This window comes from Diospyros lotus, chromosome 12 (assembly GCF_014633365.1).
Source record: "Diospyros lotus cultivar Yz01 chromosome 12, ASM1463336v1, whole genome shotgun sequence".
Classification (NCBI taxonomy): Eukaryota; Viridiplantae; Streptophyta; class Magnoliopsida; order Ericales; family Ebenaceae; genus Diospyros; species Diospyros lotus.
The window spans coordinates 23548458-23620546 of record NC_068349.1 but is presented as its reverse complement, the minus strand read 5'-3'; the positions used below and the strand labels follow the sequence as shown (position 1 = coordinate 23620546).

The 72089-nt window shown below is 37.6% G+C and overlaps 1 protein-coding gene and 1 non-coding gene across 3 annotated transcripts; one reads left to right on the top strand and one right to left on the bottom strand.

The window, feature by feature from the left end:
* Nucleotides 1-7317: 7317 nt before the first annotated feature.
* On the bottom strand, nt 7318-7424 carry LOC127787752 (small nucleolar RNA R71). Its single transcript, XR_008020217.1, has one exon. It is a non-coding gene; the product is annotated as a small nucleolar RNA R71 (small nucleolar RNA).
* Nucleotides 7425-43254: 35830 nt separating this feature from the next.
* LOC127786878 (metal tolerance protein 1-like) lies at nt 43255-60233 on the top strand. 2 transcript variants are annotated; one of them, XM_052314590.1, is made up of 2 exons: nt 43255-43494; nt 58821-60233. In XM_052314590.1, the coding sequence occupies exons 1-2, from the start codon at nt 43270-43272 to the stop codon at nt 60051-60053; spliced, it is 1458 nt and encodes a 485-aa protein (XP_052170550.1). In that variant the 5' UTR covers nt 43255-43269; the 3' UTR covers nt 60054-60233. The 2 variants fall into 2 exon arrangements, with proteins under 2 accessions (XP_052170550.1, XP_052170551.1); XM_052314591.1 differs by lacking the exon at nt 43255-43494 and adding an exon at nt 43777-43932.
* The last annotated feature ends 11856 nt before the right edge of the window (nt 60234-72089 follow it).

Here is a 72089-nt window from a genome sequence, read left to right as displayed (position 1 = left end):
TCTCGGGGATGGTACGGAGCTTAGTGGTCGAGACTTCAAGTTTCCCTGGGGTATTAGAGACAGACTCTATTTCTGAACCCGAGAATGGTGCCCGTCTCATTTATTCCACTATTCTCCCTCAAGATGAACGTCAATTTATTGGCAATAATCATGCTCAGGCTAGAGATGAAGCAAAGCAGTTCTTGGTGTAAAGGATTTAGGGAATCGTTGCTTCCAATGCCAGGGAAAGGGCATATCGTGAGCAGGTAAACGCACAGATGTTAGATTGGAGGAACTACCAATCTACCTGGAATGAAGAACGCCAAGAGCTAAAATGTTGCGCTCGTCAGACGAAGGTTGGGAAGAGAAATATAAAGGAAGAGATTGAGCGTATGTGTGCTCGGCTATCCTAGGTTGCTGTTGGTACCTCGGGCCTTCAAGGGGAAATCCAAGATTTACGTTCTAAGCTAGAAGCTGAAGAGCACAAGAACGTTGGGTTGATGACGAAGCATGAAGCACTTTTGTAGGAACACTCTCTACGCTTGGCGAAACTGAAGATAAGGCAAAGGGACGCTTGTGCTATTCAGGTTGAAGCGGTGAAGGAATATCGTCTTTCAACCAGTTGTCAAGATAGGTAGGGAAATATGCTTTAGGCTTTCTGAAGTATGGATTTTATTTGGCACGCGCCCATCTAGAATCTCAGTGTCCGGGAAAGACTTTTTCGGAACTTCTGCTTACTCCCAAAGTTGAGGAATCTACTTAAGTGGATTGGCGTCAGTATGAGACGGATGACCCTTTGAGTCCTTCTTCTTACTTGGATTCTTATTTGGTGGATGACTTGGAAAATCTGATAGACCCATGGAATTCGTTTCCTTTCAACCGTGGGGGAGAAGGTGTGGTGGATGACCCCGAAGCGATTGAAGAGGATCCTAGCGCAGCTGTTGTAGATGTGCCACATACGGATGGGGCTAAGGAAGGGGAACTTCCAAAAGTGTCTCCTGAAATTCCTATTGCATCATTCGGGTCTACTAAGCGCTCTTCTCGCAAGTCTCGCTCCCGCGAGTAGATCCTCATTGTTGTTTGCTTCTCGTCATTGTTTGTTGTTTTTTTTTTTGTACTCTCGGTTGTTCCTACTGAGATTTGTTGCTTTATCATTGGATATTTTCTTCTTTGTTCTACTCAACATGCTCCGTTCCTTACCGCTTAATTTATTCCTTTCTTGTTAATCTTAGTGATACAAGGTCAGGGCTTTTCTTTCGTTGTTGGGCCGCGTGCGGAGTGGCGAGCTTGAGCATATTTTATCTTGTTGTCCTGCCATAAGGTGTACATTAGCCTCGCCTCAACGCCTGGCTCTGTAATAATGTTTGTGTCCGAGAGTCCCAGGTAAATCATAATTTTGCTCCCTCTAAGCTATTAATCTCCCACTAGCACCACTCTCTAGTAGATGGGATTCAAATTCGAAAGTAGGGATGGGTGTCGTTTGGACTCCATATCCAGCTCCCCATGCCTTGGGCATTCCATGGGATGTGGAAAAGGTAAATTGCTAATGGCTAGATTTTAGCCATGATCTAGTTCGGCTTGAGCCTCGACCTCCTCCTTTACTTCCCAATCAGCCTTTTTAGCATCTAAAGTAGCCTAAGCCCTTGGGATCAATGGCGACACTAGTGGTGGTATCTCTCTATCTTCAACATACTCGCCTATTAGTGGAGGAGATGGCAAAAGATCTGATAAGGGAAAATCGAAAAAATCATCCAAAGTGGGTCCATGGTAGTGAAGGATCATGAACGAGGAAACAAAGCATGCAACGGAAGCGTTTTAAAATCAAAAACGTTCCTCGTACTGATAAGAATCTAGGAGACTTGCTTTTGCGGCGGATTACCGGACGGAATGGAGCGATGGGAGCTTCTTCGCGTGGTGGAGACGACGGCTGTCCTGCTAGCCTTCGGCTCCGTCGCATCAGAACTCAAACGCACCCTTTCGATCTTCCGGAGTATGACTCGAACTCGTTGCCTCTCTTCGGTGAAGAAGAATGAAAAACGACTTGGATGAAAAAACAACTAAAGAGAGATATATATAGGGAGAACCCTAGGGTTAAAACCCTAGTGGGCCAAACCCTAATGGGCCAAGATCTTTTAATTAATTTTCTAATTGGGTTAGCCCAATTAATTAATTAAAACCCTAATGAACTATTATTTTATTCTAGCCCAATGGACCATTCTGAATAAAATAATTCTCTCTCAATGTAATTCATCCAACAAGCCAAATGTATTAAAAAATACATGAGTTACATCGAGCTACCCCGGGGACCAAAAGACAAATTATTCACGGCTACTAAAATGACCAAAATATCCCTGCTACCTAGTAGCTATATTTTGTCATTCTAAGTGTTCCAACTATCACCATATGGCAACACTGACCCCACGAATAATTTTGCATATGCCATGTCTTTGACCTACTAGTGTAATGACGAAAATACCCCTCTGCGTAACACCCATCATTTAGAAAGGAATAATGTACTAACACCTTTCTAAATGACTTCTACCATCCTTAGATCACTAGTCCAATAATCCGTGACTACTCGAATGTACTTGCTTATCACTGGGAGCTACCCAGAAGCACACACTCTTAAGTCACGTTCCCAGGGCCCTGGATTATTCGATTATTCTTGGACAATCACAAGGGGGTGAATCACAGAAACTATCTTGTATTAGTCTGTCTTAGCTAATTAGAAACCATACTCCCAACTCAAAAGGATATTGATCTTTGATAGACCTCACCTACAATGAATCTAAGAATATAGCTCTAGGTTCACTAGACCACCAACTAATACTCAAGTATTAGAGTACTCGTCCACGTAGTAGCAGTGATAGACTAGCTCCATGATAATTAGTACTTTGTCATTAGCTTCTATCACAGGTCCACTCTACGCATTCCAAATGCGCTTGTACAATTAGAGTAAACGGACTGTTTACTGGCTAAGGCAAGCCATCCTCCATTAGGATCTATTGCACAATGATCTTATCATGATAGAATGCCCAGTTCTATCAAAAGATCAAGAGTTATATTTTCTTGCTTATTAAGTACCCATGATTCATGCCTAACTGTGAAGAACGACCCATCACATGAATCACTTACTTAATAGCATGGACACCTTTCCAACAATTAAATGCAAATAATATATGTGCCATAAACTGAATAAAAGAAACATCATTACCATAAATTAAACAAAACATGTCTTTAGGGCATATATTTCCAACAGGTAGTTCCTACTGTGCTGGTCCCTTCTCTATCTGTTCTGGCCCTTTTGTTCCTCTAGGCCAATAAAATCTCTCTCTCCTTATTCTCTCTAAAGGGAGGGGCCTGTGTGGCTTGCATTGCATCTATATTCCTTGATGGATTGTTTTGACTCCTCTTGCTTTCCCAGTGTTATCCTCTGGAATCACCTCATCTCTACACACCCAAAGACAATCAAATCATCATTCAATTATCGAAATATCAAAAGAAAACTAAGAGCAAAATAAAAGAAAAGGGTATGGGTGAGTACTCTCAGGGTCTATCTCCCATTTGCACCCCTTATCTTCTTCTTCTCTCGTCATGTCCTCATCCCCTATAACATCCACCTCTTCATCATCATCCTCATCTTCCTCACTTTCTTCGCTATCATCTGATGAAGAGGACTACAAGGACGTGATCTCCTAGGACTCAATTGGCCTTAAAGGACTAGCATCATTATCTTTCACAACAACCATCCATCTTGCCGTAATAAGGCGATCTTCAACTGTCAAGTTAGATAATAACACTGGACCCCCTTAGGCTAAATTATTAATCTCATCCTGGTGTTCCTTAACCAATGAATTAACATCCAACCACTCATGCCTTACGTTGCTCATTGTTTCGGTGTGCTAAAATCTTGATGACCTCCAACACCTTGGGGGAAGCATAACCACCAACCACATAGTTTCGAAATCATCTATCTTTTGGGATCTGCCCCTTAATAGCTTAACTTTAATCAACGTCCTTTGGAGAGACACAAATTCTCTCTCTCTCTCTTTCTTCCCTTATGGTCTAGGTGCGATAAAAATAGTGCAATAAAGACATGGTAGGTTCCACCCCACACTCCTTGGACAAAACAAAAAATCTAACCAGCATGACACCAACATTTCTTCTTCTAAAAATCGCATCCCAAAAGGGTGCAATGGGATCCTAAGTCCTTCTTGCAAACTATCTAAGTATATTGCTACCCCTCATTCTTCAACAATAGCCATAAGCTCCCTGGCTCTGGGACCCTTGGGTTCCACAATCGAGGAATATTGTAAGCTCGTGCAAAACCTTTAGCAATTTTGCCTCTTAAAATGAAGGGTTACATCCATGGAGAGATAGTAATTTCAGTAGGGTTTGTGAGGAAGCAATTTTACCTCTAAGTGTTTCTATTTTCAGCGAGCAAGAGTCTTCTGGAGGATCAGAATCTTTTGGGAGCTGAGAGTAGCAAGGAGTCTTTGGGACGATCAAGAGTCTTCGGGTGCTCCAGATAACTCTGGCTCTTCGGGCAAAATGTGGCCCATTAAGGACCACCACATATTTATAGTCCAAGCCCTCGGTGGATAAAATGTCACCAATCCCCCAGAAACTCTTCCTCGATGAGTCATAACTTGGTACCCACCTTTTTTTATTCTTCCCTTTGCCTTTCAACCCAAGGCAAGAGTGGGAGCTATCGTTGTTGAGTACCCCAAAGAATTCCTAAGTCATAAGAAGTTTACCGATAAATCCAAAGTCCCCGGAAAGTCTTTGGGGGCAGAAGTCACCTGGGGCCTCTAGAGAGAGTCTCCCGAGCTGGTCTGGCCTTCTCATTTGCAAAAGTATGAAGACTCATTTAGGGTTCCTCAGACCAAATGTTGGTCCCTTAGGGTATGACCACTCAAGAAGGGGTGAATTAAGTAATTAATTTTTTTTTCTCAATTTCAATAAATATTCTTGATTAATGATTTTTTTAGAGAATATATATTTGATAAATATAATAAATTATGTTTGAGATTAATAATAAATACAATCCATAAGATATAACAAGAATAAATAAAATGATGCACAAAACAATTTATTGTGGTTCTGTGTCTTCACACACACCTACTCCATTCTCTTAAGATCTAACCACCCTTGAGGTCCACTAAACCAATTTTATCAAGATTTTCACACTAGCTCACCTTAGAAACTAGATACTCACCTAGATTACTGATAGGGCTTAATTCTATATATATTTTTATCTTAATTTTATGCTATTTTTCCAATATAAATGTGTGTTTATATGGATTTTACATTATTTTAATCTCTTTTTGTAAGAACCCAGCAAAAGATATTATTTCGAAGATTTGGGCATAAAAAGAAAAGAAAAAAAGAAAAATATATATATTATAAAGTTAATTTCAAAATTAATATTAGAATATAAATAAAAAATAAATAAAAATTTTAATTAATTAATATTCTAATATAATTAAAGTTAATATAATTAATAATATATTAAATAGTAAATATTATATCATATATTATCTATATATAATATTATAAAAAGATAAATAATATATCTATATTTATATAATAAAAGCTAAAACACTAGCGTGAATTGATGGATTTGGGGCTAGGGCTATGTCCATGTGCATCTATATATTTATTATAACATATAAAAGGGTAATGAATGGGAATTGAAAGGAGCGGCGTATAGAGAATGGAAGGAATAAAGGAGGCTCCATGTGTGCAGAATGGAAGGGATTGGAAGGCAAAAGGAATTGGGAAAAGGGAGATGGCGCACAAGAAGGATGAGGGAATTGAAGAACGCACAACCATCTGACTCAGATTTGTTCTAGATCTGGGTAGGAAGTCCCTTTTCTCCTTTCAATTTCTATTTTAATTTTATTTTAATAATGCGTAGCTAAATTATTTTAGCTAGAGTTTGGATGGATTTTAATTTTGTAATTATGTTATTTTTTATTTAGTTTGATTCAAAACCCAATTATTATTTGCATGAGGATTTTATATTGTTGTGTTTAATGCTTTATAAGATTGACCACCTTTTAATGATTTAATGATTTATGCATGATTGACTAAAGTATTGTTATAAATTAGATCCATAGGCAATATAAATTACATGCTTGACTATGAGATCGAAAGATGATTAGCTCATGGGTGGGAATCGAGGAAGCTTAGTGAGTCAAATCTTCTTTCGAGATTAGAGATTTCCAAAGAACTTAATGTTTATTTATTTCGTTGATATCTACTCAGAAATCTAACAATGAAATTGAATTAATAAAGGATTAATATAACTTGAGAAAGCTTATTAATTAATTGAGGAAAATCCACCATCACATGCAAATAATTATAAAATACTGCAAGGGTATTTTTGGTTTTGAATCAGATTGAATAGTTAATTACATTACCCAGATTAAATGAAATCGAAACCCTAGTGCATTCATTAATTAATTTTTCTCCCAAAGAATTTAGTTTTTCATTTATTTTTTTATTTATCTGATTAATTAATTAGTTTAACTTATGCTAAATTAAAATTGTTTTAGTATTGTGATCTAGTTCTTATGGGATCGACATTCGTTTTATCACTATATGCATATTTGACTAGGGTACATTTGCCTGAATTAATTGTGCATAAATCACACATCAAGTTTTTGGTGCCGTTGCTGGGGACTAGTTTATTATATATCAAAATTGCATAATTTAGCCTTAGATAGAACATCTTTTTGTTTTCCTTTTGGATTTGCAAGTTTAATTTAATTTTATTATTTATTATTTTTTTCATCTTTTAGAAATTTTATTTTTAATTTTTAGTATTTTTTTTTCTTTGTGGGTTTCATGGTGTATAACACACACTAGTGGTGGAGAATTGATATCCCTTGACCAAGAAATTGAAAAAACTTTGAAAAAGTAAAAGAAGGACAAAGAGAACAAGATGGAGCAAGAACAAGAAACCCAAACTAATCCAAGGACATTGAGCTCATATGCAACACCTACTTTGGATGGCACTACATCAAGCATTAAGAGGCCTAAGCAAACAACTTCGGGATCAAGCCTGCAATTATTTAGATGATCCAGATGAGTGTACCATTTTTTGGCCTTAATGATGATCCTAACTCTCATATTGCTAATTTTCTTGAAATATGTGATACTTTTAAGCATAATAGAGTTAGAGATGATGTAGTTTGACTTAGGTTGTTTCCTTTTTCCTTGAAAGATAGAGTAAAAGAATGTCTTAATTCTCTTCCAGCAGGTTCTATTACTACATAGAATGATTTTGCACAAAAAAAATTATCTAAATATTTTCCACCTGCTAAAATGGGTAAATTAAGGAATGACATAACAACTTTTTCACAATTTGGTAATGAATCTTTATATGAGTCGTGGTAGAGATTTAAGGAATTTCTTAGGAAATGTCCTTACCATGGTCTACCTGTTTGGATGCAAGTGTAAACTTTTTATATTAGTATTAATCAATCTTCTCGTTTGATATTAGATGCAACTGCAGGTGGTATCTTTATGAGAAAAACTCCTGAAGAAGCATATGAACTTTTAGAGGAGATGGTAGGCAACAGTTATCAATGGGACAATGAGAGAGTAAATAAAAAGAGAGTTGGAATTTATAATGTTGATTCTATCATTGCCTTATCTGTTGAAATTGTTGAATTAAATAGGAATTTGGGGGTTTCAGCTATGAATGCTTCTTCTTCTTCTTCTTCTCATTTTCTTTCTTGTGAGCGTTGTGGGCGAGGAGGACATGCTAGTGTAGATTGTCAAGTAGGAAATCCTTTTTCTTCTAGTTCTTCTGAACAAACTAATTTTATTTCTTATGGTGGCAACAAGTCAAATTTTAATCCCTACTCCAACACTTACAATCAGGGATGGAGGAGTCATCCTAATTTTTCTTAGAATAATAATTAACAAAGAGTGCCCCTGTAATATCTCAAATTTTTTTAACGAGCTGAAAAATAATTTTAACATGGGCCGTAGGTGAAATTATCAAAAGATTAAGGACTCAAGTGTAATTTCTTACAGTTATAAATGCCGAATCGACTGTAGGGAATGCCTTGAAGTGTAATTGTCTAAGGAAAATGATATGGTCTCGATGAGCGTTTCGAAGTACGATTTATGGTATTAAAAGAAATCAGAATTGTGACAGCTTTCGATACAACTAAAATGCAATAATGATTTAGGCTGAAAAAACTGAATTATCGTAGGAGACTTCCAGGAAGTCAACAGAACCTTGAGGGGGCTCCATTTTTTCATAACGAACAACCCTGAGGTAGTTTAGTGATGAATCAAGGATTCTGTGAGGGCACAGGGGCAAAATCGATCTTTATCGAGTAAATGCCGATTATTAATTTTGATAAATCAAGATATTTTGTGGCTTGAGGAGGGTAATTGTTTTAAGGTCTTGGAGGGTCTAAGAGCTATTATCAATTTTTTAGTGCAATTATCAAAATTCCTAAGTGCAATTAAGGAGAATTAATGAGAGTAGATGTGTAATTAGTGTATATATATATATATCTAGTGTTATATAAAAATGGCTTTTCACGTTGGACACGGGGGACAAATATGTATGATTGAGAGAAAAATTACCACCAATTAAGGCATTGGGATGAAAGATTGGTTGCATGATTTGAGAGGAAATTATTTGATTATGTGATATAAAATATATATATATATACATATCTGTGCTGTGTGTGTATGAAGAAGAAAATGGCCGAGAGGTTTGAAGCAGTGAGTGGCCAAATGAGAAGAGGGAGACTAAGAGTAACTTGGAAGATTGAGAGAGAGAGAGAGAGGGACATGGCTGACGTTGGAGGCCGAAGCATCGGCCGGTGTTGGAGCCGACAACAGCGCCACGAAGTAGAGGCGACCATGGCTGGGTGCAATGCAGCAGGGAAGGCCGATCGGCCATAGTTGACACTGAGAGGTGCAGCAATGGTGGGAGGCAATCAGTAGGGTCACAGCGAGGCCGTTTTGGGCCAGGGATGGTGCTAGTTGTAGCTACAAGCGGCCATAGCCGCGAGCTCCAAGTGCGGCCATGGCCGTAGGCAGCAGCCACAACCACGATCAGCGGCAGTGGGCAGGGGTCGTGCGGCAGCGAGATGCAGCCAGCGATGTTGGGCGGCCATGCGTGCAGACGCTGGTTCGCGCACGCAGGAACATGGGAGGAAGGAAGAAGAAGAAGAAAGGAAGGAGAAGAAGAAAATAAGAAAAAAAAAAAAGAAAGAAAGAAAAAGAAATTAGGAAAAAATGTGGAAAAATAGAGAAAGTCCTGGAAAATGCCAAAATTAGGAATTATTTTGGGGTTAGAGAAGTGTTTCGGAGCTAAGAAATTGATCATGCACGCATTTCGAGGTCAGGGCACGCATATAGAGGAAGCCTGAGAGGCTAAGTCAAGGTAAGTAAAATTTCTTAAAAAATTTCAAAATTTAGGAATGTTATTTTATGAATTGTTATAGTGAAATATTTGATAAAATATTTAAGAAATATTTATTTTGGATTTATTGAGGAAAATAGGAATGATTAAAGAGAAAAATAAAGAAAATGCCATAAATTATGAAAAAATAGATTTTAATTCTTATTTAAATAAATATGGTGATTAGAGTACTTTGAGGCTTAAGTTGAAGCGACTTGTGCGTATTTTGAGTTTAGCACGCAAATCGAGATGATGCACGTATTTCGAGGTAGCCCGATAAGCTTGAGAAGGTAAGTGGTACTTCCCATCTGGATTTAGTTTTATGAAAATGCTTGGTTTGTAAGTGGTTCGATTCCAAAATTCGATTTTATGTAAATGATCTTATCATGTTGTCATGCCTGGATGTAAGTATGTCATATAAATTGCATTTACATGTTTTGATTTATGAAATATGCATATGAGTATGATGAGATTTATGGTCGTATGTTGCATGGGTTTGGGATTAGGTACTGGCATTGTTGCTTTGCCAATGGTGCACCCATACACCCCTATCTAGCAGGGAGACTGTAAAAATGACGGGTAATCTTAAGGTGCAATGGACCTAAACATAAGAGTTATGATATTATGTGCATTGCATGCATACATGAGCATTAAATGTTTTGTTCCTTACTTAGATGATTCATCATCTAACTTGGGCTTTGCCCCTAGAATATTCAAACGTTCCAGATGGAGATTATAGCGGAAATGAGGATGAATGAGGTATGAAATGGCACTTAACAAAGTGCATGATGAGTTGAATGTATGTTATGTAGCCCATGTATTTAAGTTCTATTACTTTGAATTTTGAACATTTTGAGGAATGATGATGTATAACCCTAAGGTTAATGATGATGTAAGAACTGATTTATGATTAATGTTAAGATGCTAGGTTCCATTCTAGCTTCCGCATTTAATGTTTATGATGATTCTCTTTCGAGATAAATGTATGGAGATTTTGGGATATATATGAGGAGTGATATGAATTAACAATAGTTTTAAGAAAAAAAAATTTATTATCCTATAATTGTCCTATGTTTTAACGCACTTCGAAAATGGGGCATTATAGCCCCTAGCTTTCAACAACAGCATCAAATTTCACAAGAGAAGAAGCCAAATTTGAAAGATATGATGGGAAAGTTTATCAATAGTATAGAGGCAAGAATGCAAACCTTGGAAACTCAAATTGGAGAACTTGCCCAAGCAATTTCAGAAATACCACAAGGAAGGTTGCTTAACAATACTGAGAAGAATCCAAGGGAGCATGTAAAAGCCATCACTTTGCGAAGTGGAAAAGAATTGGAAAGTAAAGCAAAGGATGAAGAGCATACAAAAGAGGAAGAAAGCCAAGAGCTTAAAGCCAAAGAAAAGGACCGTGAATTATCAACGGAGAAAAAATGAAGTTATTCTTCTCTTAATTTAAAATCTTACAAACCTCCTCTTCTTTTTCCTAAAAGATTTCTAAAGGCTAATTTGGATAAACAATTTGCTAAATTTTTAGAGGTGTTTAAAAAGTTGCATATTAACATCCCTTTTCTTGATGCTATATCACAGATGCCAAGTTATGCTAAATTTTTGAAAGACATAATTGTAAACAAAAGAAAGTTGGAGGAATTTGAGATGGTGAAACTTAATGAAGAATGCTCAACAATTCTATAAAATAAATTGCCTTCAAAACTCAAGGATTCAGGAAACTTTTCTATTCCTCGCATTATTGGTAAAATTAAGTTTGATGAAGTTTTATGCGACCTTGGTGCAAGTATTAATTTGATACCCTTTTCTGTTTTCAAGAAGCTTAAATTAAAAGAACCAACACCCACCACTATTTCTCTTCAATTGGCCAATAGAAGTATAAAATACCCAAGGGGAGTAGTGGAAGATGTCTTAGTAAAAGTAGATAAATTTATTTTTCCTGTTGACTTCATTGTTCTAGATATGGAAGAAGATTATGATATGCGTCTAATTTTAGGAAGACCTTTTTTTGCCACAGGGAGAGCTTTGATTGATGTCCAATAAAGAACACTTAGCCTTAGAAAATTGCATTGCTAACTCTTTTGACGAGCATGAACAAATTTTAAATGCCAAGAACAAGGCTGCGGCCGTGGGCTATTTGGAAAAGAATAAAAAATGTTTTCCATCCAAAAGGGAAAAGTTGTTTCCTTTGGATGTTTCTTCTTCTTCTTCTTCAAAAGCTAAGACATTAGGTCATGAAAAGAATAAGTTGATAAGGGTGTTGAGGGAGCAAAAGAAGGGGATTGGATTAAGACACTACAATAAAATAACTTTTTTGTTACGATTTTTTTTCTACGTTGCAATTTTCGTAGCAAAATGTTAATATTTTGCTACGAAAATTATTAAATTGTAGACAATTCAAAGAGGTCAATTTGTTTTTCAACAAATATAGTTTTAGCTACGAAAATTTTACCTACACTATAAATTTCGTAGTTGAAAGTTAATATTTTGCTACGAAATTATTAAATCGTAGGTAATTTAAATTAGCCAAATATTTTGCCACCAAATTGAATTTTTTAATATGAAAGTTTTATCTACGATTCTTTATTGTGTAGAAAAAAAATAAAATTTTACTATAAAATTATTAAATTATAGTTAAAAGATAAATTTATTTTTTAAAAAATTAAAAATAATAAAAATTAAAAAATATAAAAAAAAAATGAAGTGGGAAGAACCCAAATAAAACTTGAAAATATAACTTAAAATTAGCCTCCTCCCAAATTTTTGCATCCCGTGCAAACCCACCAAAGCCTTCAATTTCTTCATCCCAGCGAATACCCACCAAAACCTTCAATTGCTTCATCCCCAGTGAAGAACCCACCAAAACCAAAATGCTTCATCCCTGCTTCTTCCCCAAGACAAACCAATGCCGCGATTCTGTGCAAATCGCTGATTTCATTTCTTCCCACAACAAATTTTTTCAAACCCAGTCTCCAGTTCCCTTTGCTGTGACCCACTCGAAGACTCCTCCAGCATCATCTCACAATTTCCAATTCAAACACCTCTTGATCTTTGTCAACGTATGTCAATCTGGTTTGTGTTTTTCCTCCTTATAATAATCTGTGTCCAGAATTGATTATTTTTTTCCCTAAATCAGGTTTACCCTTATTGCTTGGATTCATTATTTTTGTTTTAGTTGTACAAGCACACCTTATGTTTGATAAAAGGCCTATGTCTCACCTCTGTTTTCACCTCTACTTAATTTTTTTCCTTGAACCAATTCATGCGCATAGGCCAACTTGGTGTCTGATTATAATAAAAAAAATTGCATTTTAGCACAAAAAAACATAATCAGTTGATAGCAGTTAGATTATATTGGTTTAAGTGTCTTAGTTTATCTTGTTTTTGTTTTTAATGTGTATTGGCTCTGTTTGATAGCAGTGATTTGATCACTCTTGTAAGTAGCTTGTGACATGCATATCCAATATGGCTGCAAGACAAGTGTCAAATAGGTCGTGATATGCAAGACAAGTAAATAGGTTGGTGCATGTGAAGAAACATGTTGCTTAATTTTAGATAAATGGTTTCTGCATGTCATGTGTACATAAGCAAACTAACTACTGGCTTTATTTTTTGATTTGCCATCATACTGTTTTTTGTACTTGTTTCTGTCTTGATACCTCCACATAAAGTAACCATCATAACTTCTTATGCCTAAGGTCATAACTCTCTTGGGATGGGGATGTGGGCACACCTACAAATTCAATCAACAATCATAAACAAGCAAGACTCTAAAATAAAGGCCCAACACAAAATAAAAGACTCAAAGATAACTAAAAAACTGCATTTTAGTATAAAAGGAAAATTCAAATGGCGAAAAACATAATCGATAGTTGCAAAGCAACTAGTTGCATCCGTCACGTCGAGCTACCCCAAAAGCATATATTATGGGCTGAAATCAGAGTCCGTAAGCGAATTCTATTCCTATTTCTTCGAAGATGCACAATCAAGTTTATACCCTCCTTTTGCATCAGGTTTATTGAGTTTATAATTGACTTCGTTTTGTCTTACACTTTTAATGGCCTATTATGCATAGTAGGTATAACTATTTAACTATTGTTGTTTAAAAATGTTTTAGAATCAGAGCTTGGTTGCCATTACAAACCAGTTTAATTATCCATAATGTGAAACCCAACCTTCTGGAGGGTTTGATTACATACAAAACAAAAAAAATAAATGTTTCATTATGGGATTAGGCTGGGCTAGTTGTGTGCAGCATTTCCCCTTCTATTTTTTAGTGTTATCTTGTTGTTCTGTTCTTCTATTTTGGGGATTGAAGCACAAAATAGGAACACGTTGCTGGCCCTAAGGTGGCATTGTGGAAGGCCAAGGAACACGTTGCTAGCCCTAAACTTGCCCGTGAGCTGCACCTAACACGTTTCTATAGGGTTTTGGTCACAGAATGCCCTTAGAGGACTCGCCTAAGTGAGTGTGGTAATGGGGTCACTACAATAGTAATTTGGGCAATTCCTTAAAGACACTGAATGAAAACTAAGGTACGCATGCATGACCGTAAAGCACAAACTCGACTAAAATTCCTTATATTCCCATACTATGTTTGGTTTTTATTTAAATATGAATTATAGCATAAAGTTCAAGATTTGTTCACTCTTATTCTCTCATATGAAAGTTGGGCTTACATTAAGTGTAGGTTCAAGTTGAAAGACACCTACACCTATTATATAGTAAAAATGCTCTAAATTATTTTTGATTATATATTTTCTCTATAAAAATAAATAATTATTTGGGGGACTATTATATATTTAATAATTTTTTTTTAATGTTTGATTAACATTAGATTGACTTAGTCTTCACCTTTTGAAATGAGATAAGACTAGAAGAAGAGATCAAGCAATCCCTAAATAAGCTTCACATTCATTTAAAAAAAAGATAAAAAAAAACAAAAAAAAAATTTCCTTAAAAGATTCCAACATATAGAAAATTTGTAACACCCTCTCTCTTAGAACTACCGATGTTGAGATGTTACTGGAAAAGAGATAAAATAAAAATTCATAAAATTTATGAAAATTGAAATTATTAATGAAACTTACTAACTAAACACATCCTAACTTAGAACATTTCAAACGTACTGCAACAGACTTTGAACTGTCATAACTTGAAATAATAAATATTGGCTAAAAAGAAATCCCTCATCTAAACATATAAAAACTATAAAAATCTCAAGACACACAAAATAACTCCCAGACATCTTTTGTTTTTGAGCAGCTCCCCGTACACACTTTACTGTCCGATAATTCTAGGTCCCACGTTTGGGACTCATCTGTTAGGACCTGGAATTGTGAAGAATACAAGGTGAGCCACAAGGGTCAGCAAGTAATAATCATGGAATAAAACTGTAGTTGAATCAAAATATCAAAACTTAAGAAGTACTAATTGGTCTTGCACTAAGGGATTAATAATCACTATATGGTTTCATATATAAGATATCAATGCACATAAATTGTAAAAATGCAAGTAAGTAACTTTGGCCCTTAGGCTCACATAATATGAAATACATACTTGCTTGAATTGAAACTTGCAACCATGAAAACTGTAAGCACATACTGTGGGACTTGCGCCTCTAGCCCCCTGGTCGACACCTGGCGAGCGACACAGAAATCGAACTGTAACTGAAACTTATGGGATCCCCGCTGACTAAGCCACCTCGCACGCATGCTGCAATGTAATGCTCATATATATGCTCACATACAATATGAAGTGTTCCACATAAATTCATGCTCCATGCTCATACCAGGATGTATGCACATAATATCATACATGTCACATAATAATGCTAAGCATGTCATAATGCTAATATCAACGATTTTACGAGTTATGATTTATGGTATAGGTATGTTAGACTTATCACATTTTGGCATGAGATTCCAATATTTATGAGTATTTAATCTTTTATTTAATGATAGCTTGCTTTAAGATTCACTAGGAGACTCATTCGGATATCAAAAAGTTTATTCAGATATAAGGGAAAGGTATTCGGATCTGAAGAAGGCTCATTCAGATGTACTGGCTTATAGAGCACAAGCTGTTCGGATATGATGAGAGGTATTCGGATATGAGTCAGTGCATTCGGATGTGATTTAATTCATCTAGTTGTATCACTAAGATATTCGAATGCTATAGGGGTGCATTTGGATATAAGGCTCAATACTATGGGAGATGTATTCGAATATAAATCAAGTCATTCGACTATGACTCAAGGCATCCGGATGTGATTCAGATCATCCGAATGTCTCACCATGATATTTGGATGACTAACCAAGATATCTAGATGCTACAGGAACCCATCCGGATATCACACACACAACATCTTGGACACATTCAGATATGATTCAAGGCTTTTAAAATCAAAGGTATTCGGATATCATATGATAGCATTCGAATGCATGGCTCACACATCCGGATATGCATAGTCTATTTGGATAAGAGGCTTAAAGAATGCGAGGTGTAACACCCTACTTTCTCAGGCATGTTATAACTTGGGAATCTTGGGAAATTATATATATATAACTCAACATAATATAACTCCCAAATTTTCACCTATTTATCTAGCATGGAAAAGCATTATACATCAAATAAGCTAGACTAGGCATTCATAAATAGCGAAAGCAAAGATCGAACCTAATATCTCAACATTGATCATAAATTAGTTCTTACACCATGGACTTTCAAAACGTTCAGAGTTCAAGTAGTAGAAATTTAAATACATCACTTTCATAATCAAATACATTATGCACTTAACAAGTGTCGTCACATGCATCTTCCATATCTGCATCTGCCACAACAACATCTGGAAAGTTTGAAAATTTCAGGTACAAAGCCTAAGTTAAATGATGAATCATCTAAGTAAGGGAGCAATAAACATATTTCGTGCATTGATGCAATTATGCAAAATGTCTTATTCCTTATCTTAGTTTGAGTCGACTGCACCCAACTGTTGCTCCCCATTTTTATAGCCTATTTACTAGGGTGAGGTGTACGAGTGCACCCTTGGTAGAGTAGCGGTGCCAGTCCATAATCCCAAACCCTTATGCGATGCATGATCAATAATATCGTTGTGAACATATGTACAACCCATCATAGCATGTAAATGCAATTTACATAACATATTCACATCAATATATGACAACATGTTAAAACCATTTGCATTAAACTTGAGTTTGGTAATTAAATTTAGTTGAGAAGTACCCCTTACCCTTCACAAAGTTCAGAATATCTCAAAAAGCGCGCACCACCTTGATTTTTGTGCCAAATCCTGAAGATAGCACAAACTACTTCACCTCGAGTCCCAAAGCACCATATCCAAGATATTTATTTAAATAATCATAAAAACCTATTTTTTTCATAATTTTCTTGCCTTTTTCTTTATTTTTCTCCAATTTTCTTCTCTAGCATTTCAAAATAAATACCTACATCAATAATTTTTCAAATATTTTTACACAAAATCTTAAGACTGGCGCGTGAAACACACGCGCCAGTCATCTTCTCTATCATCGGTACACAAGAAAATTGAGTTTTTAACATCTCATGAAATTACAGGGCTAGTCGATCCCAATGGTACTTGAAATGGCTTAAAAGGAGCACCAGAAGTGGCTCAACCGATCACTCAAAGTCTGGGCCAGACGGTCCACCTAGGGCTCCAGCAATGCTACGGATCTCGCTTGTTTCTATTCCTTTGCTCACCAAACTTTCCAGAAATGCTCTTCTTCTCTCAAGAATCAAAAACCCTCTATCCTTGCCACTCGATTTGACCTAAAGCGCCTTTGATTTGAGCTTCAACTCTCTAAAATTTTTGGCCACTTCAACCCTTATTTATAGCCAAAATCAATCCACAAAACGACCAATCTCCACTCATGCCCTAGGTCAGTCAAAAATCATCTATAAATGTCCTCAAAATCTCAATTTACAGTGGCTAAATTTTTTGATACTTTCGGCCAAATTTTGTCCAAATTATTTTTTTTATCGGCCATGGATGACATTGGTCCAAGCTTAGAGGTCCAAGTTAGAGGTCCAAGTTAGAGGTCCCTTGGACCTTTACCTCGAGTTTCCTGTGGCCGAAAGTGGCGATGGAGTGGATGGCGGAAAGCTTGGTTTGGCCATAGTTGCCAAGCTTTTTCCAAAAATTGCATTTTCACCCCCTTAAACTTCTAAAATGCCATTTCGGCCCTTTCCACAAAGTCCCTGAGTTTTTCAAAACTTTCGTTAAGACCCTCATGTTCTAAACTTCTTATTTTCCCCCCGAAGTTTAAAAAAAATGTCATTTCGACCTCCCTCGAGAATTTTCAAAAATTACACTTCGGCTTGAATCTTCATTTTAGCCATAAACCCTTTTGTTTCTTCCTGAAACCACTAAAGAGTTGTTCCTTATGTAATATTTGACTTCGACGAAGGTTTCGTTGTCTTTTCGGAAGCCTTTTAAGATAATTCAATTTTTCAGTCTGATTCGAAGTTATACCAAAAATCGTTCTTGATTTGACTTCTCTCGGCACTAAAAATCTTATTTCACTATTCTTGTTATGGATATCTCTTTCCTTTAAAATGTGCACGTCTCGGTGTACTCTCTTCTATCGATTCAGTTATTCAGTTCCTTTAATCTGTCTCCTAGATTCCATTATCACTACCAAATATGCAATATTTCATGAAATAATTATATATTTATTCATTTTGATTCGGTACATTACATTCTCCCCTCCTTACAAAAATTTCATCTTCAAAATTTGCTCATTCTACATATATTATACCTACAGATTCTTCGAACAAAAATGAAAATTTACTTCTCATATTCGTTTCTTGTTCCCACGTTAACTCCTTGCTTACTGGATTTCTCCATAGCACTTGAACTAGTGGAATTGACTTGTTCCTCAGAACTTGATCTCTTCGATCCAAAATCTTAATCGGTTTCTTGAGATAAGAAAGATTCTCCTGTACTTTGGCGGCTTCTGTTGGCATTACTTGAGATGGATCTAGCTTATATTTCTAGAGTTGTGACACGTGGAACACATCGTGTTGATTGGATGAGGTTATAGGCAAAGCGAGTCGATAAGCCACCAGCCTGATTCTTTCTATGATGTCGTATGATCCAATATATCTAAGACTTAACTTACCCTTCTTGTGGATCCAAGTTGTCATCCTTAGCGGGGATAACTTTAAGTACACTTTGTCGCCGACTTGAAATTCTAAGTCTCTTCGTTTGACATCAGCATAAGACTTTTGACGACTTTGAGCATCTCTGATTCTGTCTTATATTGTCTTTATCTTTTCGGTAGCTATCTGAACTATCTCGGGACCTAATACTTGTCGTTCTCCAACTTCAGTCCAACATACTGGGGATCTACACTTGCGCCCATATAATGCTTCATAGGGAGCCATACCAATACTACTGTGATGGCTATTATTATAGGCGAACTCCACCAATTGCAGGTGCTCTTCCCAACTTCCTGAAAAATCTAGAGCACATGCTCTCAACATATCTTCTAGGGTCTGAATGGTTCTTTTTGATTAACCATCAGTTTGGGGATAATAGGTTATACTTAGCCTAAGCTAAGTGCCTAAGCACTTTTGCAGACTACCCCAAAACCTTGAGGTGAACCTTGGATCATGGTCCTAGATAATGCTTACTAGCACACAATGCAGTCTAACAATTTCGTTGACGTATTGTTGAGAAAAATTATTTATAGATTGACTTACCTTCATAGCCAAAAAATGAGCAGACTTGGTTAATCTGTCAACAATCACCCATATGGCATCATTTTCCTTGGGGTTTCTCGGTAACCCTATTACGAAATCCATGGTGATGTGCCCCATTTCCATTCTGGAATTTCTAATGGTTATAAACTTTCGCCTAGTCTTTGGTGCTCGATTTTTACCCTCTGGCATGTATCACACTGCCCAACGTATCTTGCAATGCTTTTCTTTATTCCAGGCCACCAATACACAGCCTTTAAGTCTCTGTACATCTTGGTACTTCCTGGGTGGATCGAATATCTAGATTGATGGGCTTCTTTCAAAATTGCTTCTCTTAATTCCTTCATTCGAGGCACATATATCCTTCCCTGAAATTGGAGTATGTTGTCTCTTAATTCAAAATTTGAGGTCTTTACTTGACCTTACTCATCAACCCATAATTTTACTCTGTGATCTTCATCAAGAGCTTGTCGTATCTTCTCTATCATTTCTGGCTGGACGATGAGACTAACTATGTAGGCTAAATTTCCTTTCGGAGCAACTCCCACTGTCATCAGACTGAAAGCTTCAACTAGCTCCCATTCGGAGACCATTATTCTAGCCACACACACCAGTTCCTTTCTACTTAGGGCGTCAGCCATTACGTTGGATTTACCTTGATGATACTGAATGACACAATCATAATCCTTTAGGAATTCCATCCATCGATGTTGTCTTATGTTAAGATCTTTCTGGGAGAATACATACTATAAACTCTTATGATCAGTGAAGATTTCAAATTTCTCACCGTATAAGTAGTGTCTCCAAACTTTCAAGGCAAACACTACAGCAACTAATTCTAAATCGTGGGTCGGGTAATTTTGTTCATGCCTTTTCAGTTGCCGAGACCCATAGGCGATTACTTTTTCTTACTTCATTAGCACGCATCCCAATCCATTCTTCGCGGCGTCAGTGTACGCCGTATAACATCCGGACCCATTTGGCATGTCTAAAACCGGAGCGAATGTGAGTCTTTCTTTTAGCATTTGAAAACTCCTTTCACAATGCTCGTTCCATTCAAACTTCACGCCCTTTTGAGTTAGTTTTGTAAGGGGTGAGGCTATCTTCGAGAAGCCCTCTATGAACTTTCTATAATATTCGGCCAACCCAAGGAAACTTTTGATTTCGGTAACGGTACTGGGTTGGTTCCATTCCCTTACTACCGATACCTTTGCTGGTCAATAGATATTCCTTTAGTTGATATGACATGCCCTAAGAAATCCATTTGACTTAGGCAAAATTCACACTTGGTAAACTAGGCGTACAACTTATGTTCTCTCAACGTTTATAGTACAATCCTCAGGTGGTTTTCGTGTTCTTCCTCGAAAGATGAGTAAACTAGAATGTCGTATATGAACACTATTACAAATTTGTCCAAATGTGGCTTAAAAACTCGGTTCATCATGTCCATGAATGCCGCTGGGGCGTTGGTCAATCCAAATGGCATGACTAGGAATTCGTAATGACCATATGGAGATCGAAATGTTATCTTGGGTACATCATCAGCTTTGATTGTCAATTGATAATACCCCGATCTCAGGTCTATCTTTGAAAAGATCTTCGCACCTTGCAACTAGTCAAATAATTCCTCAATTCTTAGAAACGGGTATTTATTTTTGATGGTCACCTTATTCAACTGCCGATAGTCTACACACATCCTCAAACTTCCATTTTTTTTCTTGACAAAAGGGATCGGCGCTCCCCAAGGTGATATACTGGGTCTAATAAATCCCTTATCCAACAATTCTTGAAGTTGTATATTCAATTCCCTCAATTCTGCGGGAGCCATCTTATAGGGTGGTATGAAGATAGGGTTAGCCCCTGGCACAATTTCTATTGAAAACTCAACATCTCATTATGGAGGCAGTCCTGGTAACTCCTCAGGAAACACATCTGCAAATTCTTTGATAATTAACACATCTCTTAATTCTACAGAGACTTCTATAATTTCTTGAATGTGTGCTAGATACCCGTAAGCTCACTTTTGTAATATTTTATCTACCTTTAGGGCTGAGACCCATTTCTTTTCATTAATTCCACCTTGCCCCTAAAATTTAATAATCGAGTCTCCATTATTGAGACTGACTACCTTGGCCTTACAATCTATAGTGGCATCGTACTTGGTTAGGAAATCCATCCTTAGAATTATATCGAAGTCTCAAAATTCAAGAAGGATTAAATCTACCAAAAACTTAGTCTCCCCTATCTGGATTTTATTATTTTTATATCCCGATGAGGTTTCTAAAGACTTCCCCATAGGGGTTGCTACTATCATACGACAATTTAGGTTTTCTAGCTCTTCCCCTAGTACTTCGGATAATGCATGTGAAATAAAAGAATGACTTGCTCCTGAGTCTATCAAAACATGCTTAGGAAAATCAGAGGTAAACATGGTACCTTGAATGACAATCGGGTCCTTAGTCGTGTCCTATCGGGTCAAGTTGAGCACCCTTCCTTACTGGATTCTTGGATTTCCCGTTGGTCCTTGCAGATACCCTATCTGCTTTGGGTTCAAACAATTACTTGACAAATGTCCCACCTGACCGCAGTTGTAGCAAATGGGTCCCTTCTTCAAGAAATTATGGTTGAGACGACCTGCTTCTCCACAATTGTAGCAAACGTTCATCCCTTACTTGCAGGGCCTTCTAGTGTGTAGTTTTCCATATTTGAGGCAGGGCTTGCTCCAACTTCTTTTTAGAACTTAACTTAGAATTGATTGGCTCCTTGAATAGAGTCGATTCGATCTCAATTAGCCTCAGCAGCCATTGCTTGTCGTACCACCTCAGCATAGGATTTTGTACTTATATTACTAAAAGCCTTCTAAACCCTTAGCTTTAGCCCTCCTAGAAACTTCTACGCCTTGATTCTCTCTTCCGACTCATATATTGGCATGTATTTGATTAGTCGAGTAAAGGCATCCTCATATTGAGCCACGTTCATGTCTCCTGTATGCTTCAGATCCATGAACTCCTTTTCCCTTGCCATCCTCAGGGTAAGCGAAAAATATTTGTCTTTCAATAGCTCCTTGAATTGCTCCCAACTGACGTAGGGTGTACTCGTTGGTGCTGAGGCGGCCATAGCCCTCTTCACTCCCTTCCACCATCGTTCAGATTTGCCTTGCAGCATAAAAGTTGTACGGTTCACCTTCTCATCCTCTCTACAGTGGAGGTGGTCAGCAATGTCTTAGTCTGTTCGATCCAGAACTCCCCTTCACTGGGATCGACTCCCATTTTTCCTTGGAAAACGGGTGAATTTTATCGGCAATATAAGTCCAACATGCAAGATGGATGTCCGCCTTAGGTCTACATCCCTTGCATAACCCTGCCATGCTTCCCATGATTCTCTCGATTTAGTCCAAATAGTTTCCATTCGTTCTCTCCTCCTCCTGACTTGAGCTACCCTCAGCTATGCCATTGGTAAGTCCTTCAGTACTTCTTTGGCAATCTTATGTCATAGGTTGTATTGCTCATCGAGTGTTTACCATCTGAAAAGAAAGACAATATCTTATTCCATGGAATTTTCTTTTCAAAAAAAAAATATTCAGTTCTTTCATGTTCCTGAGTCCGACATACGACATTACTTAAGGCAACAAGACAACAAATCACACAACTGACACACTATTAAATAAAAATCTTCTGAGGCCTCTTCTATGAATTGGCAAATTTCCAAATCCAAGCATTATCGTCCATTACCTTGTCTCTAGACTCGACTTCTGGTCCATCAAGATCATCGAGTACAGTTGCCCTTCCTTCTCATCATCAGAGCTAAAGTTATCGATACCTATCTCGTTGGCTTGGGCCGCCTCATCGGCGTCCCATTCCCCATCTGAGTCTTCATCTTCTATTATGGGCTCCTCGTAAATGAGGGTGGCGACATCACGGAGTTGTTGATAGAAAAGATAGAAGGACACATGATTGCCTTGGTGGCGGATCCCTTCAACTGAGGTTCTCCAATCACCTTCCAAGTGATTGATCGGGAATTCCATTTGGGGATGTATCAAGCCTGGCCGTGCGTAGCTGCTGGGCGGTATGTCCCTTAAGATATCCTTGATGACATTTAAGTGGTCGAAGATGTCTTCTGCCATTGGTTCACTATTGACCCAACGACTGATCCAGTGAGTCACCTAAAGCTGCTCGAGGTAATCTCCTACCATTCTAGCATTTCAAAAATTATTTAGACTTCTAGGTTCTTCTAAACCTCGAGTTCATGGGTTCCTAAAAATCTTTCCTAAGATTTCATATAAATTCACTCTGATACCAACTGTAACACCCCACTTTCTTGGGCATGTTATAACTTGGGAATCTTGGGAAATTTATATATATATATATATAACTCAACATAATATAACTCCCAAAATTTCCACCTATCTATCTAGTATGGAAAAGAATTATACATCAAATAAGCTAGACTAGGCATTCATAAATAGCAGAAGCAAAGATCGAACCTAACATCTCAACATTGATCATAGATTAGTTCTTGCACCATGGACTTTCAAAACATTCAGAGTTTAAGTAGCAAAAATTTAAATACATCACTTTCATAATCAAATACATTATGCACTTAACAAGTGCTGTCACATGCATCTTCCGCATCTATATCTGCAATAACAACATCTAGAACGTTTGAATATTCCAGGGACAAAACCCAAGTTAGATGATGAGTCATCTAAGTAAGGGAACGATAAACATATCTCGTGCATTGATGCAATTATGCAAAATGTCTTATTCCTTATCTTAGTTTGAGTTAACCGCACCCAACTACTGCTCCCCATTTTTACAACCCTCTTACCAGGGAGAGGTGTATGGGTGCACCCTTGGTAGAGCAGCGGTGCCAGTCCTTAATCCCAAACCCTTATACGATGCATGATCAATAATATCATCGTGAATATATGTACAACCCATTATAGCATGTAAATGCAATCTACATGACATATTCACATCAATACATGACAACATGTTAAAACCATTTACATTAACCATCTTCACAAAGTTTGGAATATCTCATAAAGCGCACACCACCTCGGTTTTCGTGCCAAATCCCGAAGATAGCATAAACTACTTCACCTTAAGTCCCAAAGCACCCTATCCAAGATATTTATTTAAATAATCATAAAAACCTATTTTTTCATAATTTTCTTGCCTTTTTCTTTATTTTTCTCCAATTTTCTTCTCTAGCATTTCAAAATAAATACCTACATCAATAATTTTTTTAAATATTTTTACACAAAAAATCTTAAAATAATTTTCTTAGAATTAAAAAAAAAATTCAAAAAATATTGAGGCCCCACGCACCTGCGCGTGAAAGGACGAGTAAGACTAGCGCATGAAACACACGCGCCGATTATCTTCTCCGGCACTAGTACATCGAAAAATTGAGTTTTTTGCATCTCATGAAACTATAGGGTTAGTCGATCCCAATGGTATCTGAAATGGCTTGAAATGAGCATTGGAAGTGGCTCAACCGATCACTCAAAGTCTCGGCCAGACGGTCCGCCTAAGGCTCCGGCGATGCTTCAGATCTCGCTCGTTTCTATTCCTTTGCTCACCAAACTTTTCAGAAATGCTCTACTTCTCTCAAGGATCAAAAGCCTTCTATCCTTACCACTCGATTCGACCTAAAATGCCTTCAATTTGAGCTTCAACTCTCTAAAATTTTTTGCCATTTTAACATCTATTTATAGCCAAAATCGATCCACAAAACAACTAATCTCGCCTCGTCCAAGGTCACCAACCTCTACTCATGCCCTAGGTCAGTCCAAAATCATAGATAAATTCCCTCAAAATCTCGATTTACAGTGGCTAAATTGTTTGATACTTTCAGCCAAAATTTGTCCAAATTAATCACTTTTGTCGGCCATGGATCACTCTAGGCCAAGATCAAAGGTCCCTTGGAGCTTTACCTCGAGTTTCTCGTGGCTAAAAGCAGTGATGGAGTGGATGGCCGAAAGCTTGGTCAACTATGGCTGCTAAGCTTTTTCCAAAAATTGCACTTTACCCCTTGAATTTTTGAAATGCCATTTCGGCCCTTTCCACAAAGTCCCTGAGTTTTCCAAAACTTTCGCTGAGACCTTCATGTTCTAAACTTCTCATTTGCCCCCAGAAGTTTTAGAAAAAAATGTCATTTTGTCCTCCCTCGGGAATTTTCAAAAATTACACTTCGATCCGAATCTTCATTTTGGCCGTAAACTCTTTTGTTTCTTCTTGAAACCACTGAAGGGTTGTTCCTTATATAATATTTGACTTTTACGAAGGTTTTGTTGTCTTTCTGAAGCCTCTTACGATAATTAAATTATTTAGTCTGACTCGAAACTATACCGAAATCGTTCTTGATTTGACTTCTCTCGGCACTAAAAATCTTATTTCACTATTCTTGTTATGGATATCTCTTTCCTTTAAAACGTGCACATCTCGGGATACTCTCTTCTATCGATTCGGCTATTCAGTTCCTTTAATCTATCTCCTGGATTCCATTATTGCCACCGAATATGCAATATTTCATGAAATAATTATATATTTATTCATTTTGATTCGGGACATTACATAAGGGCCATTCAGATGTGATCTCAAGGCATCTGAATATCACACACATACATATATACTTACATTCGGATAGGAGAAAAAGGCATCCAGATATGAGGGAAGGCATTCGGATATGATGAAACTCATCTGGATGTCTCTCACAATATATTTAGATATGATCTCAAGGCATTCGGGTGACTCACCAAGATATTCGAATACTATAGGAGAACATTCGAATATCACTCACAATCATTAAATAACCCATCCGGATGTCTCCCAAGCCATCCGGATATCACTCATAAACAACAAATAAACCATCAAGTTGTCTCCTAAGCCATTTGGATGTCACTCACAGAAGTCAATCAAGCCATCCGGATGTCTCCTAAGCCATCTGGATGTCACTCATAGAAATTAAACGAAACCATCCGAATGTGGGGGTTCTCATCCAAATGTTTGGATCATCAACAAAAATTAAACTTACGAACATTGTTTATATTCTGCAACAAACCTATCATCTCTATACCATTCCAAAAGAAACTTGGGAAAACAATTCCCAATCGATATAAAATATTCTCAAGAATGATTCAACAAACATATTGGAAGGAATCACTATAAGGAAAAAAGCATGACTTGCCCAAGAACTCACTGTACATGTTTGTATATATATATATATATATTGATTGATAAAGATATGAGAAACAGAACGAGGAGTCTTGAAAATCTGAGAACGAATGCTAAACATGAACCTGTAAGAAAGGATTATAGGGAGACAAACTTGCCTTATGATTTTCTTAACTGGATTCCTCGTACGAAACTTGTGATCTCTCTCGTGTGGGGAACTCTAGCGACGTGAGGGAGAAAGAATGAGATATAAGGATATATATAGGAGAGAGAAACCTTGCCCATAAATCCCTAATTTCTACAAGTCCTTATTCTTTAATAACTTGCATAATTTCAACTCCTTATCCTCACGTAAGATATTGTCAAATGTCCTTATTTTTTTTCTAATTAACCTCAAATTCCCTTATTTTTCTAATTATCCTAAAAATACTAGATAAATTCTTGAATTTACCCCTCTGCCCTTATATATGTATATCCACATAATCTAAATATCATTTAATGCTGTTCTCACATTTAAAATTTCTAATATATCACATTAAATATTTATTTAGAAAAAATCTTTTTTAATCCAAAAATTAAGAAAAATAATTAAATAATTCTCAATAATTTCTAAACCCTCTAACCGGTCATTAAAAAATTTATTGGAGAATTTAATATATAGGGAAGCCACAGCACTTGAAATGTGGTGAAAAAAATGCCTCATTTGACTCTTACTTTCACTCTCTTTTTTCTCTCTCACTTGAAACCTTGACACTTGTGCAAAATTAGAAGAAAAAAAATAATTTCTTTCATCCCTTTGGTTTTACAACGAACTACAATCATATAATTTACATATAGAGGGGTTTGTATGAGTGATTTCGCTGCATGAGAATTTCTAAAGAAATTGTTGTATCTTGAGAGAGAACATCATAATATTCAATGCATAAGAGGTGTTTTTGTTCTTAGGAGAGCGTGTCAGCATGTTCCGATCTACAATCAGGTTATCTCTAACTCTACTTTTATTTTCTTTTAATGTTATTATTATTTAATTAATAAAAAATATTAGACAGTATTTCCTATTGAATTCATATTTATCTCTATCATCTTGAAGATCTCGGATGCTCCCTGTAGCCTTATTTTTATAGTTAGGAAGAATGCCCCAATGGGCTTGCCCTCTCCGGGGCCTAAGGCACTTGTAAATTGGGCATGGGTTGGCCTAAATGGCCATCCTAGGGATCTTTTTCTCCACAAGTTTTAATTTCTTTTATAAAATCATGGTAAACTATAGTCATAATAATTACTATAATAACATAAAAAAAAAGTAAATTTATTTATTTATTCATTCTACACCTATAATGTAAATTTCAATGCCTCATTTTATTAATTTAATTTAAAAAAGATCCACTTTTATTCTTTTCTTCTCATATTGGTGTCTATCAGAATCTTTGCTGGGTTAGTTTGAATGTTTTCAAGGCCTAAACTGATCACCTCTAACTATTTCCAAGTCTCTGTCTACAGACCCACCCAGTTTATATGGTTTATACAAGGGGGAGTCTCATCTCACATTGAGAAGGTCAAAGGGCTACAAAATATCATAAATATTTTATATATGTGGTTTTACTAATTGAAGGAAGTTCATATATATATATATATATTAATTAAAATAAAAGTCGTGCATGATTGAAGTTGTCGGTCTGAGATTGAGACGTCATCACGTGGCATTCATTTGTCCTTAAATGGATAGGATAAAATTTATGTTCAATTTTCAGAACTTCATCATCTGAAAGTGAAGTTTACGCTTTCCCTAGGTGGTGGAGTGTTGTAACGTAGCTTTCCCAGCAAATTAAATAGCATGGCTTTGGGTTTCCAAGTAGAAAAGGTTGAATTTGCCAGCCATCAAACTCCATTTTATGTCCCTCACTTTTGGCGTATATGTGGACATATATAGTGCATGAAATGACACTGGATAGGGACTATATATATATATATATATATTAAATTAAGATTCAATCAATATCAAATATTTGATAGCCGTACGCACAAATTTTAAATAAAATAATATTTAATGTAATAATAATTTAAATAATATCAAATGACTTAAACTCAAATGTTGTTAACATAATAAGGGCGTTTTAGAAAAATTGAAAAAGTGTCACTAACATTGAATGTAGTGTTTGCTTATAGAATAGAACAGATAAATAGATATGGCATGAGAGAAAGTATAACAAAATTACACATAGCATGGTTTAAGCAATTATTAATAGTTATCTTAATTTGTGTTTGAATATTAGAGTTATTTAATATTATTATTATTATTATTATTATTTATTCTTAAAATTTGAAATTCTTTGTTAAGTACATAATAATTAGATGTATTTAGGTCTGGAGTGATCTAAATTTTTTCTATATCACTTTCTATAACAAAATTACCAAAATGCCTATATGAAGCCAATTCAATATCACAAAGTATCCTAAAATCAACCCAATAACATAATGACACATGACACTTCTTTTGACCTAGATCAAGATCCAAGGAGTAATCTGGATCCAACTTTCAGATCCTAATTTAGAAAGACAAGGCAAAACTAATAGATCTATCCCCATCCAAATTTAAACCATAAATTCCACTATATGATAAGAAACTAACCTCAACCATAAATTCCACTATATGATAAGAAACTAACCTCGGGAATCCCCAAGGTTATCTCAAATATTGTTGTTAAAGTTCTGATTTTATGTGTATGATTTTATGTTTCGAAAATTCTCAAATGATTCAAATCGTATGCAAAATCAAAATTGAGCAAAAATCCCACAAATAGCGAATCAAAATCATAAAATTGTTGAAATCAATTTTAATTTTCCTTGCATGGGGCTTAGAGACAGAATTAAAGGGTTTCAATTTTGTCTCTAAGGTTGATCAAAACTCAAAATTAAAGGGTTTCTTTTATGCACATAGCATGCCCAAATCATAAACCATTCTCTCTCTCTCTCTCTATCCTCTTCCTTTCGTCATTGTTCTCCCTCGTCACACAGTGGTGCTTGGTGTCGGCACGGTGATGCTCGCTCAATGTTCAATGTTGTAACATGGTGGTGCTCAATGCTTGGTGTGGGTGCGGTGGTGCTCACTGTAATACCCCGTATTACATGGTATTGGAAAAGATATGATTTTCGATTATTTTGAAAGGACCTCGGGTGGTCTAGGAAACCCAAGAAGTGAATTTCAAGAAATTAATTAATAAAATTATCGAATCGATGGCAAAGAATACCTCGAGACTTGGATGTCCAGTGAAGAGGGCATGAGATTGGTGGGTGCCTCGAGACAAGGCTAATGACGCTGGAAGTAGTCCAACCGAGAATAATTTTCGGAATAATTTCTGTATAAGTCCAAATAGGTGCCAATACCAAATGGTAGTAAGGGACCTCTGGGAAGGTGAGGGGACTCTAGGGGTGGTTCGATTTTGTGAGTAAAGCAACTCTGAAGCGTTATCGAGTAGAATAAAGGTCCTGGGAAGGCGCAGGGACAAAATCAATATTTTCAAGAAAAAGTCAAATATTAATTTTCGAAGAAATGAAGTTTGGGAGTAGCTTGACGATAATTATTTAAAGCCTTGGGAGGGTCCAAGTGCTATTATCAGAATCCCCAAGTGCAATTAATGTATCCTTAAGTGAAATTATGGAAAGTTAGAGGGTTTAATGTGATATATATGTGTGTGTGCGCGCGCGCACGCGAAAGTGGGGAGGAAGCTTCCTTTGTCTCTGAAATTTGAAATGGGAGAATAGAGAAAACAGATAGCAACTAAGGAAAAGAAAGAGATCGCGAGAGAGACGTGAGATGGTGGCCAATAGCTAGTGGAAGGCTAGCCGATGATGGTCGGCAGTTGGAAGATGGCCGATCGAAGATGGCCATGGCTGACGCTACTGAAACAGCCGCGACCAACAGCGATGATAGCAACGACCGTAGCCTGAAGCAACCACGATGGTGGCCGTGATGGACAAGCATGTGTGGTTGCACGCGTCGACGCGGTGGAGGTGGCCAGTGGTGGTTGCAGTGAGGCGGCCAAGGGCTGGAAAAAGAAGCAGTAGCTACAGCAGCGATACACGCAGGAGTTGTCGACTGCAGGTGGCTGTGAGGGAGGCGACCGTCGATGGTGGTCGTGCGGCCGAAGGCAGGTGGCGACAGTTGGAGCCGAGCGAAGCAGGGTGGCCATTGGTGTGCATAGGGGCAGCTCACGCGGAGAAGAAGAAGAGCAAAAGAAGAAGGCACGGGAAGGAGGAGGAAGAAGAATGAAGGAGAAGAATAAAAGAAAAAAACTAGAAAAGAAAATAAAAATAAAAAAAGGAAAATATGGAGAATAAGGAAAAATTGGGAAAAATAGGATAAAATTCTAGAAAAAATTGAAAATTATTTCGAGGCTCGAGAAGCGTGCCAGAAGCTCAAAAATGGAATTTGAGTGCAAGGTGGCAGCTTAGGATATAGTGCCGATATGGGCATTTTTCAGATTTCTCCTCCAGGTTGATCGAGGCAATTAATTATTTCTTTTTGAATTCTTCACTATGTGAGATGTTGTGGAATGATGTAATGTGAAGTGATGGTTGGATTATGCCCGTGGTTGGGGTTGGTTGGAAATTGTCAATGGGTGATGTTTGTGGTGTTTGGTAACGAGCGAAGACCCTGGTTTGGTTTAATTTATGATATTGTGGGGGGTTTTTTGTGTTGCATTTAGGTTCTATCGAGGAGGCGGTGGTCCTAGAAGAGTTCGAGATTCAGGTTGAAGTTCGTGCCGAGGTAGAGATGAGGCTTCGAGCTAAGTAAAGGATGGCCTTATGTGGAGGTGGCCTTGCAAGTTGGTAAATATGGTTTATAAGCTTTTTATGTAGCATTTGCATGTAGTAGTTACCATTTGCATGGTATGAGTTCTAGTGTACCTATGGCCATCAGGAGGACTAGTGTTGTGGGAAGGGGTAGGTTGATGCCTCAAACCTCGGTGGGTTGTGAGGATGAAAGGACATAGCTTCAGTTGCATGCACTTGGCATATATAATCATGTTTATATTCTTATTTACATGCATTGCACCCTTACTGAGTCTTTATGACTCATGAGGTTTTACTCATGTTGTAGATGTTGCAAGTCCAGATGCAAGCAGGGATGGCGTAGGGATGATGAGGTGACAACTAGCATTGTTGCCCAAGATGTTTGTTGTATATTCTCCTGTAATTGTATGTGGTATATTCATGTATGTAATTCTGTGATTGAATTTAATTGTTGATGAGAGCAAAATGTATCTAGTTGTTGTATTCATCATAGTGTGAGAAGTGTTTGTGAGATTGTGGGATGTATATGGCTTTAATTGGTGGAGCTAAGTTTTGGATCGAAAATGTATGTCCCCAGTACTCAGTGGATGTTTGATGTGCTAACTGTTTGCCTAGGTCACCTTTGGCTTACTATAAGGCGAGCTGAAGAAATATGAAACTCACTCAGGTTTCGGGTCCTGTTCCACCTTGTTTCCGTGTCTGTGTTTGGGGATCGATTCTTCAAGTGGAGCGAAGGGAACGACGAAGCCCAATGCCCACCTAGGGCATTTCCTGTTGAAACATAGTTCGACCTTTCAGTTATTGGTTTGTTGGGTAAGTAATTCGGTTGATTATTCACCTTTGGGGCCGGTAAGTGGGAATGGGTCGTTACACTTACCTCGGTGGTGCTTGATGTTGGTGGTGCTCGGTGCTTGATTAGCTTCTTTCTATTGTAAATATGCTCAGTTAGCTTCTTTATGCTGTAAATATGCTCTGAATGGATGATCTACTTTGGATTGGGAGGAAGGGACTCCCTTGGTGCTGTATGAATCGTATGATCTAGTTTGATAAATGGCTTGATTGAGTTAATTCATTCATTATGCAAAGAAAAAGATTCTAGGTTTTTTAGATTTGTTTACAAATGATTCTACCAAATAAAAGGGAAAAACATTGGAAAATAGAATGACTAAATCCTATGCTTAATTTGTTTATTGTCTGTGCTGGGTATATTTGGTGAATTGGTGTATACAATTACAAAAATTAGGTACATTGGATTTGGAGTAATAAAAAGTCTGCTCTGAATGTATGCTTTTGTCAAGAGAGAAGCTTTTTTATTGTCTCTTCATTGTTTGTCTTCATTTACTTATGCAATCAATTTTTTTGTACTCACAAAAATGTGGATGAATGATAATAAATAATTGACTTAGTTTATAGAACTTTCATATTATATAGTATTTTTTAAATTGATAGATGAAGTAATTTTTAAATAAGTGCATGCATTTCATTTATAATAAAGAATAATCAAGTTTTTAAATAATATTAATTTATTTTTTTATAAAATTATGTTATTAAAAACATATATTTACAAAAATTAAATAATATTTTTAATTATCTCTAAAATCTTACGATTTTACAATATAATTTTATGGACCCTTTTTCAATTTTACTTAAAATCTTGATTTTAACTACCTTGATCTCGAACCTAAACCATCTCAATACTAACCCGAATATCTTGCCTCCTTTGGTCTTTATAAAGGAAGAACCTCTATAAGTAAAATCATTTAACTAGAAGCTCTTCATTTCTCTTTTCAAATTTCATTACTGACTTGAGTGTTGGACGCCATATTGAGGGACCTAACCTTGCCTCAATTTCATATAGGTGTAGTCCATAAGGAATCAATCCCTAAGTATGGATCCCAAGGCAACACATCATGATTGGTCTTACTTTCCATCATCATTTGACACCCATCGTGGGACGATTTGTTCTTGCCTTTGCGTGCCTCACCTTGTCTACTCTTTGATATGCCAATCTTATGGCTCTTAAGCGTGATCCATCTTGAAATCAAGTAGGGAGGACCAACTTAGAAAATCAGGCAACCCCAAAAATCCCTTTTCCACCTCTAGATTGGTTGGCACGCTTGGAGGAACAAGTCCAACAACTCACCGAGTTGCTTGTGGGATATATTCACTAGTCCAAGTTGCAATGTTAAAACAAGCAACACTAAATTGAACAACACTAGGATGAGCAACACCACTAGTAGAATGAGGAACATGAACATGAAGAACAATAGAAAAATCAAGATTCTCAACCCTCTAAGTGGGAGCAACGTCACTCAGAAAAGGTGTTGAGTAATATAATAAGTTGTGAATTGATGAGAAACTAGGAGAATATCCATTAATAATGATGATCAAAACAGTGGGCTAAAAATGATAATATGTTAGTAAAAATAATCGAGTAAAAATGATAATATGTTAGTGAAAATATCCATTAATAATGATGATCTAAACAGTTTTGAATTGATGAGAAACTAGGATATAGCAAGTGGTATTGACGGCTTTCGCCCAAAAATAAGTAGGCAAGTTAGTCTCCAAAATCATAGTCCTAGCCATTTCTTGAAGAGTCATATTTCTTCTTTCAACAACACCATTTTGTTATGGGGTTCTAGGTGTGGAGAATTGGTGAAGAATGCCACTTACTTCACAAAACTCTGTAAAGTGTTTATTTTCAAATTCTCCATCATGATCACTTATAATGGCGATAATTCTATTATCTCGGTCTCTTTCAACTCTTTTAGCTAATTTAACAAAGTGCTAAAATGTTTCATCTTTTGATGCTAAGAACATAACCCATGTAAACCTAGAAAAATCATTTACTACAACATATGCATAAAATTTTCCATCCATGCTTCTAGTTTGAATGGGTCCAAATAAATCCATGTGCAAAAGTTGTAGATTCAAAAAAAGCTCTAGTTTGTTTTCCTTGCCAACAAACATCATAAGATATTTTTTCATTAAATTTTATCATGGGGAAACCTATAACTAAATCTTTATTAGCTATTTTTCTAATTAGGTTTCTATGCCACAAGAGAATATCTTCATTTTTCACCATAAGGTATTTTATATTAATTTCCTCAATATCAGCAATGTAGACATTGCCTTGCATATTAGCACAAATAATAATGGAGTTGTAGCTATCAATAACGAGAGAGTATCTTTATCTAAAAATAACTTTATAGCCATCATCACAAAATTAACTAATACTAAGAATATTATGTTTTAAACAATCAACTAAGAGAATATTTCTAATAATAGTGGAATGTGGCTGACCAACTGTATCTATACCAGCCACTTTACCTTTGGCATTGTCCCAAACTTGACAGATCATCCATGTAACACTCCGCCTCTTCAAGGCGTGTTATTATGCTAGGATTTTTTTTTTTCTTCACACATATTCACATTACCACATCGACGTATTGTACTACAATCCTCTACATACATACATTAAATTATCACTCCCATTGTAAAACTAGGGAAATGGTAAATTTATCCATAAACGGAAGTAGAATCAGAACCTCATGAAATCTTGTAATTACAACTTATAAGTAGGTCCATACAAACCGTATCATAACATTACAATAATCGTTAATGAAAAATAAACATAAATTAACTAGATAAATAGTCCTAGCCTTGCCATAAGACCCACCACATAACCTTCATCATGCTCAAGCTCCAGTCACTCCTTTGCCTTTCTGTCGGCTAGTCTCGCTTGGAATGTGAAATATTCTAGGGACAAAAGTCCAACATTAGAAGATGAATCTTCTAAAAGAGGGTTAAAACAACTTTCATGAATGAATGATGCATGGACAAGAATAAACAGATACCCTAGTGTAACTTTTTTGGCAAACCAGCCCGACATAGAACCCTAGGCAGTCATCTCGGCAAACACATGCGGCACGGGATACTCTTGTACGTTATTCCGGCAATACTCTTGGAGAATTACGACTACACTATCAGGGCAACACCCCATCCCTTTCACAAGTATCGATATGCCAATAGTATCATGCCATGTGAAATATCATTACTATCAATGCAACAATACATGTATAGATATGACAAAATATTCATAAATTATATATGATTTAGCAATCTTTGTGAATATCATGCATAACATAGGCAACATATCGTGTATAAGTTTTCGGGAAAAACCACTCACCTTGAACAAAACTCAGAATATCTCCAACCTCGTGCTTAACCTTAATTTTTGTGCCAGGCCTTTTTAATCTCACAACTACTCAACTTTGAGCCTCAATGTACCCTAGGTCTCATGTGCCCTGCGTGTGTACTGCGAGTAAAGACTGGTCTTCTCTGACTTTAGCCATTGGCGTTTACTGGTTTTTGCTCCTACCTTGCTCAACACCTTAATTCGATCACAATGGTACCACCTTAGGCTTGAAACAACCACCGGAAGTGGCTCAATCGGGAGTTTAAAGGTTCGATCAAGGCTTTTGTCTAGTTTTTCGGCGACCACTCGAAACCCTTCCAAACCTAAACGAAAGCTCACCAAACTCTCTAGAAAAACTCCAAAAAATACAAGGAACAAAAGCCTTTTATTCTTAACCCTCAATTCACCCTCTAAAGCCTCAAATTTGAGCTCGAACTGATGCAAAAATCTTCATCCATCAACCCCTATTTATACCTAATTTCGAGCTTTGAAACGCCATTTGTTGTCAAATCTGAGGTCTTTAATGCCTCAACCTGCCTCAGATCAACCCAAAACTCCCATTATTAGCCTCAAAGATTGACTTATAGAGGTCAATTTTTCCAACCATCTCACGATCAAAATTTCGATCAAATCGGCCGTTGATGTGGTCGATTCCTCATCGCGGGCAAGTCTTGATGACTCTAGGCCTAGCTTTGATGCTTCTGAGCCTCTCTTGGTAGCTCCCAATAGACGAAATTGGTGATGGGAGAGGCAGTCGGCGGCTAGCAGTGTTTACATTGCCAGTGTTTTCAAAAATTGTATTTTCTCCCTCTTCAAATTTCAAAATTGCATTTGGGCCTTTCAATGCAGCCCTTTGAGTTTCTGAAAATTCCACAACAAACTCTTGAATTTCCTCTTTCACACTTTATCCCCCAAGTTTCATTTTACCACTTTTGGCCAAGTTTCATAAATTACACTTAGGTGTAAAAATATGTTTTGACTGCGAATCCCCCTTGTTTCATCCCAAAACCACCTCAGGGTTGTTCCTTATACAAAACTTGAATCCTCTTAGGGTTCTGTTGACTTTTTGAAAGTCTCTTACGATCATTCGATTTTTTAACCTGAATCATAACTGTACTGAAAACTGTCTCTAATATGATTTCTTTCAATGCCATAATCTTGTCTCGAGAGGTTCGTCAATCCCATATCCTTTTGTAGGTATCTAAGTTCCATGACATTCCCTGCAGTTGATTCGCTCACTCACAATTCTGAGAAATTATACTATAATCCCAAAGCTTCTGAAAATTTCATCTAAGCCCCAAGACAAATTATGCTTGAGTCCTTTAGAAATTCTTAGATATTACAATCCATGTTTAGGAGTGAGATTTGAGAATAGATCTTTCTCACCGATTATGTGTCATGTGCAACCGCTATCCATATACCACTTGTTTCCCATTGTGTCCTTACGCACATCTGCACATTTAAAAGATCATGTTTTAGGTTTGGATACCCATCTATAGATGGGTTCCTTGAATTTTTCTTCATTAGGATCAAATGATTTAATTATTCTTGATGTATATGGATGAGGAGTAACATTTAAATTTTTTTAATCTAAATTATTCATTATTTGTATTACCCCTTTGGGTATCCACATTTGCACATATTGCTTTTCTTAGGTTGGGGTCTCTATCTAACTTGTTTTCATTATCTCTTAGGTGTTTTATACCTTAGTTTGGATTTTGAATTTTTCTTTGAAATCAATGTGGCTAAACTTTCCTCTATTGCATTCTTTTCTACTAATAGTTTATTATTTTGAGTTTTAATTTATTTTCATTTTCTTTCTTGAGCTCTTGTGATTTTTCTTCTAAGTTCCTTATTTCACTCTTTAATTTTTCATTTTATTCTTTATGATTTTTCTTGATAGTTTTTACTTCTTTCTTAATAGATTGATATTTTATATATAGTTCCTTGTATGGCTTTTGTAATTATTCTAAGAGTGCGTTTGATAGGGGTAGAAAATGAGGGTGGAATTCGAATTCCATCTAAATTTCAAAAAATTCTATCAAATAGCTTTTCAATCCCGTGAAATTCGAATGCCATCTTAGTTCAAAAAGTGAAGATTTTCCTTGAAATCAAGGAATTAGAATTCCTAGGGGTTGGGGTGAGAATTGGAATTCCACTCTCATTTTCCACCTCTATCAAACGCACCGTAACTTCATATATTCTTCTTCTATAGCCATGAATCACATCTGTGCTTGTTCATCTTCGGATTAGGATGACTCATCCGTTTCCCGATAAAGCATGTTTTTTTTTTTTTAAATCTTTTATTTTTTACTTTCTTCTTTTTTTTGTCCTCTGGGGAAATCAAATTGCATGTGCTCATTCTTCTTACATTTAAAGTAAGTAGGAGATATTCTCCTATGCTCATTTTCTCGTTTTCTCATTATTCTACCAAATGCTTAAGGCTATTTCATCCTCTTGTTCCTCTTCACTAGATTCGGATTCTTTATTTGCTTTTAGGACTAGGGTTTTCTTACCTTTAGTATCTTCACTAGTCTTGTTTAATATTAATTAATGAGTTAGAAGTGTTCCTATTAATTCTTCCATTTTTAATCCTTGAGAAATTGCAATCACTAAAGAATGCCAATCTAATGTTAGAGATTTAAGAATTTTCTTGATTTGATCTTCTTCAGAGATTATTTTTCTTAACATTTGAAGATTATTTATAATCTTTTGGAATCTACCATTCATATCATTAATATTTTCATTTTGAAGTAGTTTAAATTCTTCATATTGTAACATTAGTAAATTAATCTTTGTATTCTTTACTTAATCAGTACCTTCATACATTACTTCTAATTTTTTTCAAATTGTATGTGATGTAGAATAAACAGATAATTTCTCATATTTACTAGGAAGAATTGAACAAAAAAATATGTATTTTGCTTTATGATCCATTTGATATTTTTTTATATCTTTTTCGTTCCAATCTTTCTCTTCTGGTTTAGACATTTCAAAACCACCTCTAACAATTTTCCATAAGTAAAAATCTATTGCTATTAAATAAGACTCCATTCTTATTTTTCAATAAGTAAAATTTGTGTCATAAAAAAATGGTGGCTTAGAGGGTGATGTTGTTTCTACTATAACTTGATTGGTGAATAAGGCCATCTAGTTCTCTTCTAAGTTAAAGTATAAAATAAGGGTTAAACTATTTTAGAAACCTACTATGATACCAATTGTTGGTCCCTTAGGGTATGGCCACTCAAGAGGGGGGTGAATTGAGTGATTAAAATTTTTCATAATTTTAATAAATATTCTTGATTAATGATTTTATTTAAGAATATATATTTGATAATTATAATAAATTATATTTGAGATTAATAATAAATGTAAGCCATAAGATATATAAAAAATAAATAAAATGAGGCATAATACAATTCATAGTGGTTCGATATCTCCACACACCTTGCCCACTCTCCCAATGTCTAACCACCCTTTGGGTTCTACTAAATCAATTTCACCAAGATTTTCACACTTGCTCACATTGAAAACTAGATACATACTTAGATTATAATGGATTTTAGGCAACCACTGCACTAAGATTTTTACCCTAACTTACCTTGAAAGTTAGATTTATCGAGATTTTAATAGTTTAGAAAACCTATACAATCTTCAATGGTAATTTAATTGTTTACGAATAATTTGTCCACACTTAGACACAAATAAGTAATTAAGAACAAATTATACAAGACAAATGAAATATAAATAAATTAAATAAATTTGTAACCTCAAATGGAGAAGTTTGAATTTATCATAGAAAACTTGAAGAACTTTTTTTCTCTTCTTTTATGCCTATTCGGTTGATGTGCAATAATACTTTATGAGTCTCGGATTGTTTGGATGTTTTGTTTGAGAGTGTTTGAAAGCCTTTAGGTATTTTGGATTTGCAATAGATATATTTGGATGTCTCAAAAATGAGTTTGGGGGTATTTACAGGCATTTTGGACACTACTACAACAAATCATATTTCTGACCGTTGGGCAAGAATTGTGATACGCGCTCCGGAACTCTGACATCAACTGATGCGAATCCACGATGGAACGAAGCCAAAGGAACCCACAAAAGATTGAAATGAACCTCAGAAAAGCCAAAATCAGATATAAGGCAAATAATTCTCAATCCGTTGATTCACGAACCAAGAACCTAGATTATGTTAAAATCTAGACCCGTTAATATGCGAAAACAAGAACCAAGAATTGTGTTGTTGAATGCCACAAAGATTGCCCAAATCTTTGATAAGTTCAGGATTTGAACGCCACAAAGAAATCACTCATTTGATAAGTTCGAAGCTATGTTCATTGAAGAACAATATAGAAAAGAGAAATCTCTCAAATTCAATTCATAATCTTCTCCATTTTTTCACAATGGAAAATCCTTTAAATAGGCAAAAATAATTAAATCCTAATTCTACTTCAAAACTAATAAAAATCCAAATCCTAGTCATAAACTAAATCCTAAATCTAATGGGTTTTAGTTAGCCCACTCCAAATAGAAGTAGGAATAACAATAGTAACCCAATCCAACTACAAGTTGGACTAATAAAACTAAGTTAATCCAAATCCAACTGTAAGTTGGAATAATAAAACTAACTCAATCCTAAACTATATAGGAAATAAGTAAATAACTTGCTAAACAAGAATCCTAGTCAAAAAGGAATTAATATTCATCCCATTCCGACATGGTTGACTCGATTGACTGATTCGATTGCATTATTGTTATTTGGTCTTCCATGATTCTCATCATTCCCTCTATTTTCAAGATGATTCATCCTCGAATCGTAAACTGGAACGATCAGCTTGTCGGCATAGTCATGAATCTTCCCAAGCACTTGGAATGGTTCACCAAGTTCAAAAGTTACATCCTCAAAATCCTGCAACAAAAAATTAACCAAACTTGGAACAAATTTGTTAGTTTCTCCACATACAAGGTAGGCCTCCTCGTACTTATGTAAAATTTTTTGTTGATTTTCCATGAGAGCCTTCTCAACCTCACTTTCTTCAACAATGAGACTCATTTTTATCTCACCCTCGTCTTTTTCTTCAACCTCAATAGTATGAATATTTTGATCGCCACCATTATCTTCACCTTTTTTCGAACTCTCAATCTCATGTTTCTCTTTGATCTTCTCTTTTTCGAGACGTTTCACCAACACTCGCATGAACTTTAATTCTTCCTCAAATTCTGCCCAAACATCACGCCTATGTTGCCAATCATGATATTTTTGTGGTTGCCTTCTTTCCAAACCTTCAAGCATCTTTCATGATATAGGAATGAAAAAAAAAAAAGGATAGATAATACTCGATTTTAGAACCAAAGCTTTGATACCAACTGATACGCGCTCCGGAACTCTAACAGCAACTGATGCGAACCTGCGATGGAACGAAGTCAAAGGAACCCACAAAAGATTGAAACGAACCCCAAAAAAGCCAAAATCGGATATAAGGCAAATAATTCTCAACCCGTTGATTCACGAACCAAGAACCTAGATTATGTTAAAATCTAGACCCGTTAATATGCAAAAACAAGAACCAAGAATTGTGTTGTTACACGCCACAAAGATTGCCCAGATCTTTGATAAGTTCAGGATTTGAAGGCCACAAAGAAATAACTCCTTTGATAAGTTCGAAGCTATGTTCATTGAAGAACAATATAGAAAAGAGAAATATCTCAAATTCAATTCATAATCTTCTCATTTTTTTCACAATGGAAAAGCCTTGAAATAGACAAAAATAATTAAATCCTAATTCTACTTCAAAACTAATAAAAATCCAAATCTTAGTCATAAACTAAATCTTAAATCTAATGGGTTTTAGTTAGCCCACTCCAAATAGAAGTAGGAATAAAAATAGTAACCCAATCCAACTACAAGTTGGACTAATAAAACTAAGCTAATCCAAATCCAACTATAAGTTGGAATAATAAAACTAACTCAATCCTAAACTATATAGGAAATAAGTAAATAACTTGCTAAACAAGAATCCTAGTAAAAAAGGAATTAATATTTATCCAATTCCGACATGGTTGACTCGATTGACTAATCCGATTGAGTTATTATTATTTGTCCCTCCATGATTCTCATCAAATTGACTCTTAGAGAATCGAGAGTCGACTCTTGTTTGGATGAGAGTCGACTTTTGTTTCAACGAGAGTCGACTTTCACTGGCATTTGGTTGACATATTTTGTAACGGTCAAATTTTTTATCATTAAGCATCAAGAGTTTATTTTTCTCATTCCGAGAGTCGATTTTTGATCCATAATTTTGAAAAAAAAAATTAAATAATTTTTATGCATTGAAAATTATTTATTAAATATTTTTAATAAAAATTAATAATTTTGATAATACATATGCTATTTAAAAATATTTTATAAATTAATAAAAAATAATTCAATACTATAATTAAAATATTTAATGAAAATAATTTTTTTTTGTTAATCACCAAAAATACTATAATTTATATATTAAAATTTTTTTCTTTGTTAATTATCAAAAATTAATTAATATGATTAAGTTAGCTCAAGAATTATTTTTAGAACTTAGGTGGATTTGGCCATCAAATCTAGATTCCATTAATGAATATAAATTTGAGTTAGAGTTCGTAGGTTTGATCTTTCTATGTTTTGATTATCTTATCATTAAGTCATGTTGGACGAATTGATACATAAAAAAATATATTTAATATTTATCTTCAAAGACATTGAGGTAATTTTTATCTATTATATTATGCAAGCACACACCTAATTTAGTATTTGAAATCTTAATTTCTGAAATAATCTTCTGCATAGTTTTGAAAAAAAAAAAAACATTATAACCTTTTTACTTTGGTCAATTTAGTTTTTGAACATCTTTTTTTTTTTTTTGGGTTCAAATTCATTTATGAACTTTTTAAATTGTTTAATTCAAAAGTGAATTTGAAAAAAAAAAAACTAACATTTCAAATGTAAAATGGACCAAAAACTATGGCCATGCTCTTTTTATTGTTTTTAGATAGGTTTTAGTTTTCTAAAACACTTAAAACACGTTTACTTACCTATTTTCAAAAATACATTTTCTAAAACACACACAAAAAAAAAAAATAATAAAATTGTACACAAAACTCAAAATGCTGAAATATTGTTTTGATTATTTTCAGACAAAATAAGCTCTTCAAGTCCAAAATACAAAAAACACTCTATTTTTGTATCCTGGTTTGATTTTTCCTTCTCTCTTCTTTTCTTTCTTCTATTTGTTCTATTTTTTCTCATATTTAAGGCTCGAGCGTCGACTGCGCTCGCCATTGTCATCACTGCCGCGAGTTGTCGCCGATTGCCATCTCTCTTATTTTTCTATTTTTTTATTTTGGCTGTTCCTTTCGACCAGCAACCAACAACTAGTAACCCGAATTCGCCATGCTCTTGTTTCTCGACTAGCAACCTAGATTCATTGCTTTTGATCATATTTTCACTGTGAAAGTGATCATGATCTACAAAGAAATAAGTCTTTTAATCTGATCAGTAAATATTTTAAGCACAAATTCATAATATAAACGTATGTACGTGCAATTTGTATTTGACTGAAAGTTTAAGTTTAAATTTATAAAAATTCGACTGTTGGATCTTGCTGATTTTTGGATATGTTAATTGATGGGGATAAGAGTGTCAGGTGATTGTAGCTATAAAAATTAATTACCATTTTTTACAATAGAAAGGTAATGGATTTGTGGTTGTAAAAGTTAAAAATAAATCCTTGTTATTTTTTAAGATACCAAAGTGGGTAATGTCTTTTTGTTAAACTTGAAAGGTAACGAGTGCAATTTATCCTAAAATATATGGAAGATTTGGAAGGGTGCTATTGTCATAAAAACAAAAGCAAGGCACAGAACAACTGCCATAAACAAACAAAATACGGAAGATGCTCGTTTCATTTGCAATCATGAACTACCAAACAAAGCAAAATCATGAAAGTACCAGAATATCCTCCTTCCCAAATTCCGAAAGCCCCCTTCATATACACCGCTCCAAATTCAAAGGCGACTTGCAAAACTCGATCACAGAGAAGCGGGCGGCAGCCACTTGCTGCGAATCGCAATCTCAGAGAACCCTCTGCTTGGTCGAATCGCCATCACTGGAATTCAAGGTACCATTCCCATCTCCTGTTCAGTTAGCTGCAGGGGCTTCTATTTCATGAAGGATTTAGTATTATGAATCGAAGATCACTGACTTTTATGTTTCCGATTTCAATTTCAGAAGATCTACTTCTTGTTTTCTTAAGTCTGGCCGACTCTTTTTGTGCCTTCTTTTTGTTTTCTTTCAGAGACGCAATATATAGATATATAATATTTCGTGTTACGTTTAGGATATGGCTGTAATTTTCTCCTCAAATTTTGGTTCTTATCCTCTTATTTCTCTTTCTCTTCCTTTTTGAGAGTATGAGTTCTCCATATTTCGTATTCTTCTAGAGTTTTGATAATGTTTTCTGGGTTATCTACTTGTTTTATTTTCTATTTCAGTCTGATTAATAATACTTTTGTTGTTGTGTTTATGAACATTGGTTCCCATTGGTTTGCTATTGAAGGTGTGCATGCCCTGCCCTCTCCTGTCTTACGTATTTGTATCTTTGTTTTATTTTGTTTTTGTTGGGAGGGAGAGAGTTTCGGATCTTTGTCTAGTTTTTGATTGTTTCTTTAATGGTTGGAATCAAGACGTTTTTGTTTCTATTTCAACTTTGTTTTGTTTTTCGTAGTGAAATTACAATAATTTTTTTCTTGTTTGAATTCTCTCCTTAATGATTTAATTGGTCCTCCATCTCTCTTTTAAGGATGGAGATCACTAACCTTGTCGGTCATTTTGGAAGACCTTGAACTTAGGATTAGGTGCCAAGTATGGGACAGGACCCGGCCTCAGGTTCGATTTTGTGACCGTCTTGGCCACCCGCCCACCCCGAACCTTGAAAAGAAGGAAACAGTAACAATACAAAATATGTAACTTAAATGCCAAGTTCACCTTGAAATTGTAGATAACCTCAGAACAGAATGTGTTTATTGCCTAAAGTATTCTAACCGCTTCTCAGCACCACAAAACATTATAATTTTACCTATATAGGTAGCCCTATGGAGAAGGTGCTGAACTCTAGGATCAACCATTAGCTCACAGGGTCTTAGATCTGAATCCACTTAGTGCACTTAAGGCTCATTTACCACGAGTGGTTACAAGTGAAGACAGATTGCAGGGTTGGGTGCAACATGGGCTTGCCTTGGAGAGGTTTCTTGTCATGAAGAAGAAGAAAAGAAAATATATATAACATTCATTGACAAAGGCTGGGAAATAAAATAGGTTTTGCAGTAGCACTGAGACTGTACAGAACTTTACATATCTGTATATGTCTTGAGCTTAATGGACTTATTTATCACTTTGTCAATTCTATGTTCTTATTGGATCATTTTGGTAAGCATTATGTTTTCTATTCACAAAGGTTGCTATGACAATGTTGTTGCAGTGGCTTCATTTGGTTGAGGAAGTGTCTTTTTTTTTTTGAGCCTAGTTTATCTTATTCTTGTTTTATTCTTTATTTTTTTACTCCTTCCTTCCATTTTCTTTTTTTCTTTCTTTCCTTTTACCTTACTCTTTTTAGGAGTCATTCATATCTCTTTAAAGATGATATGTCTGATGGACCACCATCTATGGAAAAAAAATCCAGGAAATAGATCGAGTGTAAAATTGAACATTGAAGCATGGATGTGCATATTGCAAAAGATATTTCCTAGGTTCTGTGCTATTCTGAAATCTACCAGTTGTTGCAAACACTCACTAACTAGAAATTTAATATTAAAAATTTTCCTGCAATACACTGCAGCATCGATGATGGTCTTCCCCCTGTCACTCTTTTAAAAGTTCCCTTTTGTTGAAGGTTTATGCTTGCAAGTATCTATTCTCCTTTCTAAGTACCAAGTGCTACATGAGGTGCCTGTTGACAGAGTTATTGACATGCATAAGTGGCCTATGCTTTAAGTATACTTGTGTCAGATCCTAGATCTGACAGGGGAATTCTTTGCTATTTGAGAGAGAATTAGGAGTGAATTTGAGAGGGAAGGGTGAGAATTAGAGAATTGAGGGGGAAAATCCGAGAGAGAGGAGGGAAATGGACTGATTCAATATTAATTCCATGAGTTCAAATGGCTGGGTCAGTTCCTTTTATACTGCCTCAGCTTGGATTTGGTGCCAAAAACAGTTGCCAAATCTTCTAGAATCAATACAATAGTACAACTTGCATTACTGGAACATTCCTCTAGTAAGCTAATTTCCCTCTACAAAATAAAGGCATAGCAGCCTAAGTACGTGACAACTTCCCCCTCCTCCATCCATTTCTTGTCCTAAAGAAATGTGTAGTAAGCTAGTCGAGTTGGGAAACTACCTTAGTAGGTCTAGAAGGTATTCCGACACTTGAGTGAAGTGAGGACCATTTGACCAACACCTGGGTGATGGGAGCTCCTTGCCTTTAGATGATTGTTCTGTCTAGGATGGCAGTAGGTGTTACCAGATCTGCTTCTTCCCTGAGGTTAGGAGGAAGGGATGGGCTGGCCACTTGTGTCCCAACTCCTTTCTTGAGTAGGGAGATGTGGAATACCGGGTGTATTTGAGATCCCTCCGGTAATTGCAAGTGATAGGCCACTTGTCCTACCCTTGCAAGCACTGGGAGCACTGGGAAAGGTCCATAAAACTTGGGGCTCAACTTAGACACTGGCTGCCGAGAGAGAGCTCTGAGGTGTGGGTGGCTTAACTTCAAGTACACTTCCTCTCCTTCTGTAAATTCCCTTTCTCTATGCCTCCTATTTGCCATTTGTTTTATCCTATTTTGCGCCTTACCCAATTCCGTTTTCAGTAGTGTTAGGATGTCTTGTCTTTGTTGCATGTATGCCCCAACAACTGCCACTATAATCTATTCCCCCATAGCTAGTAGGAGGGCTGGTTTGTACTCGTATAAGGCTTCAAAGAGGGTCATCTTGATTAAGCTGTGGTGGCAGGAATTATACCACCATTGAGCTACGGATAACCACTTGTGCCACCCCTTTGGTTGTAGAAAACAAAGGCATCTTAGGTAAGATTTTAGGCACTAATTGACCTTCTCAGATTGCCCATTCGTCTCTGGATGGTAGGTAGTGGACATGTGCAACTTAGTGCCCATGGACCTTAGTAATTCCCTCCAAAACAAATTGATATTACCTTATCTTTGTCGGATACAATGGATTGTGGGACCCCATGCAACTTCACCACATTGTCTAAGAAAACTCTAGCAACATCCTGAGCTGTAAAGGGGTGGGATAAACCAAGGAAGTGATTGCATTTTGTAAATCGATTGACCACCACCAAAATATAGTCTCTTACCCTCAGACCTTGGTAACTCCTTAATGAAATCCATAGTCACATTAGTCCAAGCCTTCTCTGGAATGGCTAAGGGTTGCAGTAGTCTTGGTGGAGCTACTATCTCATGCTTACATCTCTTACAAACATCACAATTCATTACATATTCCATCACAAACTTCTTAAGTTGCGGCCAATAAAAGATTTGTTTAACCTTCCAATATGTGTTTTGTATACCGGAGTGCCCCCCCAGTGGGGATCCATGCAATGGCTGAAGAATTCAGTTCTTTAGTGTCTTACACTCCCCAATCACCAGCTTGCCCTTGTACCTCATCAACCCATTGGTTAGAACATAGCCCGACCTGTTATCTCCACTAATGCTAAGCTGCTCTAGTAGTTCCTTTGCCCATGTTCCTTTCTGATAACTCTCAGTCACTTCTTGGAACCAATCAGGAACTACTGTTGTGATAGCTTCCTTTCCAAGGTTCTTGCCCACGGGTGACAACACATTGTGTGTTCCACCCCTATTCAATAACCTCTGCTTCCTCATTAGTGCCTTTACTGTTAACTCATGTAATCTTACACTCTCTGTTGCGTGCTTGAGGGTTTTAGGTTGTACTACTTTCACCATTAGTCTCAACTCCTCATTTAAATCACTTATAAAGCCTAAAATGAAATAAGCTTCAATGAGGTAAGGGTTGTGGTTAAGCATTAATGCTTTAAGTTCTTCAAACCTACTTTGGTACTCCAACATTGATCTCCCTTGTCGGATCTTGTTGAATTCCGCCACAACACCCGTCATACCTTTGTCTCCAAACCTTTCACATAATTCTTTTGCAAATTCGGCCCACTGACACCCTTCATTCACCTTGGACCATCCCTAGTACCAATCATCTCTCGCATCTTTGAGGTAGGCTGTAGTCAAGGCCACCCTTTGTTGATCTGGGACCCCAGACCAATCAAACATCCTTTCATATTGCTTGATCCATCATCTGGGACTATTCCCATCAAACATGGGGATATCTAGTGTTAGCATAGGAAACTCGGGTGGTTATGCCCCCCAATTCCTTCTTGCCTCCATCCCACTACATTATCTCCTACTTCCATTGGATCATCTCCAATTTTGGATGTTCCAGGCCTCCTTTGATTCATCCCTTGTCTAGGAAGAATCGGATTAGAGCTCTCCTTAGGAGGAAAGTCAGGGTAAAGCCTTACCAAATTCTGCCGTGCAAACATTACCATGAACCCCTACAATTGCTCCTTGATATGAATTCCCACCTCTTCGCGGATTTGAGTGACTATTGCCCCATCCAGTTTCCAATCGATGGAAATAATTGTTTCATGGTTGCGGTTGGATTCGAACTCTAATTGATCCATTCTTGCTTGCAAATCGGTTACTGTAGAGCTGACTTGTTGCAGTTGTAGCTCCATGTTCTTCATTCGTGTTCCCTTAGCCATTTGCCTGAATTCATCGTGATCTGATCCGGCCTAGATTGGGCTCTGATACCAAATTGTCAAGTCTTAGAGATTTGACAAGGAATCCTTAAGAATTTCGTAGAGAATTAGAGAAAGAATCGGTTGGGAGAGAAGATAGAAATGAGAGACAAGAGACAATGAGAGAAAAAAAGAGAGAATAAGAGAATTTGAGAGAGAATTCCAGAATGATAACAGTTCATTGTATGCCTTTCATCGGGTGAGATCAGTTCATATTTATATTGATCTCCCTAGTCACGTGGGAGCTTTCCTGCCAAAAAACAAATAATCGACTAACCTCCCTCACGCCAGGCATGTGCACCTTGGCTATGCTTATGATGCCCCCCCACCCTTAGAAACCCCGACCGAGGCTCCAAGGGAGAAGTGTCAAGAAGAAATGGTACCTGCTTGAGTTATATGAGAACACATCATAATATTTAATAATTACATCAAGACTGTATACACAAAATTGGACGTCGTACTGTCACATACAACGGGCCATATACTTGAAGTTTTACAAAAGAAGATAAAACAGGGCCTACAAGGGCTATACATCCATGAGCTCAAGCACCATGACAAAAACCCTAAAGACCTTCTGTTTGGGACAGCTCTGTACACGCCTAGACACTAGACCCCACCTTGCTAGGCTCCCCATCTTCTTTAGTCTTGCCTCTCCCTAGAATGATGCAAAAACAAATGAGCTACAAAGCCCAACAAGTAATATAGAATAAAATGACAACAAGTGTTATAGGGTCCAACTATAAATGAAGACAACATCCCCACTCATGCATACATAAAGGGGTGAAATCAAGTCACCATGTCCATGTATGGAAAATAAGATGCAAGCTTCCATCATACCATTATAGCATAATCATAATAAGGGATCTGTGTCCCACATGAGTCCGGCCTTGTGGCCCATCTGAGTTGACATGAGTCCGGCTTTATAGCCTACTCGAGCTTTTGGTTTATCACCGTAGGAGATATCCCAACAGATTCCGTCCGCAGTGCACATTAAGTCACATATAATTCCTAAAACCATGCCATGCATAATAAAGACATCATGCTCCACACAACAACCTGTGCTTAAGACCTCTTGTAATGACATGTACAAGACAATTATACTCACATAATTATGATTGAAATGCATGGGGTATACACAAGGATAGGAACAACATGTTTCATAAAGGAGAGAAAAGGTTTCCAACATGTTTTGGGACTAAGAAGAAACCACTCAAAACTTGTCCAAATAATCCAAATTTGGTACCAAATCGAAGCTTATCGAGTCTAGTTTACAACACAACAAACAATTTGCAAATCGGATATCTACACAAAAAGTTATGGCCAAAACCATACAGGGTGCGTAGTTTGAGTTGCCTTGCGTTGAGTCAACTAGGGGCATGGCCCAGTCGACTCGGTAGAGAGCTTGCAAAACCATGGTTCTGATTAGTTGACTTTGGGGCCAAATTAGTCGACTGATGCCCAAAATAGTCGATTAATGACCAAATTAGTCAACTCCTAGAACCCAGAAACGCACACGGACGAAACAAAATCATCCCAAAACTTTCCATACACATTTCTAACCCAAAATACATCATTCCTTTGAAGATTATAGGGTGAAACAAACCTTATTTCACAACTCAAAAGAGACTAACGAGATTAAGCAATAGAAGAGAAAGATTTACAAACAACTCTACATAGCTCTTAATAAAGGCTCCTCTTGAAAAGATTAAGGGATTACACCAAAACCTAAGGATCAAAGGAAGAAGAGAGAGGTAAAACTTGCCTTAGTTTCTCTGTTTGACAATTCCCAGCCTTTTCTTGCCTTCAACACAACTTGTTAGCTGCCAAACATAGAGATTTCCATCTCTTCTCAGCCACAAAATAAGGAAGAACAAGATTCTAAGCTAAAGAAGTGGTAGAAGACAAGCTTCCTACCTTGAAACACCTCCTTGAACTCCCTAGCTGCCTCAAGAAGAAGAGAAGTGAGGAGAAGGAGACCTAGTGGCTGGAAGAAACTCCCCCGAAGCTCCACCGCCTTAAGAATGGCTTCTTCTTCAAGCTTGGCTCCCTTTTATACTTTCTCACCTTTTTGCTTTAATTTAAGCCCCAAATTTCTAGCTCATTCTATTTTCCTATTTCCCTTTATTTGGCATTTCATTTCCCTTAATTTAGAGACTAATTACCTTATTTTTCCACCTTGGCCCTTATTTTACTTGCTTGCTTCCCTTTTGACTTTGATTATTCAACCTCCCTTGCTTACTCTCTTGACTTGTCAACACTTCTACTTTGGCTCCTTGATCTTCCTTAATCCTTTAAGCCCTACCTCGCACACACCAAACTAATTCTCCAAGTTATTTTTCACATAATAAGTAATTCCTAGAACAATAACATAGCCATAATATACTTTCGGGGCATTACAATGCTACCCTCCCTTATTCTCGAATACAATTCATCAAGCAAGTACATAACACACTGGCACCTCACTCATGGCTCTCTTGAGTTGCTCAAACGTGTCCTTTGCCCTCTGATCCCATCTTTTTTCAACTATTCATTTAATGGTTTACTGTAAGAATGAATGGAAAACCATATATTTTTCATTATCATACAACCCTAGTTATAGGGTTGAGTATTTGCAACTTAGGAAAGTTTACAACAACACACTTTAAGAAAGTATCCTAAATTGGAATTAGGAAACTATTCAAAACAGAATTTAGAAACTTCTAAAAAACTCAACACTCTAGAAGCAGTCGTCCACGACTACTTTCTTCTCCTCTTTCTCTTGAATTTCACACGGGAATCAACACTCTCCCTCAAGCTGATAAATGAATATCAATAATTCCTAGCTTGCATACTAGGTCTTCAAATCTTCTAGTTGCCAGCTCTTTTGTTAGAAGATCAGCCACCTATTTCTCTGATGGAACATAGAGTATTTGCATCATACTTTTCTCAAGCTTCTCCTTTATAAAATGCCAGTCAATCTCAATGTGCTTAGTCCTGTCATGCCGCACAGGGTTATGAGTAATACGTATGGCTGATTGGTTATCACAAAATGTCAACGATTGGGAAGACTGATCTTGTCCTTATTCTTGGGCAAGATCAGATCAGCATTGATTGGCACTAATTTTTACTTGTTTCCTAAAACAGAGATTGTATATTCTAGATTTAGATTGTTGTATCTTTCCATTAGTTGTTGTATAAGTTTTCAAAACTAGATTTGGAAACTCTCTTATTTAGGTTCTTAGAAACTTCCTAATTTAGTAAGGAAGCTTTGTATATAATTTGATTCACTTGTCAAAGGGGAAAAAAGATTGAAACATTCTTTTCCACGTCTAGGTAATTCTTGTGCTGAACATTCTATACCTGTTGATGAACCTATTGAACACTTGCATGAAACAAAAACCTCTAAGTGCGATCTTGATTGGCCTATTGCACTTAGAAAGGGCACTAAAACTTGGACGAACATCCTTTACATCTATTTCTATCCTATTCCAGATTATCATCTCCACATAAAACCTTTTTGACCAGTCTTCATACCATTCCTATTCCCAAAACTTTTCCTGAAGCTATAAGGAATGAGAATTGGAAGAATACCATGGAAGTCGAGATGGCAGCCTTAGAAAGAATCAAGCTTGTGAGCTTGTTAAATTACCTAAAGGGAAACACCCGATGGGTTGCAAATGGGTCTATATCGTGAAATATAAGTCTGATGGGACATTGGACAGATATAAGGCAAGACTGGTGGCCAAGGGATACACTCAATTGTATGGGGTAGATTACCTAGATACCTTTGCACCAGTTGCAAAGTTGAATACAGTCAGGGTTATCTTATCCTTGGCTACTAATCTAGGATGGCCATTGTAGCAATATAATGTAAAAAATGCATTTTTGTATGGAGATTTAGAAGAAGAAGTTTATATGGACTTACCGCCAAGATATGGCCTAACCACTCGGAAGAATGTAGTGTGCAGACTGAAAAAAGCTCTATATGACCTAAAACAATCCCCAAGGGCCTAGTTTGGCTGGTTTACAAAAGTGATGCTCACCCTAGGGTATAGACAAAGTTAAGGGGACCATACCCATACCCTCTATTCATTCACCACTTAGCCACAGGGAGAGTGACAGTGTTAGTAGTGTATGTGGATGATATTGTCGTTATTGGAAATGATGAGGAAGGCAGGAATAAACTCAGAGAGTGTTTGATTAATGAGTTTGAAATAAAGGAATTGGGGAGATTGAAATGCTTCTTGGGCATAGAAGTAACACACTCAAAGGAGAGCATCTTTATTTCTCAGCAGAAATATATTGTGGACCTCCTAACCGAAACTGGTTGCTAGGTTGTAAGGCAACAGATACTCCAATTGAACCTAATTACAAGTTGGGAGAGGTTCCTTAAGATAGTTTGGTTGATAAGGGGTCCTATCAAAGGCCAGTGGGAAGGCTGATTTACCTAGCTCATACCTGGCTAGACATTGCATATGCAATAGGAGTGGTTAGCCAATTCATGCATAATCCTAAAGAAAATCACCTAAGGGCAATGTATAGGATATTGCATTACTTGACAGGGACACCCGAGAAAGGAATCATGTTCGAGGAAGAAGAATGCATGTCACTTGAGGCCTACATAGATGCAGATTATACAGGGTTCATAGTGAATAGGAGATCCACATCAGGCTATTGCACTTTCCTATGTGGAGGAGAAAAAAACAAAGTGTAGTGGCTTGGTCAAGTGTAGAAGCTGAATTCAGATCTATGGCTCTAGGAGTGTGTGTGTTACTTTGGTTGAAAATATTGCTTGATGATCTGAAAATCAAGTGGACAACACTTTTGAGACTCTATTGTGATAATAAATCAGTAATAAGTATTGCTCACAATCCAGTCCAACATGACATAACTAAGCATGTTGAATTGGATAGGCATTTTATTAAGGAAAAGTTAGATAGTAGCTTGATTTGTACTCCATACATCTCCTCTAATGATTAGCTTGCAGATATTTTAACTAAAGTGTTACCTGTAGTCGTGTGATGACATCCATTCTCAATCTTGAGGGAGAGTGTCAACGATTGGGAAGATTGATCTTGTCCTTATTCTCAGACAAGATCAGATCAGCATTGATTGACACTAATTATTACTTGTTTCCTAAAATAGTGATTGTATATTCTAGATTTAGATTGTTGTATCTTTCTATTATTAGCTGTATCTTTCCATTAGTTGTTATATCCTAAAGTTGTATAAGTTTCCAAAACCAGATTTGGAAACTCTCTTATTTAGGTTCTTAGAAACTTCCTAATTCAGTAAGGAAGCTTTGTATATAATTTGATTCACCCATCAAAGGGGAAAAAGAGATTGGAACATTCTTTTTTCATGTCCTCTTTGACCCAAAACAATCTAATTGGCTCATTAACATAAATTTTCAAAACTTCTAGAACAATTCTTAGCTATAGCAATTCACATAGACCAAGTGCCATAGCCTTGAATTCAACTTCAGCACTTGACCTTGTCACTATACCCTGCTTATTGCTTCGCCAAGAGACTTTGTTTCCACCTAGGAACACGCAATACCCAATAGTAGACCTTCTATTAATTAAAGATCCAATATAATCTGCATCTATATAGTCTTGAATATCCAAAGTATCTCCTAATTTGAATAAAATTCCTTTGCCTAGGGTTGTTTTTAAATAACACAAAATCCTTCTGACAGCCTGCATATTATCCTTAGTGGGACTATGCTTAAATTGGCTTACCAAGCTCACTGCATATGCAATATCCGTCCTGGTGTGTGACAAGTAGATCGATTGACCCACAAACTTTTGATATCTCCCTTTGTCCATCGGTGGATTGCTAGCATCTTCTCCCAATTTAGTATTAGGTTCCATTGGAGTGCAAACCTCTTTTCCTCCTAGTAGACCTGTTTGTTTTAGAAGATCCAGTATATACTTGCGTTGGGATAGGAAAATACTTGCTTTGGAGTAGGCCTCTTCTATTCTCAAGAAGTATTTGAGTGATCCCACGTCTTTGATTTCAAAATTTTGAGTTAGCTTGTTCCTTAGGACCTTCTGTTCTTCCATGTCATCAGTGTTCTAAAAGGCACTAGGTGCTAGTTGGGCAACAAGCTACCACCTAGAAAATTTAATATTTTTTAAATTTTTAATTTTTTTTCTTAATATATTCTTTCTTTCCCCCACCCCCTCAAATTTCAGCGCGTTCTCACTGCCCCCCCCCCCCCCAAAAAAAAAAAAATTTCATAGCACACTCTCTTTCAAACCTGCCTCCTTCGAGCACATCGTTGCCCTCGCCATTGCCAATCGGACCGTCTGCCTCCTCCGAGCACATTGCTGCCCCCCGCCATTGCCAATCGGACCGTCGCTGTGTGACCACAGGTAAGTTCGAAGGCTGTTCCAGTCCCTGTCCAGCGGCGGCGGCGATGACGGCGACAACGGAGTCGGGCAACCCAGGTCGATGCGGCGGCGGCGGCGGCTACGACGATCATCACTGATGGAGTCGGGTGAGAGGTCTCGAGCCCAAACCATGTTTGGGTGGCCAAGGCAACGAATCGCCGCCTTGGTCGCATCGGCCGCCTAGGAGCCGCCCGAGCCCGATTAATTGGGCCAGCGCCTAAGAGGCCGATTTGGAGGAAGTCGTAGCGGCCAGGGGCCGCCTAGCGCCTCTTCGCCGCCTAGGCCGCCTTTTAGAACATTGACCCCTGTGACAATAATGTCATCCACATAGACAGTCATCTTTCCCTCTAATGAGTGCTTAAAAAAGAGAGTATGATCCCCCCTGCTTTGATGATATCCCATATACTTTATGGCCTTGGAGTACCTATCAAACCAGGCTCTCAGGGATTGGTTGAGGCCATTGAGAGCCTTTTTCAGCTCGCACACTTTAGGAAAGTATCCTAAATTGGAATTAGGAAACTATCCAAAATAGAATTTAGAAATTTCTAAAAACCTTAAACACTCTAGAAGTAGCCATGGACAACTACTTTCTTCTCCTCTTTCTATTGAATTTGACATGGGAATCAACATTTATCGATCAACCCATAATTCTTTATAAATTTTTTCTAGTACGGCAGTATCCAGTAAGCCCCGAGAACCCCCTTAGTGCTCTGATGTTAATGGGCTTTGACCATGTTGTTATTACCTCAATTTTCTTAGGATCAGTGCCAACTCCTGCCTTGGATATAATATGTCCCAGGTACTCAATTTGAGTCTGTGTAAAGGCACACTTAGACCTTATGAGGTACAACCGGTTGAATTGCAGAACTTCAAAAGTAGTCCTAAGATGCTCAAGGTGTTGGTTGAAGGAGGAGTTATATATTAAGATGTCATCAAAAAAGACCATCACAAATTTTCCCAGATGCGTTTGTAAGGCCAAAAGGTATTACGGTAAATTCATAATGGCCACGGTGTGTTCTAAAAGTAGTTTGTGGAATGTCGGTTTGGTTCATTCTTATCTGATGGTAGTTTGACCGTAGGTCTAATTTAGAGAAGTTAGAGACATGTTTGAGTTCATTAAGCAAGTCTTCACTGATTGGTATTGGGAATTTATCCTTGATGGTAATGGCGTTTAGTTGTCTATAGTCAACATAAAGGCGCTATATGCCATCTTTCTTTTCAACTAAAAGGACGGGTGAAGCAAAAGGTCTATGGCTGAGCCTGATCACTAATTAGGACAACATGTCCCTAACCAGTCTTCCAATCTCTGTTTTAAGTTTGGGAGGGTATCTATAGGATCTGATATTGACTGGTTTAGTACTTGGTCGAAGGGGTATAGAGTGGTCCAATGGTTTCTCGGGTGGAAAAGACTTAGACTCTACAAAAAGGTCCTGATATTCAACCAATAATAGATCAAGTAAGGTTAGTTCATGTACCTTCCATGAAGCTTGAGGCTGCCTGTGTCTGGTTATTAAGCTTTTCTCTTCTAATTCTCCATAGGTTTCCCATTCCTCCTTGGTTTCAATAGAGAATAGCTGTGCCACTTGGGACATTTTTTTCTGGAATAGCTGCTGCAGCCTCTTTAATCAATTTGCGAGTCCCCATCTCCATATTCCCTTGGAGAACCACCCTTTTACCCTCTTTTTCAAGGGATACTTCCATCTTTTTAAAATCGAAACTGATTGGACTCACTCTGTTCATCCAATCCACCCCCATCACATGTGACATCACCTAAGTTTCAGGAGCCTCAAATCAGCTTCAAAAAGTTCTCCTTACATTTCCCAACAGAATCCCAAACAAGCAGACTCGCTTATCACCTTGTTCTCATTAGCCACAGTCATTGATAGTGGTTAAGTATTCGACAAATGGCACTTTATCTTCTTAGCAATCCCCTCATCCAATGAAACTGTGGGTACTCCCACTATTGATCAAAACCATCAGGGTGCTTTCTTGTACCCTACCTTCCACCTTAATTATCTTGCTACTATCCATTCCCTTGATGGCATGTAATGATATTGTGCCATTGTCTTCTTCCCCTAATTCTTCCAGGAATGCCAAGCCTTCCTCTTCATCCTCCTCTTCTCCTCCTAGCAGCAGTAACTGCTTCTTACGTTGATGCCCTGGTGAGTATTTATCACCATATTTAAAACACAAGCCCGCTTGTCTCCTCTATTCTATGAGTTGTCTCTTGGCTGTAAGGCTTGGGTAGATGATGGGGCTACTTGGTATCTAACTCCTGCTCCGGCCTTCAGGGGTTCCATCCCTTGTAACCTCGCACCATATTGTATTAACCCTTGAGTTCCTCCCTTACTTTGCCCCTTTGTTTTCTCATCAATGCCTCAATTGTCAATTCTTGCAAAAAGGCCCCTTCTGTCACCTCCTGCACTGTTTTTGGTTTTAACATCCTCACGGTTGATCTCAGCTAATCACTCAATCCCCCTATAAAACTAGATACAAAATACTCATCTGTCATGTAAGGGCTTCTGCTCAGCACCAGTGACTTCCAACTCCTCGAATTTCATTTGGTAGCCCAGCACTGTTCCTTCTCGTCTCAATTGATTAAGCTCCTCCACTATGTCCATCATGCCTTTTTCACCAAATCTCTCACACGGCCCCTTAGTAAAATCATCCCAATTATATGTCTCTTAACTTTAGACCACCCCTGGAACCACATGTCCCCAACATCATTGAGATAGGCCAATGCCAGGGCCACTCTCTGATTTTCTGCCACTTGGTGGATCCTAGACAACTTTTCACATTGTTTTATCCAGCATCGAGGCTTTTGTCCCTTGAATACAAGCAATTCAAGTTTCGGGATTGGGAAACCGCATTGGTGTGGAAGAGTTGGAATCTCATGCCTCTTTTCCAACATGAATTGCTGCAGTTGATTGTGCAACAAATTGCCTTGCTCTCGTGTCTCCTCCCTTATGTGCTCGCGCATATCCCCACGTGGCTTATCCATAACCACCTCCAACTTCCGGTCCACCACCAATTCAATCTTCTCCTCCATCATCTCCATGTGGTTCTAAATTTCCACCATCGATGCTGTCACTTGCTGTAATTGTGTCTCCATCTGCCTCATTCGGGTACCGTCAGCCATGGTCTGATCGTTTCAAGATCGCCAATTAGGAACTTGCTCTGATACCAGGATGTCAGATCCTAGATCTAATAGGGGAATTCTCTGCTATTTGAGAGAGAATTGGGTGGGAATTTGAGAGGGAAGGGTGAGAATCAGAGAATTGAGGGGGGAAATCCAAGAGAAGATAGAGAGAGAGAAATGGACTGATTCAATATTATTTCCATTAGTTCAAATGGCTGGGAATTTTAACTCATGCTTGGAACATTCCTCTAGTAAGCTAATTTCCCTCTAAAAAAATAAAGGCATAGCAGCCTAAGTAGGTGACAACTTGTTTCTGAAATATCATTATGCACCTTTATTTATGATGCCAAGCATATGAGTTAAAATTTTTACAAGTGTGTGCAGCTTATGTGGATATTGAACTCTTAGTTCGTTACTTTGTTATGCTGATATCAATTGCTATATTTTACTGATAAGCACCAAGTTAACACCCTTCTCTGGATGAAAAAGTAGCAAATAGGAGTAGAACTACATTGTTATGGTGCAGAATTAGGTTTCCTGAAGCTAGTTTTTGAACATAAACCGGATTGCATATGACTAGTGAAATTACATGAAGTTGAGGATAAGCTCTGTATCGAGTCTTGAGTAGTGAAATTACGTGAAGATGAGCTCACCATCATGTAAGTTTCTTTTCAGTTAAGTAACACCCTGTAAGTTTTTGAATATACTGACTCAATACACAGCACTTTCATCTTCATGTAACTTCAAATCCACTAGTGAAACTACATAGACTAGAGAGAATGATGAGAAAATAAACTCTCTCTCTCTCTCTCTCTCTCTATATATATATATATATATTCAAAGTTTAGTAGTTGGAGAATGATGATGTGCAACGTTCATATGACCAATTTTGAGGATTGGACACGATGTCATGGTTAACCTTTTCTTTTTTATCTCTTGTATAATTGGTGCCATATTTTAGATGGTGATATACATTATAATTTGCTTTTCAATTACACTATTGTGTCAGAAATGACTCATGGCAAAATAATCAACGCTGTTTTATTCAATGAAAATTATAACCTTTGATTTAGTTGTTATGGTACTTTTACTCTTCAGATGGAGCCACAGAATTCTAAAGATCATGGACATAGAATTGAAGTTTCTGCAGATATGCCTGCCGTGGAGAAGGGTTATGGTGGGAATAGGGTCTGCAGGGAAGTAACATGTGGATTCTCAGATGCAAAAGCCAGTTCCCAAGAAGCAAAAGAGCGTTCAGCATCAATGAGGAAACTCTGGATTGCAGTTGTGATGTGTATCATTTTTATGAGTGTAGAAGTTGCTGGAGGTATTAAGGCTAACAGCCTTGCAATTTTGACAGATGCAGCTCACTTATTATCAGATGTTGCAGCCTTTGCAATCTCCTTGTTCTCATTGTGGGCATCAGGATGGGAAGCAACTCCACGGCAGTCTTATGGATTTTTCAGAATTGAAATACTTGGGACATTGGTTTCTATTCAGATAATATGGCTTCTTACAGGGATCCTTGTTTATGAAGCCATTGCTAGACTCATCGGTGGGACAGGGGAAGTTCAGGGCCGCCTTATGTTTATTGTCTCTGCATTTGGCTTAGTGGTTAATGTCATTATGGCTTGTGTACTGGGTCCTGATCATAGTCACGGCCATGGTCATGGTCACGATCATGGACACTCTGGGCATGACCATGGGAAGGGTGCTCATCATGATCATGATCATGAGGAAACTGATCATAACATACACAGCCAGACAGTGAATATCGACATACATCACCATGATGAGGGTCATTCCAAGCAGCATATGGAACACCATCATATCCATCGCGAAGCAGATCTCTCACAGCCTCTGATTGACAGTTGTGCTAGAGAGAAGAAAGAAAGAAATATAAATGTGCAGGGAGCTTATCTTCATGTTCTGGGAGACTCGATCCAGAGTGTTGGCGTCATGATTGGCGGTGCAATTATCTGGATGAAACCCCAGTGGAAATGTATAGATCTGATATGCACACTAATTTTCTCCGTAATTGTGCTGTACACGACAATTAGGATGCTGCGGAACATTTTGGAGGTCCTGATGGAGAGCACGCCTAGAGAGATCGATGCAAGACAGCTTGAGAAAGGATTGTGTGAGATGGAAGAGGTAGTGGCCATCCATGAACTGCATATATGGGCAATTACTGTAGGGAAGGTTCTGTTAGCTTGCCATGTGAAAATCAAGCTGGATGCGGATGCTGACATGGTGTTAGACAAGGTCATAGACTATATAAGAAGGGAGTACAATATTAGTCACGTAACAATTCAGATCGAAAGAGAGTAGAATTCTGAACCGGGCAACGGCAACAACTATGCTTTCAGGTTCTGCCAGTCTGCAATGAATTGTTTGTACATGCTCCGTCTGTGATATTTGCTATACAACTAAATGTTGGATGGTAGTTTTATGCTATTATTTGCTTCTTTATTCCGAGTCTTTAATGAACACTTGCAAGCAATTCGTGAACCCAAGTGTGCTTTACGTTTTCGTTACAAGCATCTAAATGGCTTCAACTTGTCATTTGTAGTATTCAGTAACCTTACTCTGGGTGGTGCATTTGGCAAGGGAGAAGAAAACAATCTGTTCTCAAAGTCTTAGCGTCCAAACTATCCTCTTTTTCCTAAAAGATCCAATATGAAAGTCGAAAAAGTTGATTTCTTAGGGGAAAACGGTGGCAGTTGGCAATTTCAGATGATGTTGCCAACTTACTTAATCATTGCTTTGGGTACTAAAAATGGGGGGGTTTGGAGGCTAATCCGAAGAGATTTCTCAAGTGATATGATATCCCACCCAGCAAAAGGAGCAGAGCCCAATTGAATGGATAGGGTGTCTCTCTCATCAGATATTTAGTTTGGCTGGGCTGGGACCCTTGGCTTCATTTATTGGTTTCAATGCTTCTTGTTCGCATTCTCTATTATCAAACTAGGTTGGAACACTGGTCCCATCCCATGTGACATTTCTAATTAACTTTGACAAGTTAATTTTGATTTAGAAGTATATGACGTGTATGCCAAACTTCCATGCATACCCCGTTTTTCCATTGATTTTTCATGGATTTTAGAAATTTAATTGGAAGAGAAATATAAAAAAAAGCATTAAAAAAAATATTTGAGTTTTACCGGCAAGGTTTCGAAACTTGTGAGAAGGGATTTCAAAATTCGGCATTTGGAGTTGTTTGACCAAATTGGGGATTAGTTTGGAAACCGTACTTTTAGAAATTGAACAAAACCATTGTCAGGTCCTATGATTTGACAATGGTAATTTGGTACAATCACATAGAAAATAATTAGATTGAAGGGAAAGAACAAGAAGAATTGCAGAGGGATAGAAGGTACAGGAGAGCGAAAATTTAGAAAGTGAGGGAAAAGATTTTATCTCACAGTATAAAATCCCCATCCTTTTAGAATTGACCTTTTATAGGTAGTTTTAATGGCTGTAACAGCAATAGTAGCCATGTGCAAGTCTAACAGAATTACAAAAGAATGCAACTCAATTACAATTCTACTTGCCTAATGTCTTAGAGTCATGACAATTTTTCCCTCTCTTAAGAAATTTCTTGTTCCTAAAAAATTACAACAATTGAGCCACCTGAGGGAATTGTTTAAGTACTTGATTGACTTGAAAGCAATATTGAGCAATACTTGATTATTTTTACAAAGGGTTTTGTACTTAGTCAATTTTTTAAAATATTTTCTCGTAAGCTTTACATCATGCTCAATCAATGTTGTTGCCAAATACAACAATAGAAACTTGTATGGAGTGAGGGAAATCGTCATTTGAAGCTGTATGAGGTACCATAGACTGAAGGTTTAATCGCCGAGTGCGCTCTGTCGGAGAAAAGGAACTTCATAGAGAGAGGTCTCTCGAAGAGAGGGGTGGCTCATGGAGAGGGTATACCTCGTGGAGAGAAAGGGCCTCTTGGAGAGAGGATGATCTCTCGGAAAGAGTTAGCCAACGTGCTCCCTCGGAATGCTCAGACTGGCCTGGTATCCAGCTCAGCTCAATGGTCTTGGGGAGGATCTGATACACCTCTTGGAGAGGGGTAGATTGGCTTCTGGAAAGAGTACGGACCTCTTTCGGGAAAGTGCTAGAAGGGCCTCGGAAAGAACAGGGGCTCTCTCGGAGGAAACACAACTGACTTGACCTTGACTTTCGAAGGAGCTACTGCACAAGATGAGGGTTAGAAGGCTTGCGGGAAGAACCTTTCGTGAAGACCCTTCGACGATCAAGTCAGTAGATAGGGAGAGAAGAAGCTGGGGAAAGAAACGTAAGGACTTCAGAAAGAGAAGTTTGAGAGAATAGAACTAGGTTATCAGATGTTCAGATCCCTTGAATAGTATTGCGCCTTGCCTTTTATAGTCTAAGTGTCGATGATCGAGGGAGACACATGGACCTCTCGGAGAGGTCTCGTCGAGAGCCTTTTCTTGAGAGGATCTTTTCGAGAGAGACCTCTTGGAGAGATAGGGTACCACAATCAATAAAACCATATTTGGCTATTTTGAAGGATATATATATATATATAAGCATGAAAATTTTCAATTTAAAATAATCTACAAAAAAATATTTTAGAAATCATCAATAAACCAAATTTATCGAAAGAATTTTTTTTAAAATTATTTTCTCCATAAATCAAAATACAAATTTCTCAATAATCTCCCTTTTTTGATTTATGAGCCCATTTGATGATGACAAAACATTTTGACATAAAGGGCTTTAAGAAAATATATGAGGAGACAATTTGAAAAATAATATGAAGGATTATAAGGACTAAAGAAACTCCCCCTAAAACATGGACTTACAAGACACTTCAAATAAACTCCCCCTGAAACTATTATCCCTATTTTTCTTCTCTTGAAATATATCAATTTTCTTCCTATTTTTGTTAAAAATCAAAAGAGCTCAAAAGAGTTTTTTAAAAAATATGACTTTCCCTGGCTTATAGAATATATGAGCACTAAGGAGATTACTTGAAGCATAGAATATTGATTAAAACATAAGAAAGACATGGGCAAGACGAATTAGGAGGCATAAAATCATTATAAGAGCATACTCAAGATATAATGTAAAGTAAGCAAGATATATAAACCCATACACAAAATAAATTCATAGGAATTTAATAAGCATATCAAGATAGTCCTCATATATAGCTTCAGAAAATAAATTCATAACAAGCATTCACGTGAAATTTCCATAAATACAAGGTCCCATCTCCCTCACAAGGTAACGCATTCTTGAGTTATTCAAGTACAATTTCACACTTTTTCTCGAGATCTGACTTAAGCATCGAAGGGTTTGCGCGGGGACCCCCACCCGCGTTCTAACAGTGCTCTCGTTTTGTAAGCCACTCGATTATCTAAGGACACTCGGTTACCTCAGGTCACTCGATTATCCAAGGCCACTCGGTTGCCCCAGGTCGCTCGGTTATCCAAGACCACTCGATTGCCCTAGGTCACTCGATTATCCAAGGCCACTTGGTTACCTCAGGTCACTCGGTTATCCAAGGCCATTCGGTTGCCTCAGGTCACTCGGTTATCTTGGGCCACCTGATCATCAACCCACTAGATCACCAGATCCACCAGATCACTAGATCTACCAGATCCACCAACTTATCAGCCCACCAGATCATCAGCCCTATAGACCATCAACTCTGTTGGATCACCAGATCTACTTGTCTGCCAGATCCAATTGCTCGTTAAGATTCTCATTGTAACACCCCCTCTCCTAGAACTGCCCGAGAAGAGGTGTTACTGGGGATAATAAAATAAACCAACTGATAACTGAATTCTGATACCAATACTGTATATGTATCAATTAACTGTAATAAGACTCTGAGTCATCGAAAACTGAAATCATAATTGCATCTAAGAGAAATTCCCTAAACTGGAAATTAAAATGAATCTAAACTGATCAAGCACTAACTAACAACTAATAACTAATAACTCCCAGACATCTTTGGTCTTGAGCGGCTCCACGTACACACACTACTGGACACTGCTGCTAGGCCCCACGTCTGGTACTCCCCCACTAGGACCTGGAATGGTGAAGAGTACAAGGTGAGCTACAAAGCTCAGCAAGTAATAAACTGGAAAGAATAACTGAAGCTGAATCGAAGAATATCGATACTGATAAAAATACTTACTAAACTTGTACTGAGAGATATAATAATCATTGGATGGCATTTATAAGATGTAATGCACATAAGCTGTAAACTAAATGCAGGTATGCAACTTTGGCCCATAGGCCCACATAACTGTAACACATACCTGACTGATCTGAGTCCTACAAACATAAAAACTATAAGCACATACTTTGGGCAATATGCCCCTAGCTCCCTGGTCGACATCAGGCGAGCAACTCATAACTGAGATATAATTGTACTGATACTAGTGGGATCCCCGCGGACAAGCTGCCTGGCGCGCATAATGCAATGCTCATATAAATGTTGGCACACGATATGTAGTGCTCCACATAAGTCATGCTCAATGCTCATACAATGTGTATGTACATAATCTCACAAAATAATGCTGACCATGTCATAGTGAACTGCTAAACATGGTATATGATTTTTACTAGAAATATTGAGATTCAAATATTCTGAAATTTCTAAGTATAGGCATGGCATATTGGATTTTATCATATCTTGGCATAAAATTCAATATTTGAATAATTGAATATTCAAATTAAATTTAAAACTTGAATCAAGAATTTATTGGAAGCTATTTGGATGCCATTTGATACTATTTGGATGATTGAGAAAGTCTAAGGAGGTAATTTGAATGAAAAAGTAGCCCATTCGAATGAAAAAAGGGATTTCAGCAAGCTCATTCGAATGGCAGAAAACTCATTCGAATGACAGAAGGCTCATTCGAATGATAGATGATATTTCAAGGCTATTCGGATATGATCTGAGACTCATTCGAATGACTCTCAAATTCATTCGAATGAATTTTGAAAATTTCCAACATTTGAATTGGCAAAACTCGACTCATTCGAATGCAACAGTAACCTTATTCGAATCAATTTGAAGATCATTCGAATGACAAGAAGGCTCATTCGAATGCTAAGCTATACAAAGTAACAACTTACTCAAATGACCAAGAATGATATGATAACACATGACTCATTCGAATGACCAAGAATTCATTCGAATGACTGGAATATTATAAGGGAAAAGCTTACGATAACACTGAAACTTATTCGGATGCTTTGAAACTCATTCGAATGACACAAGACTTATTCGAATGACTGGAATCTTATCAGATATACAGCTTACGATATCAGAGATCATAACTTGAATCAAAACTTATCTTCATTACACCATTCTAAAAGAAATCTTGGGAGAACAATCCCAATTGATAAATAAACAACTTGAGAATGATTCAACAACAATATTGATGAGAATCGCTAAAAGGAATTATGCATGCCTGCTGTGAACTCACTGTACGCATGTAAATATATATATATATATAACATGCACTGAACTGATATAACTCACTGTAACGCACATATATGAATATACATGCACTGGAACTGATTCAATTATGAAAATCTGATATCCAACTCAATCAAGACCTGTAAGAAAGGATTACCGGGGAAGGATACTTACCTTATGATCTTCTTGATCGACTTAATGATCTCACGAGAGCCTCATATGCAAGACTTGAACTCACTGCTCGTGCCTATATATATATATATATACACTGATTGTAACATAAATCTGAAACTTAAATGAAGAACTGCTGGAACTGATGATCTAATGCTAATATATGATCTTGTAAGAAAAGTTTACAGGGAGAATAACTTTCCTTACGACCTCCTTAATCGACTCAATGATCTCCCGAGAGCCTTCTATGCAAATCCTTGAACTCACTGATTGCTTCTTGGCTCTTTGTTCTTGCGGCGTGAAGAACATATGGCTTATGGAAGTTTATATATGTATAAAGAGAAAACAACCCTAAAATGCCTTCACAATCTCCTTATACAACTAGGAGTCTTCCAATCCGAATCCTCCTCACGTATGGATTCATTAATCCTTTAATCACACTAATTCTGTTTAACAATTAAACTCTAATATCAAATCCTTAAATGACCCTCAAGTCCTTGCATTTAATTTCTCATAAATAAAAAGAATTAAATGCTATTTAAAAGCTATTTTCTCAATTAAAATCTCTAGATTGCCATATTAACAATTAATTGGAAAAAATCCTCTAAACAATACTAATTAAGAAATTTAGAAATTTCTAAATAAAATCTAAACCCTCTAATGGGTCGTTACAATTTCTCCCCTCCTTAAAAGAATTTGGTCCTCCAAATTCGTAACTGATTACTCGAACAACGAGGGGTAAAAACGCCTCATCTCTTCTTCTAGCTCCCACGTCACCTCTTCTGCCAAGTGACGCTGCCATTGAACTTTCACAAGAGGAATTGATCGATTCCTCAAAGTTTTCTCTTTATGCTCTAAAATAGTGGTAGGCATCTCTTCATAAGATACGTCTTCTTTAACTTCAAGAGTCTGAAAATCGATCACATGCTGAGGATCTGGCACATACTTCCTCAACATCGAAACATGGAACACATTGTGAACATAGGACAACTGAGGTGGCAAAGCTAACTCATATGCCAAAGTCCCTATCCGTCTCAAAATCTCAAATGGACCAACGTAACGAGGACTAAGCTTTCCTGTTACGCCAAATCTTCGCACACTTTTAATAGGCATGACTCTCAACCAAACATGGTTGCCTACCTCAAACTCGAGGTCTCGCCGTCGCTTGTCTGCATAGCTCTTCTGTCTGTCTTGTGCTGTTTTCATTCTTGCTTTGATCACTCGGATCTTTTCTGTCGTCTGTTCAACAATTTCAAGACCTAATAAAGCCCTATCTCCAATCTCTTCCCAACATATCGGCGATCGACATGGTCGCCCATACAAAGCCTCATATGGTGACATTCCAATACTTGAATGGAAACTATTATTGTAGGCAAATTCCACCAAAGGTAAATGCTCATCCCAACTACCTTGGAAATCTAAAATACAGGCTCTCAACATGTCCTCGAGAGACCTAATAGTCCTCTCTGACTGGCCATCTGTCTGCGGATGAAATGCCGTGCTAAACTTCAACTGAGATCCCAATGCCTCATGTAAAGCTCCCCAAAAATGAGAAGTAAAACGAGGATCTCGATCTGATACAATGCTGGATGGGACACCGTGTAACTTTACGATATCCTCAATGTAAATTTTCGCAAATCTATTTAATGGATAAGTCTTCTTAATAGGAAGAAAATGAGCTGATTTAGTTAAACGATCAACAATCACCCATATAGCATCGTAGCCTCTATTAGTCCTGGGTAAACCCATCACAAAATCCATAGCAATATTATCTCATTTCCACTCCGGAATGGGTAATGGAAGTAATAAACCTGCGGGTTTCTGATGTTCCGCTTTAACTTGTTGGCATACTGAACATTGTGAAATATATCTGGCTACATCTTTCTTCATACCACTCCACCAATACTGTCGCTTAAGGTCGTGGTACATCTTCGTAACACCTGGATGAATAGTGTAACGACTCTTGTGTGCTTCATTCAAAATCTCTTGCTTAAGATTTCCACCATTGGGTATACAAATACGTCCCTGAAATAAAAGTATACCATCACTTCGTAGAGTATATCCCAAAGGAGAAAATTTCTCAATATCTGCTAAGATTTGTGCTAACTTCACATCTTTCGATTGCTGTGTCTTGAGCAATTCAAATAGCTCGGGTTGTACTCTCATATAAGCGCAACTCACAACTGGTTTATCTTCTGGGGTTGAAATAGATAAGACACTAAACTGTTCTAATAACCTCCATTCTTGAACCATCATCGTAGCCATAGAAGCTCCTCGCCGACTCAAAGCATCGGCTACTACATTAGCCTTTCCTGGGTGATATAGAATCTCACAGTCGAAGTCTTTAAATAACTCGACCCATCGTCTCTGCCTCATGTTCAATTCCTTCTGGGATAAAAGATAATGTAGGCTCTTATGATCTGTATAAATTTAAACTTTCTCACCATATAGATAGTGTCGCCATATCTTCAAAGCAAATACTACCGCTGCCAACTCCAGATCATGAGTAGGGTAGTTCACTTCGTGTTTCTTCAATTGTCTGGATGCATAAGCATTAACTCGACCCTCTTGCATCAATACGCAACCCAAACCTGAATGGGATGCATCGCTGTAGATGGAGTATTTCTCTCCACTTCTTGGAATGGCTAAAACTGGTGCAGTAGTTAACTTTCGCTTCAATTCTTGGAAGGCACGTGCACAGGCGTCATTCCATTCAAACTTTTCTCCTTTTCTTGTTAGCTTAGTCATAGGGGAAGATAAATGAGCAAACCCCTCAATGAATTGCCTATAATAGCCTGCAAGACCCAGAAAACTACGTATCTCTGTCACAGTCGTAGGTCTCAGCCAATCTATAACTGCTTTGGTCTTGTCTGGATCCACTGAAATACCATCTCCAGACACCACATGACCTAGAAATCCAATTTGAGTGAGCCAGAACTCACACTTGCTGAACTTGGCGTACAGTTGCTCTTCTTTGAGTCTCTGTAATACTAGAGTAAGATGCTCTGTATGCTCCTCCATATTAGGTGAGTAGATTAGGATATCGTCGATGAAGACAATAATGAATCGATCTAGGTACTCACGTAGAACTCGATTCATCAAATCCATGAAAATAGCTGGGGCATTCGTCAACCCAAATGGCATTACCATAAACTCGTAGTGTCCATAGCGAGTCCTGAAAGCAGTCTTCTGAATATCATCATCTCTAACTCGCACCTGATGGTATCCTGATCTCAAATCTATCTTCGAGAATACCTTAGCTCCTCGCAATTGGTCTAACAAGTCATCCACTCGAGGTAAGGGATATTTATTCTTCACTGTCACCTGGTTCAATTGACGATAGTCAATACATAATCTCAAAGATCTATCTTTCTTCCTCACGAACAATACTGGTGCACCCCACGGGGATGAACTGGGTCGGATAAAACCCTTTTCTATTAACTCTTCTAACTGGGCCTTTAACTCTTTTAGCTCATTAGGTGCCATCCGATATGGAGCCTTAGAGATAGGCTGCGTACCAGGCAATAATTCAATAGTAAACTCTGATCCTCTCCGAGGAGGTAATCTTGGTAGCTCATCTGGGAAAACTTCTTGGAAATCTCGTACTACTGGTACCTCGGGTAAATTCTTCTTGCTTCCTTCGTCAGTGGTTACAAAGGCTAGATAAGCCTCGCATCCATCACGCATTAGCTTTTCAACTTTTATCACTGAGATCATAGGAATCGTAGACATAGGCTTGACTCCTCTATAAATAAGAATTGGCTATTGAGATAGTTCAAAATCAATAATCTTTCGCCGACAATCGACTCTTGCATAATGTCGTGATAGCCAATCCATGCCAAGGATCAAATCAAAATCCTTAACATCGAGAATTACTAAATCTCCCAATAGCTTCTTATCATGGACCTCGATCTCACAATTTTCAAACATTTCTCTAGCTATCATAATCTTATCTCCCGGCGTAGACACAATCAAGTGGTACGGCAAAGAAATCCGGGAATGGGGAACATAACATATTGTGCATAGTGCAATAAAAGAATGTGTAGAACCAGTATCAAATAATGCACGCACATCATGACCATATAGGGATAGAATACCTTGGATAGTCCCGTCGCCCTGCTCTGCCTCAGCTGTGGTAAGGGCATAAACTCTACCCTGCACCTGTCTATCTGCGGGCGGTGGATGCTGAGCTACTGGTAGTGCTGGTATTGGTGCCGCTCCTAGCCCTCTAGCTGCTGGTGGCCTCTGATTTGCTTGCTGAACTCTATTTTGGGGCGGTTGAGTACACCGGTTGGCTGTGTGTCCTTTTTGTTCGCACCTGAAACAAGTGACCTCTGGTGCGGGGAGTGCTGCTTGATTCCTCGGGCAATCTTTCTTTCTATGACCCTCTTGTCCACACTTGAAACAAACATTCTTCCCAGCTAGGCACGGTCCTCCGTGCTTCCTTCCACACTGACCACATTGTGGATTATTCTCCGTTTTATTTCCTTGTCCGGCTGTCCACTTCCTCTTCTTATTATTATTGGACGAACCCTGAGATGTACCTGTGCCCTTCTTGGTTGCTTGTGTTGCTCTCCATTTATTGCGATCTCGCTCGATAGCATATGCTCGCTGGACCACCGTGGCATAATCCACGCTTAGAGCTCCTCCAAAAGCATGTCGGATATCCGCACGCAATCCTCTCTGAAATTTGGCGGCCTTCTTTGCTTCACTAGACACCAACTTCGGAGCATATCGTGACAATGCTGTAAACTCCGCCTCGTACTGTGCCACCGTGTTAGTACCTTGTACCAATTCCACGAACTCGTAGACTTTTTGCTCCTTGACCCATGCTGGGCAATAAGCATCGTTGAACACTTGTTGAAATTCAACCCATGTGGGCTCTCGATCACCAAACCTCTGGCGGGCAGTCTCCCACCATCTCTCGGCATCGCCTCTGAACATGAACGTGCTAAGTCGAACTCGTTGGTCGTCCGCACAACCAATAGATCGGAGATGCTTCTCTATTGATAGCATCCAATTCTCCGCTGTTGCTGCATCTGTACCTCCATGGAATGCTGGTGGTCGGAACGCCATGAAGTCCTTCAATAATTGACTCCCAGTGTCTGTCGCTACAACTGGAGTTGTTGGGGCGACTAGCGGTTCGCCTCCACTGCCTCTTGCTTCTTGGTGTACTTGCGGTTGCCTCACCTGATTCGTCACTAGGGTATCGACTACCCTCATCAAGCCTGCCAACATGCCTCGCATCTCGGCCATACCCTGTCGTAAGTCACTACCAGAATCCCCTGGTGAGCCTGGTGTGGGAACTGGAACCTCGCCTGGCGTAGAAGTAGCCTGGCTGCGAGTACGGGGTCGTCCTCTTTGATTACTCATTTTCCTGCATCACCACTTAGGGTTAGAATACTATAAATTGGGTTAACGTATCTAACTGACGGACACAAGTCCTAACTCTACCCAACATCCTATGTGTGTACTGGAGACTCCTCAAAACACTGCTCTGATACCAATACTGTAACACCCCCTCTCCTAGAACTGCCCGAGAAGAGGTGTTACTGGGGATAATAAAATAAACCAACTGATAACTGAATTTTGATACCAATACTGTATATGTATCAATTAACTGTAATAAGACTTTGAGTCATCGAAAACTGAAATCATAATTGCATCTAAGGGAAATTCCCTAAACTGGAAATTAAAATGAATCTAAACTGATCAAGCACTAACTAACAACTAATAACTAATAACTCCCAGACATCTTTGGTCTTGAGCGGCTCCACGTACACACACTACTGGACACTGCTGCTAGGCCCCACGTCTGGTACTCCCCCACTAGGACCTGGAATGGTGAAGAGTACAAGGTGAGCTACAAAGCTCAGCAAGTAATAAACTGGAAAGAATAACTGAAGCTGAATCGAAGAATATCGATACTGATAAAAATACTTACTAAACTTGTACTGAGAGATATAATAATCATTGGATGGCATTTATAAGATGTAATGCACATAAGCTGTAAACTAAATGCAGGTATGCAACTTTGGCCCATAGGCCCACATAACTGTAACACATACCTGACTGATCTGAGTCCTGCAAACATAAAAACTGTAAGCACATACTTTGGGCAATATGCCCCTAGCTCCCTGGTCGACATCAGGCGAGCAACTCATAACTGAGATATAATTGTACTGATACTAGTGGGATCCCCGCGGACAAGCCGCCTGGCGCGCATAATGCAATGCTCATATAAATGCTGGCACACGATATGTAGTGCTCCACATAAGTCATGCTCAATGCTCATACAATGTGTATGCACATAATCTCACAAAATAATGCTGACCATGTCATAGTGAACTGCTAAACATGGTATATGATTTTTACTAGAAATATTGAGATTCAAATATTCTAAAATTTCTAAGTATAGGCATGACATATTGGATTTTATCATATCTTGGCATAAAATTCAATATTTGAATAATTGAATATTCAAATTAAATTTAAAACTTGAATCAAGAATTTATTGGAAGCTATTTGGATGCCATTTGATACTATTTGGATGATTGAGAAAGTCTAAGGAGGTAATTTGAATGAAAAAGCAGCCCATTCGAATGAAAAAAGGGATTTCAGCAAGCTCATTCGAATGGCAGAAAACTCATTCGAATGACAGAAGGCTCATTCGAATGATAGATGATATTTCAAGGCTATTCGGATCTGATCTTGGACTC

Excerpts from the sequence above, each read along its gene's own strand:
- LOC127786878 (XM_052314590.1), top strand. The coding sequence starts at position 43,270 with ATGCTCGTTTCATTTGCAATCATGAACTACCAAACAAAGCAAAATCAT. Across the intron at positions 43,495-58,820 it reads CGCCATCACTGGAATTCAAG|ATGGAGCCACAGAATTCTAA; the intron begins GTACCATTCCCA and ends TTTACTCTTCAG.